This window comes from Homalodisca vitripennis, chromosome 3 (genome assembly GCF_021130785.1).
Source record: "Homalodisca vitripennis isolate AUS2020 chromosome 3, UT_GWSS_2.1, whole genome shotgun sequence".
NCBI lineage: Eukaryota > Metazoa > Arthropoda > Insecta > Hemiptera > Cicadellidae > Homalodisca > Homalodisca vitripennis.
This window is the reverse complement of record NC_060209.1, coordinates 114,070,393-114,126,458: the sequence shown is the minus strand read 5'-3', so window position 1 is coordinate 114,126,458 and position 56,066 is coordinate 114,070,393. Positions and strand designations below refer to the sequence as shown.

Sequence of the window (56,066 nt, the reverse complement as noted above, 5' to 3'; positions counted from 1 at the left end):
TAACATAGAACTTGCATATGTGTCTGCGTAGTTTCATTTCTTATTTGTCTACAAAATAGAAAGTGTATGGTGGAAGTTTAATAAAAATGTGTTACCATATTTTTTGTAATTTCTTTCTTTAAATATAAAGTTATCATGTTTTCAAAAGTTATGATTTATTCGATTTAAAAATATGGAAAAATGAAAGGTTCTCTGGATGATACATAAAAATCCATCTAAATTCTGAATTCTGTTACAGTCAGTTAGCCTTTGCAATCTGTGCCACAGTCTCAACCACTTAATAATAATATGTAGCGGTTTGGAAAGTATGTAATCAGCTCTAAATTGGTCAAAATCCAATATTGTAAAAAATTGGATCCATAAAAAAGTACTGTTTGTTGATGGCCAGTACTTACAAACACATTGCCCCAGTTCACTTGTGTTGTGCAGGTGAGAGGTTGGTGCAATGAAATGTGTGTGTCATGAGAGGGAAGTGAGGCACAGTCAGTGTTGAAGAGCAGTGGCTGCAAGATCCTCTAGTCGATAAGTATTGTACCATAGATAAAATTGTTTTGGGGTGATGACTATATTTAATTATGTGTGGTTGATTTTTAATATTAGAGTTTAGTGTGGAGGTGGTAGAATGGAAAATGTTATTTCCTAAAAATAAAAATTAGTTGCTAAATATATTGCTAAGCACTAAACTCGAAAACAGCTGGACCAATTCAGCTAATTCTTTTTTTTAATATATCCATTTAAGTTGGAAGAAGGTTTTGATTAAGTGAAAAAAAGGAAAAAGTTTTCTGGAATATTTAAGAATTCAGGAAAATAATTATAATATTTACGTCACGTAATCCAAAGTTAACTGACACTAAACCGTTATTAACACCTTTAACAAAGGGGCAGGTACATTTATTTAGATTTAAATGTTAGAAGATATTAAATAATTATACAGTGCTTAATTAGTAGTGTAATGCAGATTGCAAAGATGAAGTTACTATCTAATTTTTACTTTAGATTGCACCAGTAACGAATAAACCATCTGCATTGGAAATACTATTTAAACACTGTTACAAAACCCACCTCAATGAACAAAGCTGTGAATGTTTGCACATAAGGTAATCAAAACAGGTTGGTAGTTAAAGGAAAAATGATAGCAGACTCTTCTCCTTAAACCAGAAGCAGAACACAAGTGGGAAAAGTAGATGCTTTTTGACCTAAGTAGTCTTTTTAAGCTCAGAGATGCAAATTTTCTTTGATTGGGGTAAAAAAATGGGGTAACATTTATAGCAGGAAAAATTATTTTAGTTGGGAAAGATACACTTTTTATTTTAAGTTGGATTCCAAAGCCCACATATGTGTTTATTTTCTTGGTGAGTGCAACAACATAAACCCAACTGTTAGTAGAACAGTAAATAAATTAGAGCGGAAGTGAATTTAATTGGTCATATCTGACTCTTTTGGACCACAGTAATTTTTCAGTTGAAGGTAAGTTGTATATTATCTTTATTTGGACAAAAAGGAAAACTATCACTATGGTAATTAAAAAATCTTAGACTGAAAGTAAATTAAAAGAGCCGAAGTAGATGCTTTTTTAATCAAAGTTGGTTTTTGTTGGTATATTTTCTTGATTAGGGTACAAGGCAAACTCAACTATGGCGTTGAAAATACCTTAGATAGAAAGTCAATTCAAACAGACGGAAGTTGACAATGTTTTACTAAATTAAGTTTTCGAGACTTATATTTATAAATGTTTTCATACAACAAACATAAAATAGAACCAGTCAGAATTATATTTAACTTTTGAATCTTTCAACAATGGATATTGAAATAATATGTACACTTATGTGTTAGTATACAAACATGTATACTTATGTTTGAAAAATATCATTATGGGATTCTCATATTACATCATAAATGCTTTCACTAAGAAGGCTACTACACCCTTCAATTTTCAACCACTGTGTGTGAAGATGTGGGTAACAACTAGTAGTTGAAATATATTATTATATATAATATTGCAATAACTTTATTATGAAGTAAATTAATATGTAGTTTCTGGAAACTACAAATAGCAAGGAAGGCAGTCAAATTAATTATGGTTTAAATTATTGGCTCTTACTTCAATTGTATTCAGTAATTGTTCTATTCTATTCTAAATTATATTACCAAGTATTTACCAATTACTCTAATATTAGATGTAGGTCTTCCTATAAGTTGGCTGTTAAGACCTGGGCTGTCACTAGTAACTTAAGATAGGATGTTTACTAAATTCAATGATTGTTATAATTGACTCGCCCAGTGTGCAATCAGGAGTGAGCGTTAGTATTTAAACTTACTTCACCCGCCTCAACATAAAAAATGAATATTTTACAACATTTCTTCTTTTACTCTGAAATCTCAAAATATATATTTTTTTTTACTTTTAACCAGAATTCCCTTTTTGTGTTGCATCAAAATATTCAGTTATTAACTATTTGCCATGAGGAAAGTAGATGCAATTCCTGGGTTTGAAAATAATAAGTGGACAGAACTTTGGATAAAAGTAACATCCGAAACAACACAACCTTCCATAACATTACTGCCTTGGGAAGCAAATTTAAGAAACTCAATTTACATATAACATAGCTATGGTAGAAAGGGTTGTTGTTTCAATTTGAATACTGAGTTAAGCTCCATTCCACCTTTTTCTTATACAGCATCTGAAATTTGACACTGAAGCAGATTGACTCCTGAAATCTGGAGTCCAAGGTTGTCTGAAGAGATTGAAAATTAAATGAAATGAAAAATTCTTTATTTATCCCACCTTAGCTACGATATGGGTCTGCTTTGCTTTGGAATTGTGTCTAAGATATAGTGCACTCAATTGTGCACCTGATGAGACAATAAGAATATATCTTCATCTAGATTACATTGGATAGCTGCTGAGCAACCAGACTTAGCTCTTTTGTAGCCTAGGTGTCTCTGATGTCAAAATGATACAAGGAGTTCGAATTGAATGTCTTCATTGTCGACTTTTTGTAGATCTCTTCAGACAGACGTGGACTACAGATGCTAAAATGTAAGCTTTTTACTAAATCAGTATTCCTTCTCACTAGCGTACAATACTAATTGCACGTGGCGTAACTAAGGGAGAATGAGAGGAATAGAAACCCCAAAAATCCTAAAAATATAAGTTATTAAGAAATAATAGCTATTCAATTTTTTTTTGAAATACAGCAGTTATGTGATCTACTTTGAAATAGACCTATCTTATTTAATTAAATTCAGATAATATTCCGTACCTCTGGTGTTATATACTATTCAGTCAGAATTACCCCCCTCCCCCTCCCAAAGCAAAGTCTTAGTTACACCACTGACTAATTGCATATGATGACTTTAAAAATATTTTTACTTAAGGCTTTATTGGGATTATTATTTAACAGATAATGTAATAAAATTATAATGATAAGCAATTCCTGCTATTTCAAACAAACTGCTTATAATTAAATAAATAAAATCTTTAAAATTATGGAACACCAAATATTATTCTAGAAAAGTTTGGCACTTATATACATATTACATTATGTTTGCATTCCAATTGGTTTTATAATTTTCAATTAATTTTTCTTAAATATTTGTTTTGTTTCTATTTGAATTTAAGGAATATTTTTGTTAATTAAGCTCAAATAGTTTGAAAGGCAATGAATTGAATCACTGATTATCAGCAATATCAAGGCTTATTACTACATACTGTTCAGTGTTGTGAGTAGCAGCAAACATATGTAACATCAGTACATGTGTATATACAAAGCAGTTCTAAATTTATAAGTGACTTCTGAATAACTGTATACTGTTGTCATGCGAGCAGTTATACAAAGAGTCAGCAGTGCCAGAGTTGAAGGTGTGTTGGATTTTAAGTATAACTTGGCCAAATTTTAGGTTGCCAATAGCACTCAGGTGAATTAATTATTTTCTTTTGGAAACAACGCTGGTTTCTTGATAATTTTGATTTTTTAGTTGTTACTAGCTTTTACAGTACACTTTTATTTTCTTAATTAGTTCTAGCATTATATTCAAATAGTATATGCACCAAAATATAGATGACCTTAAATTAGGACTTTTTGTGTTGAAGCCAAAATGTGTAATATTATAAGAACATATCAATTGTGTTATTGTTATTCAAGACAACCAGTTAAATTTAAGGTAGGTCGAGTAATATTACTATTTAAGTGAGTGGTAATTTAATTAAATTTAATTTAAATTAAATAATTTAATTAAAATCAATTGTATATTTTGCACAAATTTAGTTATTTAGTTTATTGCATGTTCTGAAAAAGAATGTAACTTCCTGGGTTTAGAATTGTAATCATGATATTATTTTATAGATATCTTTTATTAATGTTAGATGGACATCTGATGGTATTTATTTCAGTTGAGGGAAACACTGTGGCTGCAATAGGATTGGGTCTTTGTGTATTTCTTGGTATTCATATAAATGATACACAAAGAGACATAGAGTATGTGTAAGTACCTTACAATAATTTTTATTTAGTTTTAAGCATTAGTGGCATTAAAAACATTGCTTTTCATTTTAGAACTGTAAAAATATTGGTTTCTGACTCTTCACCATGTTAAAACATCCTACACAGTATATGCAATACTAAGAAGAACCCAATAAGATTATTATTTTCTAGATTTTGGGATAGGATTATTATGGGTTCATTATAGTTTTCTTTCTGCATTACTTCAAATATCTTATCTCTAAACACTACACAACACAAATATAATAATAATAATCATATTAAATTTTAATATTTTATACTTGAAAGAAATTACAATAAATCTGTATAAAAATAATAATTAACTGTCATGTAGGGCTCGCAAGATAGTCAACATTCGATTGTTTGACACAGATTCAGGTGCCAGGGTAAGTGTCAAGGCCAGAGGATATGAAGTGTTGTGCCGCAGTCAGATAACACTCTGCAGTACCATTCAGGGCTTCAAGATTAGCTATCATCAAGCTATGTCACCTGAGAGCGCCAGGTCACTGTACCAGACCTTCCTGGAGACCATACGGAAAGAGTATTGCCCGGAAAAAGTTAAAGGTGTGACCTTCACCTAGCTATTAATCTTCACCTATAACTTTTTGTAAACTGATTGGTGTGTTGTGTTCTAATTGAGCAAATTCATAGCTTTAATCGTTATATTCAAATCATAGAAGAAGGGAGTTTGTATCTAACCAAAGCAATATTGGAGTATTGGCCATATTTGTTTATTTTATATCCAAGCAGTCCTCCACAGAACTATGCAGTCCTCCAGGAACTACAATAGATGTGAATGTATTAAATTTTCAAGGTACTAAGCCATAGTTCATCCCAAATGCAGGTTAGTAATTTGCCACTATTCTTGTGGATTGCAATTTTTATTGGATATAGGCTTCTGAAATGTTATTCTATAATTGATTAATGACTTGTAGCAAGATAGTTTTCATTTATTTGGAGATTTTTGGAATTGATCTCTTCTGATCAATATTTATTTTATGATTTTATTATTTTTGTTGTTGTTAAAACTATGTAAATACACTTCCAAGGAGCTTGTGCAAGCATTATTAGAGATTACACAGTGTTGAAGATTATCTAATGTTGCTTCATGGAGAAAGCCTGAAATGAAATCAAGAATTGACTCAAGATTTGTATTAGAAAAATCATACAAATCATGGAAATTTTCTATAATTTAATATAAAAATATAACTGAAATAGGAACTGGCTTCCTTCTTCAGTTGGTCTAAAATGAATTGTTAAAAATTCCAACGAAGAAGATTATGCTGATCATATCAGCATCAAGGAACAAATCAGTTGAGTTGTATGTCACCCTTCATCAAATCGCATAAAGCACAAAGCACCAAGCAAGTCACCAAAAACAGTTAAACTTGTTATCACCACTCAAACTCCTGTTACAATGTTTATACTTAATGATGGAAAATGTTTTTAATACAAGTATTCCTGTTATTTTTTCCTCTGAACATTCATCACCAATGAAAAACATTAAAAAAATCAAAATCAGAATAAAAATTGTCTGGCAAGGATTTATTACAAAACTTTCAATCTGTATTAATATTTTAGTTATTCAAGTTGTTAGATAACATTTGATCCAGTAAAAGTGCATAAATTCTAATATTTGGAGAAAAGTCAAATGCAGGTCTGGTGCAAATGATAAAATGGTATAAGAATAATAAAAATACAGAACAGACTTTGAGATTCAGGAAACCTCCTTGGGTTCATAATTTTAAATAAAATGGTTAAAAGGTGTTCAAAATATACTAAACATGTTCTAGAGGCTAAGATCAGTTCACAGATTACACACCTGGGCTTTGGTTGTCAGTATTAGGGTAGCTGCAATAGCTAATTTTTTATAAAAAACATTTCCTAATAAACATTTAACTTATAATCTACAATCTGAAACATTTTCCTTCATACAACTTTAAAATATTTTGATAAAGAGACTACAATAAAGAAAAGTTTAAATTCACTTGATAAATTATGTAAGTTAATAATTATTATCTTTTTCAGTAATTTTCCAGTTCACACCATATCAAAACATGAAATCCACACAATTAAGTCTTTAGATATTTCGGTCTTGCTGTGTAGAATCATCTTAAGTCATCAGATATTAAACTAAAACTAGCAGAACCAGTAAGACTTATTTGCTTATAAAGGTGAGTTGAGGGAGCAAAGCTGTATTATGATTGGAAGAAGCTCAACCAACCAGCAATTAATACAACCCATCAGTGATCTATATTTTTTTGTAATATTTTCCTTCCTGATTTTTTTCTTATCCTTATTTACGAGGGCTGTTTTTTAAGTAAGGGCTGGGCCGTTCTCCCGTACACGGTAGTAGTTCGCGTTCCTGCCGTAACGAGCGTGCGCCCCGCCTCCCGGCATTCCTAGCGAACAACTTCATGTCAGTTGCAGCTCTGTAGCTAACCTGTATGCATTACTGTGGATCTTTAAAATGTTTAAGATTATCGAATCACCCGTCGCGTGTGAGATTCGGTCAGTGATACGATTTTTGACTGCAAGAAACATGTCGGCTGCTGACATTCACCGTCAGCTTTGTGAGGTGTATGGTGCCAAGGCAATGAGTGAAGGTAAAGTGCGGAAGTGGGTCCGAGAATTTAAAGATGGCCGCGAAAATGTCCACGATGAAGATCGCTCAGGCCGGCCATCTGTAATCACGGGAGATTTGGTTACTGCAGTTGACGCAAAAATTCATGAGGACCGACGGTTCACAATAACCACTCTCTCTATGGAATTTCCTCAAGTGTCCAGGTCAGAACTGTACAAAATTGTGTCAGAAAACCTAAACTTTAAAAAATTGTGCTCAAGATGGGTACCCAAACTCCTCATTGAGGATCACAAAAAAACGAGATTAAGCAGTTCTTTGACTTTCTTGACCCGCTACGACGAGGAAGGAGACGACATGTTGAGTCGAATTGTCACAGGAGATGAAACATGGGTATCCCATATCACTCCTGAATCAAAGCAACAGTCCATGGAATGGTGGCACACAACACCTCCAGTCAAAGTCAAAGCCAAGCAAACGCTGTCGCGGCGCAAAGTTATGGCAACTGTGTTCTGGGACAGGCACGGTGTTTTGCTAGTGGACTTTATGCCGCGAGGAATGACGATTAACTCAGAAGCCTACTGCGCAACCCTGGCCAGTCTCCGACGCGCCATTCAGAACAAAACACGCGGCATGCTGACAAAGGGAATTCTGCTCCTCCACGACAATGTAAGGCCTCACAGCGCTGCTCGGACACAGAAAATGATCGACTCTTTTGGCTGGGAAGTTTTGAATCATCCGCCGTACAGCCTCGACCTTGCTCCGAGCGATTTCCACCTTTTTCGGTACTTGAAAAATCATCTTGGCGGGAAGCGCTACAATGACGACGAAGAAGTCAAGACGGCCGTGAACTCCTGGTTGTCAGAGCAGGCGGCAAATTTCTTTGAAGAGGGATTTCAAAACTTAGTTTTAAGATATGATAAGTGCCTTAACAAACAAGGCAACTATGTAGAAAAATAAAAAAGTATGTAGATTCTGAAAATAAATGTATTTTGAAAAAAATAATTGTTGTTTATTTAAAAAAAAAAAACGGCCCTTACTTAAATAACAGCCCTTGTATATAAGGATAAATCTTTATATATATATATATATATATATATATATATATATATATATATATATAAAAATATATATAATATATATATATATATATATATATATATATATATATATATATATATTTCTTGTGTTCATGTGTATGTGACTGAACTCCTCCTAAACGACTGGACCGATTTTGATGAAATCTTTTGTGTGTTTTCAATGGAATTCGAGAATGGTTTAGATTCACAATTTGGTCCACTGGAAAAGGGTTTTTATAATACATTTTTCATTTGTAAGTAGTTGTTGATTTTGGAGTGTTTTACATTGGATCCGGCAGACTGCACTATGACACGTAATACAAAGTGAACTGATGTTTAACAGCTGTTAACACTTTCAGCTGAAGTTCATCAAAGAGGCAGAAACATTTGTTTACATTTAAAATTTAGAAGATTATTATTGTAAAGTGCTTGATCAGTAGTGTAATACAGATTGCATAGACAAAGTTATTACCTAATTTTAAATTTAGATTACACCAATGATCAATAAACTATCTAATGCAATGAAAATACTATTAAACAATGGTATAAAAACCACTTCATTCTACAAAGCCGTGAATAATTGCACATAAGATAATCGAATTTGGTTAGATCTAAGGTAAATGAAAAGAGCCAAAAGAAGACGCTTTATGATAGAAATTGGTTTTCGTTGATACATTTTATTGATCGGAGCACAAGGCAAACTCCACAATAATATTGATTCTTTATAACCAAATTAGTTTATCGAGATTCATCTATAATACAAAGTAATTGTACTGAATAACTTACCAACACCTACAAAAAACCACGAAAGATTGAGGCAGGAAATATGGTACATACCTTCATATTGCGCCCAAGAGGTTCACGAAGGAAAGACTATCATTTATCTCAGGAGTGTTTAGAATGTGATAGAAAAAGAATAGGTGAATTATAGTGTACTGTTTTTTAACAGGAAATTGCGTGCGAAGCCACGGGCAACTTCTAGTATAATATAAGTTATAGTATTCTATTATTAGTGTAGAATTTTATGGAAAGACAAAATCAAAGCAGTATTCAAACTGGCTCAAAAACTGAGGAACTATTTGAGATCAGTAAAGAGTACGATTCCACTGTGTACATCTGGATTGCTGGCATATCAAGAGACTGCATCATATTTTAACCTAGATAAAATGTACTTTGTTCTAAATTATACAATTACACCAATATGCTTGCTATTTTAGGTCTGAAACTTTTTACATCAACCTCATAACAAAATAGAACTATGGAACAGTCATTAGAGTAGTATATAAGCAATAGTTATTATTACTTCAGTTATTAAAATTGACATGTAACTCATCCAAGCGGTTGTTTTCTGTTTCTCTAGAGGGAATGTTTCAAGTTCACTCCCAAGTCCATATAAATAATGATGGACCTCTCACCATCATTCTGGATTCTAATGAGAAGAATTGGGATCACAACTCTTGCAAGTCTGCTCAAGCTAAAAAAAATAGTTTTTCTTGTGAATAATGAAGTATTTGATACAAAAAATACAATTTTTATACTTAATCAGAACAGTTTGAGGTATTAAAATGTTGTGAAAGAAATCCTTACAATGCACTTTAAAAATTTTATTACTTCAGTATAAAATAAAGTACAATAATTAAATTGTGTATTAGTATGCTTCATGTAAAGTACATTTTTGAAGCACATCTATGGAAATTCACTAGGGATGAAATTATTTTAAGATGATCGGATCAAGCCTATTTCAGACAGTTCACATTTAGGAAAAGACAGAACAACATGAACAATCTTTTTGTATTGATTCCTAAAAACTGAGCAGCAATATCTACAACAGATACACATATGCATCTAAGGCTAGGGTCAACATTTTATTTTATAGCCTTAGAATGTAATAATTGCTAACAGAAAGAAACTGATAAAATAATAGTGTATACAACTTAGTCTAACTAATTTACGTTAGAAAGTTTACAATGTAACACACATTTATTTGTTAAAATTAAGCAATATTTCCAATTTGTGCACTGAAACGTCATAAAATGTTTACTTTATATATTAAAATCGATTTATATCCAATAATAATTGTATAAAAATTGGATTCTTTTAGTATATTTTGGATAGCCTAAAATTTTGGATGCCAGATAATTACATCCCCAGTGAACTTTTAAACAGTATTTACCATGTTGGGTTTCAATTTACCAACAGAAAACCTAAAGAACGTATTTCTGAAAGAAACACGTCCTGGTGGTTTTCAAATACTAAGGTTCCCACTTTAAAACCAGCCACCAATGTCTGAAGTATTTTTAAGAGATCTTTATCTATAACCCAGTTTCTAATTACAAATTATGAAAAGAAAAGTTTTCTAAAACATAGTTTACTTTTATGGAGAGTATAACAAATACAGTTCAATCTTGATAATCCGACATTTGCCAGTCCGACACGCTCGAAAAAGGCTATCGGCAGTTGGTGCTGGCCGCTCAGGCCACTGTAGTACTGTACAAGTGTATAGAATCTTTAAGTAAGAAGAAGCAATATACTGTTTTTGATTTTTTTTTTTAAGTGTTAAGATGGTATTTTAAGACTTTTCACTTATGTATTATGTAAGCACAGTTCGTTCATTCTACTATAATTAGATACGTACAATACAAAATTTTGTTCTCACAGTATAGTAATTGCTTATTTTCACGTTTCTTGCTGATTATAGGTTATTTATGCATTGTGTAAATGGCACCCTTGGTAATCCGACAGTATGCTGGACCCATATCTGTCGGAGTATCAAGATTGGACTGTAATAAAGAAATCCAGAACTAATCTTACTAAATACATTAAAAAAGAGTTTAACATCTTCATAAGACTTCATTGACTGATGTTCATAAAACACAGTAAGGTGTCTGCTGCAGCCAGTATATTAATTGTTTATTTGCAGTCTATTTTCAACATCAAATAAAATGCTTCTGTAATTTATAGTTTTAATTAAACATCACTATTTGCTGTTAGGTTAAAACATAATTTGATATTGTCTGTGATTGAAAGTGAAAGTGTGTGTTAAACTAAGACGACTTGGATTGTTCAGTGCCAGTCCTGACCAGGACAGGTTTGACTTGATGACTGTCAATGCCTTGACTTTGTGCTGGGGACACCTGGGCATCGTGCACAGCTGCCACTGGTATGGCACCATAACGTGCAGCGTGCTGACTCTCTGACAGCTCCTCTTTCTCATCCACTGGCACCAAATACTGGAACCCATCAGCTCCGATTCGTGCAATAGCCAGCTGCGATTTGCTATCCAGAGTCAAGTCCGACACTGGTAACTCAACCTGCAACATGAAAGTGTTTACAAGGATGACTAATATATTCACTTTTTGGTCGAAAAATTGATAATGCCAATGGGAATATATATATATATATATAAATATATGGATATTCCTCCTATCTAGATATTTCACACACAGAATTTCTGCCCATCTGAGAATATCTAATCAGAATAATAAACTTTAAGTTAGAGTTTTGTTCTGAAATACCAGAAATCACTATTTAAAATGTAAATGTCAGTGGCGTTATAAAAACAACGCAAATATTGTGGTCTATCCATGTAGATATTTTTATTTAGCCTAATAGGACAGTATCATGTGATGTTAGTGATCCTAATGTTTAACGCTGTCTAATTACTGTAGCGGTCCCAGTTTGCTCAGTCTAGGGGGTGGGAAGGGTAGGTGTGGTTTTCACAAGTTAACGGCGTAGTAGAGTTAACTGTTAACGGTACTATCCGAGGGCGCCACCTTGTTTCCAGTAGTAGTGTGGTAGGAGAACGGAGTCAGAACAAGGAAAAGACCCGTTACTGAATGATGTTGTAAAATTAATGACCTTATAACCAACCAAAGTAAGAGTGAGTTAAATACAAGGTAAATTTAAGAAAAGGAAATACATGTAAGAAAGCTAAACTCATTCAATGTAATCATTAAGTTTAGAAAAATTCTAAGAGCCTGTTTTTTTTTTATTGCACAAGAAACATTTATCAAATGAAATATTTATTAAAATTATGTAATTTTACATTTCATATCATGGAAAAAGGTTTGATTACCATTTCTGTATTTGGTTCTCAACAGTCTGAGGGTACAGGTAACCCTTAGATTTATCAATACAATATACCCTAAACACCAGTAATTATACACTAAACAACATTACCTTGGCCGGCCACTAGTACTTCTGGTATTTTACCCATAGATATCAATCAAACAATACTTACATAAACTAGACACATATTTACACAAAGCACATTAAACATCAATATGTATCCAATAAAGAAAAGATATTTATAAGTAATTATTCAACTACGTAGATCACAACCATACGCCTCCGTAAGGGCTCACGGTCAGGGAGGAAGGCACAGTAGCAGGTATGGCACGGGCACTGGGTAGGTAGTGGTACGCAGACCTATGTGGAGGCACACAAACCGCTCCCGAACAAATCCCTTGGCAACAATCCAGTAATGGGCCAGGAAGGGAGCAATGTAGGTAAAGACATTATAGATAACCTCGTGGAGACTCAATTTCCAACTGAACAATCTTCAAACTATCGCCATGAGAGAGAGAGGATGAGCCTCGTGAAGCCTGACAGTCAGTAACAAAGTCCAACAGGAAGTAGGAGTCAATTGTTGTTTGGCCAGCTGGAGCTGCAGCTGTTTAATAGCCAGCTGATATGGATTTTCCAGGTTGATCAGGCCTGTCTGCCAAAGTTAATAAAATCTAACTCTTACTCTCTGTTATAAAATTTAAGGTTCACAAAAAAAATGTTACACCACCCCCTCTCTCATGAGAAAATTTCCCAAATTTTCATCCGTTACTGAAGATAAGGTTTTAAGTCCGAGGTATGCCAGGTGCCCATGAATTGCCCATCTTCTGATTGGAGCTGATAGGTCACTGGAGATATTTTCTTCTTAATTCGGTAAGGCCCAACAAATTTTGGAAAGAGTTTGGATGACTTGTAGTTGACTGCATCCGCTTGGGTGAAGTTCCTCTTCCATACAAGTTGACCTTCTTTAAACTGCTGCTCTCTCCTCCGCAGGTTGTATCGTTTAGCATTAATCTCATGTACCCTCTTCATCCTTTCTTTGATCTCCTTAAAAACTTCATTCAAGCGTGTCAGTTTCTGGACCTGATCACCTGCATCGGAAAGCTGAGGCAAATCTTCTTCACCAAGATTCCCAGATCCCTCACCCGATAAGTTGATCTCATGTCCGAATACAAGAAAGGCTGGGGAATGACCAGTGGTCTCATGTACTGCCGTTCGTAGGGCACACCCTATCTGAGGTAACCTTATATTCCAATTGCGGTGATTATCCCCAACATAAGATCTCAACATGTTCCCTATAGTTCGGTTCACCCGCTCCGTTGGGTTTGCTTGAGGATGATGACTAGGAGTGTAGATAGTCTTCACTTTATATTCCTTGAGCAAATTTCGAAATGGTTGACCAATGAATTCGGATCCATTGTCGCAAATCACAATGTTAGGAACCCCATATACCAAGAATACATCTTCCTCCAAATGTTTAGCAACAAGTCTCACAGTGGCTGCTCTTAATGGAAACAGAAGGGTATACCTGCTGAAGTAATCCACCACTACCATCAGGTACTTGTAACCTCTTGATGATCTTACAAAAGGTCCCATCAGATCCAGACTTATTGTCTGCCACGGTCGGTCCACTACTCTCTGAGACCTCATAAGGCTTTAAGGTAGCCGACTTAGCTTGCTGACACACCCTACAGCGAGAGACATATGTTGCGGTGTCCTTCCTCATCTTAGGCCAATAGTACTTCTGTAAGAGTCTGTGGTAGGTTTTATACGTGCCCAAGTGTCCAGATGTAGGAGCGTCATGAAATTGTTTGAAGAGTTTCCCACGCTGATCCTTGGGTACAACTAGCTTCCAATCTTCTTGCTCATCACCAACCGAAGTAGATGAAGGGACACACTTCCAGAGCTGATTATCGACAACTTTCCATGAAGAGTAAAGGTCAGGCTTTTCTTTTACTGAGTCGATCATCTTCAGATACCACTTGTCCCCAATCGGAAAACAGTTAGTGAGGGAATCAACGATAAATTCTGCAGGTACAGATTCTAATGGGTTCCTAGATAAAAGATCCGGAACGACGTGTTCTTTACCTTTGCGATGCAGCAAAGTGAAGTTAAAAGGTTGAAGACGTAATGCCCACCGTGCCAATCTTCCTTGAGGATCTTTTAAATTATGAAGCCATAACAAACTGTGATGGTCAGTTACAAACAACAAAGTGAACTCCTTCTATATAAGGGCGGAACTTTTCAATTGACCAAATGACGGCCAAACACTCCCGCTCTGTAGCAGAAAACTTTTGCTCAGTTTTGCTCAATGTCCGACTTGCATAGGCAATCATATTTTCTCCTTCCTCTGACATCTGGGAGAGTACCGCTCCAACACCAACAGCCGAAGCGTCACAAGAAATGGTAAATTCCTTCCCAAAGTCTGGGCAAGAAAGGATTGGAGATTTTACAAGGTTACCCTTTATATCTTCAAAAGCATTCTGAGCTTCAATGGTCCACTTAAAGTTGTTATGTTTTCCTCAGCATTGAAGTAAGAGGATAAAGACGAGAGGCAAAATTTGGGATAAACCTCCGATACCAACTTGCAGTACCGCAGAATGCACGGACTTCCTTCACTGAGCGAGGGGTAGGAATTTCCAAAATGGCTTTCACCTTTTCAGGGTCAACTCTCAGGCCATTAGCATCGACAATATAGCCCAAATAACGAAGTTCAGGTTGGCAAAAATCGGCACTTGTCTTGATTTAAGGTTAGATTAGCTGCTGCTAGCCGCTTGAAGACTTCTTCCAGAATTTCAAGATGTTTCTCAAAGGTCTGTGTGACTATTATTACGTCATCAAGGTAGATAAAGACAAAAGGTTCCAAGTCCATCCCTAATATATTATCAACCAATCGTTGCCAGGTGGCTGGTGCATTGTGGAGTCCAAATGGGAGAACATTAAAGTGGAAAAGACCTCTTCCTTGGATTGTAAAGGCAGTTTTCTCTTTACTTGAAGCTTCAAGGGGAATCTGCCAGTAAGCGCTTTTGATATCCAACGCAGACAAGTATTGGGCATCCCTTAAGCGATCCAAAATCGAAGTGACATGAGGTAAGGGGTAAGCATCTCTGCAAGTGACTGAGTTGACTTTCCGGAAATCGACGCAAAACCTTTGGCCACCATCAGGTTTGTCCACAAGTATGATTGGGGAGGACCAATCACTTCTTGAAGGTTCTACAACACCCAGTTCAATCATTTTATCAAGTTCGGCATACACAAGCTGCAATCTAGCGGGAGACATGGGATAGTAGCGTTGCTTTATGGGAGAAGCATCTCCAGTGTCAATTTTATGCTGCACTAAATGGGTTCTTCCTAATTTCTCTCCTTGATTGCAAAAGTACTTCTCCAAAAGATTATTTAAGTCTTCCCTTTGTGACGTAGTCAATACGGTAGAGTCTTGTAGACCAATTGCACATATCTGGCCTCGTGTTGGTGGGTTCTCAGAAAATTCCCAGGACTTCTCATAGGCGTCCATAACAATATGCATAGCATTCCAAAAATCTATCCCCAAAATAATTGTTTGAGATAGAGAAGGTACAACAATGACAGATAAATGTTTTGTTTTATGAGCGAGAGTAATAGGAATGTTGGCTCTTCCAATAATCTTATGTTTCTGGTGGTCAGCAGTTTCTACAAATTGGTTGGACAATGGCCGAATTTTTGCCGGGAACTTATCAAAAATCCACATCAGGTCTCTTCCGATCACTGTATTTGAAGCTCCAGAATCTAACAATGCTTTGCAACTAAATCCAAAAATTCGAATTGGTAGATAAGGTCGCGGATCATTAGCGGAAGTTTCAATCAGAAAATTTATACCTTTAGGCAATGAAGCCAAATCACAATTGGACAACTTATTGGTTGACGGTAAATGAGATAAGGGAGGTACTCCTAAGATGCCCGAGGAGGCTCCCTTTGTACCCCGTTTTTTTGAACTACACTTAGGACAGGTTGTTTTGCGATAACCAGCCCACAGCCATAGCAGAAAAGTTGCCTCTCTTTAGGACAATTACTGTACATGTGGCCTTCCTCACCACAATTCCAACATTTGGACTTCCTTGGGGCAAAACTCGTAGGTTTATTAAGTGCATAAACTTGATGATTTGAGGAATTCTTGCGATTATCAGTGCGAGAGTAAGCTAGATCAGGTTCTAAGACGGTGCCTGGCCTAGGAGGAGGCCTACTATTTGTAGTTCTCAATCTTCCCAGCTCAGCCTTACGTCCCATTTGTCGGAGTTCATCAATAGAAGAGATCACAAACATACAGAGTTTGTCCTGCAAATAATGATTTAGATTCTTAAGAATCTGACGAAGCCTGATGGGTTCCGGAATTGGATTTGACAAACGACCATAAAGACCCTCCATAGAAGCAATGAAAAGATCAATATGCTCTTGATCGCCTTGAGTTCTGTTCATAATCTCCTGCAGCAACATATCGTCATAATCCGGCGTCTGAAAAACAAGTGTCATCTCCGTACACAATTGCTCCCAGGAATTGACTCTGCCCACGGTCGACCGATACCAAATTAAAGCATTGCCGGTAAATAAATCAACTGCTGACCTAAAAAGTTGAGCTTCAGAAACTCCGCGAGCATGACTGGTGGGGGGGGGGGGGGGTGGGGGGGGGGGGGGGTGGGGGGGGGGGGGGGTGGGGGGGGGGGGGGGTGGGGGGGGGGGGGGGTGGGGGGGGGGGGGGGTGCACTCCCCCATGTTATTCTTTCACAAAAATATAGTATAATAGATGTTCCAAGACTATATTTATCCATAATCGAGTTCTGATTTTATTTCACTTAGTAATTATTTCCTATACTCTAAAACCAACGTAGCTTTCTTTCTTACACCATAATTACAAAACAGGGAATTTGTAACTATAAAATGCCTACTACAAACATTATACATCATTGTATTGCCAATTTATGCGTTTTTGTATAAAAAGGCAATAGGCACTTGAAATTAAAATAATAATGATTAATTTTGTGTATTTATAAAACTTATTAAATCATTTTTTTTTATTATGTATTGATTTTATTTTAATAACCGGATCTTCTACATTGTAAAGCATTTGTTCTACCTATTATTCAAACTAATCTTAAAAATAACTTCATATACTTTTCTTGTGTGGTCAATTTTTTCTTGAACTGCATGATAATCCATTGCTTAAAACACAAAGTAGATTACAATGGATCTAATTTTAGTCTCTTCCTGAGCAAACTTCCATGAATTCTGATATCTTTGAACTCATCTTATAATCCACAAAAATCATGCAAGCGAACAATGAAATCTTCAGAAACGGACGCCTACAGACCCATGCGGTATTTCACAGTCTTGTCTGTCTTGAGTAATTATCTTATATTGTTACTCGACAAATGCTGATTACTAACCACTTATTGAATTTGAAATGTGGAAACTCAGTTTTATTTCCATTTCCCGATGTATAGAGTTAGCCGTGTCACAATATAACAAATGGGTACCGGCCTAGTCTTTACGATCTGAAGTAAATTTTACAATAAATAATTACACTCTCGCGGATATAAACGTGTAATTATTTGCTCCCTAGAAAGGTAAAAGGTAGTTAATTAAAGTAACTGTGTTGTAAACTTTGCAATCCATGAGTCGCATCAGGCAAGGGAAAAATTTTAACATACTCATATCCCTAATAAAATGTTTGAAAGAACAAATATCAAACTTAAATATATGATATGAATTAATATTTCATTATTTTAGACTGTAATTTCTCTCATTAAAAAGAAGCTTGGGCCTCTCAATTGTGACGCTTCACGTTTGAAGCTGTAGATTTTGATTAAAATTGTAATAAATGTGTTGCAATGTATTTTTGGGTAAAACATTTGTGTTAATTAAAAACTTATGTCCAGACTTATGTGACCATAAAAAACCAACGTATTTCCTTACAAACTCGACCCATCTTTGGCGCCAGTACAAGCTCTAAAAAGTAACAGCTCAAAAAACTTGTATCAAACAATTTGTATTATTGTCTTAAACATACCATACCAATCATTCACGTGAAAGGGGGGGGGGGCAGGTCAGATCATTTATGTTAATTAATAATGTGGTGATAAATACTATTTAAACTTTCTGGCTAGCCATTAAAATTGTTGTTTATTTGAGGTTAGACGTGTAATTACAGTCATGCCCCACAATTTTTACTATATCATAGTAGGGCCCATTAGCTTGAAAGGATGCCTACTTAATAAGAATTTCCCAGGGTTTCACGAGTTTAGTTTTTTTTTTTCTTATTTGTAGAAGATTTCAGAGGTTTTAACGTAAAAATCCAACTTTTGTTAATGTTTTGTTCCACTATTTGAGAACAAGGTAAAAAAAAATTTTTAACAAACAAAACTGTCACTGCAATTTTTTATGTTCAATTAGAGCTTTTAAAACAGTGTGCAATATCGTCATGGTTTACATTCATAATATTTTGGGATTTTATCAAGGAACCTCTCTGATTTTGGGACATATTGTATGAAAATAAATTTTTTCATAGATTCCCTATATGTGATTTAGAGTTGCAAATTTTATTTGTTGTTTTGTTAATAGATCCTAACCGTATCTCTATAACACACCTTAATCCTTTTATAAATACATATGACTAACTCCATTAATATATGCAGGGTATCCCGTAATTAATGACCAAAACTTTTATCAAGTTATAATATACGTGGAAAGCAACACAAACTTCATCATATAATGTATAGGGTCCTCTCTTGCTTTAGTTTTTGTCATGTCTGTTTTTGTTGTATGAAGAATATAATTTGTACCAATACAATGGTTTGAAATTTTCAAGTATGAAACTTTAACAAGTTTAATGATCTTATTATTTTACATATTTAATAGAAGTTTAATAATTAAAACGTACAGAAACATAAATATGGAAACCATTTTTAATTTTCGAAGCCCAAAAAGTTGAAGAACTTTTTGTTTTGAAATGATGAGTAATATCCTTCACAGAAGTTTGTGAACACACCTTGTTGTGAACACCTTGTATGTTTGTTCCTTAATATTATCAGGATAAAACTAAACCAGTATTATTTTCACATAACATAACTATTTTGGAAGTGTTAAATGTAAAGGGTTCTCAATGGGAACAGGAACACCGCAAGAATACATAATTCGTAATGGGCCTTATATTTTCGGTTTTTAGCCTGTCCTTTTTTTTCAGTCACAACTTAGGAAGTACATCTGCTTCTTCGAGTATGACGAAACATATTGTTACATTGTCAAGTGTTAACATGTCCGTCATGCCACATCGCTCCCCATTTCAGTTCTGGAGGTGAAGGGTCAGTTTGCTCCCTCTCACCTGCCTATCACTTGGACCATTTGACTCCACCTGATTTACGATGACAGTGGTGCTTCAACAAACAGTAGATATTTTACAAAGATCTCCGGGCGTGTTTTGTGGAGCCACGAGATATGCAGATGGTGACCCGGTGACCCGTGATCTTGACGCAGCTGTCGAGGAGGATGATGCTGCAACATCCACAGAGTATCTGCAGGAGTATCATCAAACGTTTCAATTGCAGGTCAAATCGTTACACTGATGAGATAAGCACTGGGTGAATAAGCGATTTGCCATCCTTCTCATCCTGTTCAATACTCCGCAGAATAGGGTTAACGGTAACGGCCTTCCCGTATTGGGTACAATTCAAACATAACTAATGAACCTTATGTTTGAAATCATCAGAGCATACGAAAGGGTGGAAGAATTAACTCTGTCTGGCTGCCCACACGTTTACCTCGAGTACAAAAAATTGACTTGAAAGTTTGCATGAAGATGTATTTATTTCTATATAATCAACGAGTTCGATTATGTCCCTCTAAGGGTTTTGGCTAAGCATACATTTTTACATTGTTCTTACCATGATGGCAACGAGAAAATCGCAGGATAAAATTCCAACCCTCTGACAAAATATATTATTATTATGTAAATAAAATGAGTACAATCATATCAAATAAACAATAAATCAATCAATAAAATGAGCTAATCTTAATGAGCAATAAATAAAACTTGAAATCTTGCACGCTTGTTTCTGTAACAACACGTGGTGTGTGATACTTCAGGCATTCCGTCACTTAGCATTGGTCAGAATTAAAAGCTAATAAGTGTCCTTATGAATGGACGATAAAAAATTAAAATGTTCTATTTTTTAGCCAGAAAAGTATTTTATTATTCGACTAATTTGTTATTCGTACCGGTAATAAATAAATAAATAGAGGAAAAAAATACTCTAGCATATTTTACATACATATTGCCTCATAATTTAACAGCACATATTTCGAAATTATACTAATCTCATTTGCCTTCCATATGCCAAATTATGATAACAATATTCACTCACATTTAGAGAATTAATACTTAGTCAAGGGGTCTAAGAAAGAACCCTAACGATTTATGAGTAAAGAATCAGAGAGCAAGCTGTCTGAGTGTCTTCCGTCTGTGCGCTAACTCTTTCGCTACGTTCTGTCCGGTCCTTTTATATATACTCCATTGCATCGACTTATTGATTAATTATCGTCAAGTTTAATCAATAAAATAAACAACTGCAACAACAATTTTTACACATATATAATAAAATATTGATTTAACATTGTTATATGTTACAAAAATAATTTACTGTGATGTAGCCACCTTATACAATTTTGAGATGTTCCCATCATTGAAGCTCTGAACTCTGATGCAGGACAGGGGAGAAGGAGACGGGGAGGATATTCTGGTCGGCCGTGGGAGATATCCTGGAGGCTCAACCATTTCTGCCCTTCACCATCAATGTTTCCTGATGCCATTGCTGGGATGTGTGTAATCTTTGGTCACAGGAAGTTCTTCCCTGGCGGCGGCAGCGGCAACAAGAAAACCCATGGAAAACTCTACTGCCGAGACCGGTCTAACCAGGGATGAATCTCATTGACTATTTCCTCTACTAGGAGAGAACTGATTAAAGAGGGGATTGCATTAGTAGACTTTGGAAAATCGGAATTCAAGTCTGGCTGAATCAACTGAAACTATTATTATGATTAATTATTTACTTTAGCTATCTGTATTATTCTAGGTCTCTTTCAAATCGGTGTATTTTATTTATTTAAATGTGTTTATCAATATTATAATATAGGCTTAGAAAAGGGAGAAGAAGAAATTTAGATGTAAAATCAAATGAATTAATACATTTGTCAACTGTGTACCTTACTGCAGCTTTGATTCTTTGAAACTGTAAAACCCATGGAATTACTGCAAACACATTATTATTTTACTCACAATTAATTTACTAGAACTGTGTGTAGTTCTTTTCTAACACCATGTGGTGTTTATAAATTATAAATACGAAAAGGTTTTTAAGTACGTGTATACAAGTTAAACAATAATGGATTCGTAACACTCCATATCCCCAAATTGACACTAATTGCACATTAACCCCCCTCATGGATGTTCACTAAAATGTTGTTTCACTATCCAATTTCTAGCTATATTCCAAAGTTTAAGTTTTATAAAAATTACATAAATCTCATAAACCATGTAACTTTATGTTATAACAATCTCATATAGCTCACTTGGAAACGGATATGCTCTCCATTGCCAAGGGTTCTGTCCTCTGGTTTTACTCGCACAACTTGAAACCACTAAAATCTTGAAATACGGAAATAAATACCATACAATTCTGCATAGGCATCCATACTATCTCAGCGAGGTGCACTAAAAATCTGGAATGATTTTTAAATTCTAGGTTTCTCGACTGTTTTGAGAACTACTCCACTAATGCCATAGAAAACTCATGTTACCGTCATATACGTTCTCTAGGGAAGTGGTCCTATCTCTGAAGGCAAGGTTCCAACAATCTGGCTCGATATTCAAATAAAGCATTCAAAAATTCTAAAGTGTTCCGATATGTTATCTTTCTCTTTGTTATCTTTCAATTACCGTTCCTTCTTACCAAGAATGGTTGAAATATCACATCAAAAGTGAATGAATGCACTAGTTAGCTACGGGAAAATTCGTGGATCACAACAATCATGGTTTTAGAGTCAAGGTTTATATACAAACCTCGATCAGTAATAGTCTACATCTGTGTGAATTCTAATATCTCACATCAGACGAAGGAATTGGCGGTTTTTCCTACTCAGAAGACTTACAAGTTGCAAGACGTTATTTTTTTACAGGTGGATATCTTATGGATATTGTACAAGTTTTATATTAGTATTACTTACAGTTAGATTTTGTATGATATATTTATCATATTTAATGAATGTTATTTATTTGTAAATATATAGATTTAATCTCGTTACATACCGTAGTTAAGGTTTAAAATCTGTAGCACTTATGTATCATACTAGTGCCTATATTCAGTCTCAATGCAGCTTAAATACAGATCTGCAATAAAATATACACGTAAATGATTGAAGGAAACTTCTCAATCTGTACAGTAAAATAAACTGTACAAATTATACGTTGTTTAAATTATTTTAATCCTCTAGTTTTACACTTTTACGATATCTCAAATCGCATGTAATATCCAAACCAGATAGTGATATTTGGTTCAGGATTAAGTGTCCAAAATAGGTATGTAATTGAAAATAATATTAAACAGAATTAATAAATTTAAGCACAAACTTTTAAAACCCTTAGCATTAGCAAAATCATTTATATGTGAAAAATGATGAAGTATTTTACAATTTTGAAAGCCTAATAAATAAATATATTCTTGTTAATGTCGTCTTGTCTGTTTTTAATTCATATTAAAAACATATGGGATCCATACTAAATTTTTCATAAAACCTTTCCTTTAACAAGCCCAAATTTATTTCGAAAAAAAAATCACAAGTTAAGTAAGTATTCATATTAATTTTCCATTTTAGTAGATTTCATAGAGAATTTTCATTTTCAATCGCCCTCATGACCGAATTTCACTAGAGAATTTGTGCATGTTTCTCTGATCATGGTCCTCAGAAGAATCCAAAACCACCATAATCCGAATTATACATACATAGAAACATACGAGGTGCACAATTGAGCGCACTACGGATGTTGACTGAATACGATTCCCCAAAGCACGGTGATAGCAACTGGAGTCTTCTTACACGTTAAAAGAACAAACTGTAAGTCAGGGGAGGGCTCTGTGATTTGATTGTAAATGTTGAATTTTGATTTGTTAATAGTGAAATGTTGAGTTGTGCACATGATGATAGACTCAAATGAGAATACCTCTTCACCTACACTCCCACTACTTCTGATGTAGTCTGGGTATCTCTAATTGTTTCGTTTTGAAGCGTCTTAGTTCTTCGTCACTGACTATTTTTGGTCCCTTTCAGACGAACATGACTCCGAGATATCAGGGGGCAAGTCCCTGCAGACACACTTTCAGATTTCAGAATGTTGCGTCCGTAAGAGAAGGTGAAACTGGAGCTAAACTTTCACCCATAACTGCTTCATATGTAGAAAGACGTATTGTTTGTTATATGGGGGGGGGGTGGGGGGGGGGGGGGGTGGGGGGGGGGGGGGGTGGGGGGGGGGGGGGGTGGGGGGGGGGGGGGGTGGGGGGGGGGGGGGGTGGGGGGGGAGTGTTAAAATGCTGATAGGGATATCAATTTATAGTACTTTGACAATTTATAAATTTAAAATCCATTCCATTTAATGACTTCCGCTCTTAAAGAGTACCAGCAGTGTAAAATGCACTGACAAAAATAAATTATTTTTATTAAAGTAACATCTACACAATATCGAAACTTATTTCATTATTTTATGTTATACATAAAATGTATAATGAATTCTATATATTACAATTGGTATGGTATATTTGTGAACTAAATTTAATGAAAAATATCTAAAACTAAGTAGAAAACTAAAAAACTAAAAAGATAGACAAGGAAGAAAACTACCAGTACCTGTTATAGCCCCACAGCACTCATGCAATCTTCTAGCTTCCTTCAATAATTGGGAAACAGCGAAACTTCAGCGAAAATCTTCAAAATAAAAGTACGAAATGAATTTGAAACGAACTAGAAAAAGTTAAATAGTACGGAGTTTCAAATTAAAAAATATGTACGGTTTATACTTTTTAATATATATTTTGTTACAGTTGGCATTTATAAATTTTGCAGGTTTTAAAACAACGTATCCATTCTGAATAAAAATTAAATCTTATTGCGAGAGACCATATATATATATGTCACGATGTTGTCAGTTACATCTCTTCCAGACAAAAAATTGCAAAGTTCACGTTAGTGTAGCAAATTAGAAATCACTCATAAAATTTGAAATCATCTGAACAGGTAATAAATAAACAAAATTTAGTTAAAAAGACTAAAAATAGTTTATTGAGAGTTGGCACAGGTCTTAATACTCTAGTACAGTCTGGTGGTCGAGTACGAGTATGTACAGTTAGGAGGACAGAGAGTGTACAACTACGGGGTTTATTCTTTAGTACCGGTCTCCTCATCTTCAGACTCCTTGTCGTCGTCAGCGGCGGCTGCGGGCTTGTCATCAGCAGGGGTGGCGTCCTTCTGGGCGGCGTCCACGGTGACAGAGGCGTCGTCGTAGTCCTTCTGTTGCCGCGCAGCCTGCAGCAGCTTCTGGTAGTCCAGCGCCGCAGCACCTGGCTGCACGGCGGGCACCAGCTCAGCATCACTGTCTTGCTGAATGATAGAACAGATAATTGTGAGTATGCTTTTAATAAAATAATACATTATTGTCATGCATACAATTAACACTTTAATAAGTTACCATAAATTGACGGATATACATACATAGAGTTTGTAAAAAATAACTCCAGTTTTTTATTCTCGTAAACATTTTAAAATATTTCATATTATTTTATAAAAGAAAACGGACAATTATCCAATAATTTTAATATTATCACAAGAGGCCTTTCGGCATCAAACACCTGACGATGGCATCTTTGATGTCGAAAGGTGCCTGATACCGACAGACCTCGTGTGGTAATATTAAAATTATTGGATAATTGTCAGTTTTCTTTTATAAAATAGTTTTTGCAATAAGAAGAGCTCCTCCTTCAATGAAATTTTAAAATATAGTTGTTTTGTTTGATACATGATCAGCTACTAGCGTAGTTTGTATACACAAACAAATACTTTTTAAATAAAACATCTCTCCTAACACCTGTTATTGGAAAAGGAAGGTCATTGAGGGTATTTCCATCTGTTGGATAAATTAAGAATCATGTAAAGCATAAGTTAAAGTAGTGGGAGGAATTTTTGAAGTTCGAGGACGAAACAGTTTTTTAGTGAGCATAAGGACGCGGATATTTAGTTAAAGTTGCATACTATTTATTCCAACAAGCTTCTTTAGTTCATTTCAATAGTTGTGTCGAAACAATAAAGCCTTTGGGTCAGAGCCCTGAAATGTGACCGTAGATGTTTAAAAGCTCTCATCTTTGAGATAGTAAGAATGCCAGTCCGATACTGAGGCATTTATTTGAGTTTTTCATGACATTTCGGTAGTTTTAATCACGACAGGATAGGACTTTGAAAATTGTTAAACACAATCATTTTAAAAGAAATACTGCGAGATATAGTGAAATTGTTAAATATTTTAATATATTGTTGGTATATTTTGTTAAGCAGTTTAATATAAACATAATGAAGAATGAAGAGATATTTAGAATCGTCATTTTTGTTATCTTTGCTATAAAGCGGTATCAGAAACTTAATTAATAATTTGTTTTCGTACATTACTGTGCAATGTTAAGTATTATATATTTGTCTAAAAACACATTGATAAATATTCTTTTGTTACAGTCTTTCAACCACTGTTTTAATTAACACCAAGTCAAAAAACTATTGATTTAGTCGAATTGTTATTGGCTTAATAGCCGTTAATGTGTACGAATGGTTTGAGATCATTCTGATACTTGATCTCTCTTAATAACCTTTCATTGAAACATGAAAAGCAAATATGAAAAATTGAGGTTAAATATTCTCGAGAAGTATTTAAGCAAGAAAGACAATTAATGGCTCAAGGAATTAGCTTTACTAATGTTTGTATCTTTTTAGTATCCCTTTCCACCCTTATAACTAGTGTCATCTTTTGGAGGAATGTATTTTAACATAGAGGAAACTATTTTTTATGGGCGTTTGGAGCCAGGTGGTCCATGGAAAGTTTGTGAGAATGCCTAACAATGATTTTAACTTAAAATTAAAATACAAAAAATATCGTTACAGACATTGATTTTTCTTGCATGTACATTTTATTTGACTGAACTAGTAATTTTAAACTATTTAAGTGAGTTCTCTATAGAATATCTTATAGAGAATAAAATATCTTTTAAAACTATTATTTACTTATGTTTAAATAAAATATTAAATGTTTAACCTCAGGAGGTAATGCATTTAAATTGCGATTACTTTATTCATCACTGAGTGTAACACCTGCGATAAATTTAAAATAAGATTTTCTATAAGAACGTATTAGGTTTGCATTTTGATCTGTTCTATAATATGCCTGAACGACATGAGATTTATGAGACCTATATAGATAATTATACATATTATCAGTCTATATAATTTATGTATACATATTTGTGGTTGGTAAAATATACTAACTTTCAACTTGGTCGAATATCACAAAATAAAAATTGCATGGTGGATTAAGATAAAAAGTTGAATAAACACACTATCAATTTTGAAGGGCGTTTGATTGTGTATAAAATACTTTGATTTTTAACTCGTAATTGACAGCTATTACAAATTTATGATTTTTATAATAGCCAAAATATTACAGAATCTCGACAAAAGAAACTGTTTTGCTTTTCTTTTATTTGTAATAATCAAAAATAATAATATTGATCTCTAGATTCTTAAAATATATTACCTGTGGAACCTGGTGAACCTGAGGGAACTGAGGGACTTGAGGGGCGAACCTGACGCCGGGGAAGTTCTTGAGTAGCAGATAGCTGGAGACGGCGCCGTGCTCTGGAGAAGGAATGACAGCAGCGGGGTTAAGTTTATGGAGTCCATAGTTACCGAAGAATTGAGGCTGACCCAAAAGGACATACTTCTGAGGCGCTCCTTTCGTCTGCCGACATATTAATGAACCATACAACTTTTAGTTTCCAAAACTTGTAGTCACATATTGTACATAGGGGAATGATGGTACTTAATAAAAAAGGGGACACACTTCCACATTCTTTTCATGATTAAAAATATTGTCAGTTACCTGAAATCTCTATTTATCTTGAACTACTATTTCAACAATTTGCTCGAGTTAATTCAAATTAATTCGTGTTTAAAAAGCAGCATGACGCACGAAGTCTTACGTTTCAAGAGGTAGTATTATACAAAACAATTTTTGTTTGTAGTTTTATGCTAAAATTTTAACAATTTGGCTAATATTTCTTAGGATTCAGCGATCTGGCGTCAGCACAATCATATGTGACTAAAACACAAGTAACATTTTATAAATAAAGTAGGTAAGACTATTAACAACTTTATACACAAATTAAGACTATATAACACAAATTAAGAAAAAAGCATGAATGTAGAACTTTGTCAAGCATGGTAGAATACAAAATTCAAGATGATCGTATTAATTCGAGGGAATTCTCGTTTTACGTTTTTGAACTATATTATTTCTTCTTCATGAGAGGTAAATTTCTGACTGATTTATCTCGTTGTCCAGAAGAACATAAACAGCGTATACGTGAAACTCGTATGATCATATAGGCAATTAAAATATGACAAAGATAGGAAAGTACTAAATTTCAAGATTCTAAAAATGGGTAGTGCGCAGTCCCACTAACTTATTCAATAGGTTTAGTTCCTTGATGGGTAGTTAAGATTCCTCGGCGTCAAAGGTAAATACAATTAGAACTGTGTAACGATAACCTGCCCTTTGGTTATGATTATACTATATTCCCTTTAGCGTGGAATCTCGGTAGTCCTAGTTCTTTCCACGCAGATTCAGTTACTTTAGTTTGGTTTGTATTAAAGTAAAATAAAAATGTATTCCCATTTATGATAAAAACTATTTTTAACGAACACTATAGCCCTGAATAAAATAATACCCACAAATAAGATAAATTATCAGCAAGTCCGTTTAAGCTAAAACCACACCCAGCATTATTCATTTAAAAAATGTTTAGTTGCACAATATATACAAATCACTATGTACTCTATTTCTTCTGAGTAAAGAAATGCCAAGTGTTCAACAAATACAAAAAACATTGAGGTAATCAAAAAGATTATCGCAAGCAACAATTTAACAGATCTGAGACTGTACTTCCATATAACACAAATGTTTGATCTTAAAAACTCAAATTCAGTATACTTTTATGTCTTCAGGATAAGACTACAAAACATGCACCTGTACATGTTCTCGGACCTGTACTGGACGGATCACGAGGGGGAAGTCTGACAAAAAAAACTTGGTACACAAATTGTAAGTTTTGGATAACTTAGTTAATGAGACAAAAGTATGTCTCTGGTATACAACTGATTTGTGGTTATTACGTTTAATGCAATTATTGCTCTTTTTGGCAAAATAATATTAGTAAAACTCATGAAAATATGCAATAGTCCGAGTACATAGAAACATTTGGTAAATCCAACGAAAACTCTCTGCAGTTAATTCATCAAAATCAGGTGTTAAATGTAAGATTGAACCAGTTTTCAAGACTAACATCAATAATATTTTATTTTTATATTTACAACTTCTTTTAAAATGTTATTATTGCAACTTAATTATTAAGTTGAGTTATTGTTTCGTAAAAGAAAGTGTTTATGAAACTTTGTACTTTATTAAACATTTAGAATTTAATTACCGCAATAGGGTCTTAATAAATCTAATTACTTAAATAAATGTCTTGCTGCTGATTTCGTGTAGTTTTAACTTTAACTTTACAGACAGTGCGTATTTCCAAACACACCTTAGCTGGCTCCGAAGGCTTATCTTCCGTCTCTGCTTCCGGCTTCTCGTTGTTGGACGGCAACTCTACCTTCTCGGCGGATGCGGCTGGAGACGCGCCCTCGGCAGCTTCATATGCAATAAAACAATGTCAGTATTTCACCAGAAAGTCAAATTGGTTCCTAAAATAATTCTTTTTGCACTTGACTTAAAATAGACAACAATTTTATTTCTTCATAAGCTTTCCTGAAATAAATAACAGTCATTCGAACATATTCCCATATATAGATCCACTTCCAAATGAAGGAGTGTGTAAGTTTAAAGTCGGTGGGAAAATATGGTGGAGCTCTAAATGTTGGAAGTCACAGCGCATGTATGAAATAGCGTGAAAATGTTCGTGTAATTATTTGACCAAAAACTAAAAAACAACAAATTTGACATTTTTAATACAATTTTAATACTGTAAGTGCATTTGCATGTTTGAATAATTTTCAAAAAAAGTCAAGATTACTTGGTATATGTATTATTGTCATAGCTATAAAGCTACCTAAAATATTACGCACGCTGTCCACCAAGCATGTACTCTAGGAATGAATATGACAAAATAATGAAATTGTAAGCATTGCTTACAGCCGTTTGCCAAAATGCACTTAAAAGGGCATCACTTGATGAACTGGTACAATTTCATTTCTGCCTGGCTGTTTGTCTCTCTTGCCGCACGATGTCTCAAGAACGAACTATAGTCTTGAAATGTTGTATGACGCTACACACAAGAAACACGCCAATCGTAATATACTCTAGTTTCGGTGTTAATAAGAAAATCCTATTAATATACAAGTGTTAACTAGTAAATCTTTTTATCTTTTAAAAACAATTGTCTATCTAATTTTAAATGTATTTTACTAAATCCACCTTTTACTGTATTTTGTTGACTAAGTTGACCCCAATTCACTCCAGAGAAGAGGTGAAAGTGAGTAAGGAGCTGTGATAAGCTCTTTTACTACAGAAGCTTTATCGATATCCGAGATCACAACTTTTCAAAAAAGAAACAATTTTAAAAGTGGCGTAGCAGATATTCTCCTCCTGTACTCACCACTACCACCCTCTGCAGCGGGTGACTCAGGGGCGGCTGGCTGCTGTCCGGTGATGAAGCTGGCGAAAGGGATGTTACTGAGCCAAGAGGTCCAGCTGCCAGAACCCTCATTTGCCTCGTCTCCCGCAAGGACGTAGTTACCGAGGTAGGGGTTAGCTCCGGGGTAGTAGACCACCTGCTTGGAGGGTGCTACCACCGGCGCAGGGTACCGCAGAGAGCTCGGCACAGGCCTGCAACCATCGAAAACTATAATATGAGGACTTACTAAAATAGTATCATAAAATAACATTTTCAAACATTAAACACAAGATAAACAATAACTAATAACAGTAAAGGCACAGTCATGCTTTGAGAGAATTGTGATACTTATGCAACTCTGTAGCTGCCAAATGCATCATTCTACAATCATTGAAATCTCAATAGTAACGGACATAAAATTTTTTTATTACAGTGGTACAGTGGTAAATCAAAGAAATATTGCATCTGAATATTGCATTTTTTGGTTTATTGAAGCAGATATCAACAGAATTTCTGTTATTAACTTAATCACACATCCAATAGAGTCTCGATATACCACCTATTCCGAATGGAAAGCTCTCCCTAATGATAGGTTTGTATGTGAGTGCGTAGCAATCAATAAAAATAACTGCACGTCTTCACCCATGCCCGGCGCACCAAGGTCGATCCACAAAAAGTACTTCGTTACGTAACCTGATAGGGCGGCGCGCGAGTCGAATGGCGAGACGAGACGGGGCAAGAAGCGTATACCGAGTACAAAAACTGGAGTTGATGGGCTCCAATTTATACAAAATTGAAAAAACCAGAGTCACGCCACTGAGGGCAAGTTCACGCCAGTTGAAGGTCGCAGTCACTGTCCGCTTTTTTGGAGATTCCAAAAGGCATTTTTATGTACAGCAATATTACTTGAATATTATTCATAACCTATCTTAACAATATTTTTACATTGTGAATTTCTCAACTTATTGGCTGAACTTTAGTGAAGCCTGTCACTTGCCTAGTAAAATCTCATTTCTGTTTGTCTTTTTGTCTATCTTCTCTCCATATAATCTTGATTATTTGTATGACGTTACATTTCTATATCAGACATCGAAATCGATGATGGTGTATTTCACTCCATGGCTTTTGGCTGATCGTTAGTGAACATTTTTACACTGGCTTTGTGAGAAACCATGATACGAGCGAGAAAATCAAAGAATAAGTAAATGTGTAAACCGAGTACAATAACATGATATTTTAACATATAATATATTAACACATGTATTCTAACTATACGCAAGATATCTCGAGAATGTAGAGTTTACATTTTGCATGATATTTAATTTCTCCATAGAATGATTTCTATGATGGTTCATGTTCATCCATGGGGTTTGGCTGAGCGTCATTGAAGCTCATCTCTTTGTAGGCGGACATAATTTCTCTTTTGTCTCTTGAGAAGAGGTGTAAACGTTTCTTCTCTGTATGACTTATTGTTTATTCGCATGCACCTAAAAAAAGAGCTATAGACTTAGAAATGCCGTAAGCGTTCTAAGCGAAGTCTGTTATGTGACACGTGATGTTGCGAATTCATGCCTTATATGCTCGTACTGTTAGGTCAGAACGGCCTCTTACGCTTATTCAGTAGTACTCAAGATTTAGAAGAACAGATGGACTATATGGTGCGAAATATAATTTTTTAACGAGGAGATTTCAATTTTTCAGACGATGTAAACCAATAAATATAAGGCCAGAATATTACATTCGATTTATTTTAGTGTGAATGGAATGTTGTCTTTTAAGTTCTTCTTAACCAGGAAATTTCAGTTGTAGAAAAGCTTGGTTGAGCAGAAACTTTCTCTTAAAAGAGAAGAAAAAACGTTAAAACAAAGAAATAGAGGAGTGTGTTACAGCGTATTGAGATACTGTAGTAACTCTCTTCAAGTACCATCGTTAAGAGTCTAAAATATCTTGCACAAATACTTAGGAAATTTATGTAGTATCCAACTTACGCTACTAAGTTAGCAGCAGTTTGGGGAGCATAGTAGAACTGCCTGTAGTTGACAGGAGCAGGTGCAGCCACGGGGGTGTACTGCGGGTACTGGGGTAGTACGGAGTAGAAGAGCTGGCGCTGCTGAGGCAGGTAGTAGGGTGTCGCGACGGCGACAGCGACTGCGGACAGCAGAGCACAGATCCGGACCTGCCGGTGGACAACAAAAGTAAATTCATAAGAACTAAGATACAAAAAGAATTAAATATTAATTAAGTTCACAACTCTTCATCTAGTAAATTCATTACTTGATCGGAGATGGATTCAATCGGTGACTTGTAGCTATTTCTATAGATCGTTTGATTACTTCATTAGTCCACAATTAGTAGGTAGACTATAACATTTCATTGTAATAAAGTATAACTACACTGGACATAAACCGTAATGTAGTTCGTTAACCCGTCGTGAATTTTATTAAGTTACCTCTGCCTCAAAAGGATTCTTCACTCATAAACTAGCCATTATTCTTAATAACATATTACAGCCTTTGTAGTTATTGTGCACAAAACATTAATTATAAATTAACCCACATTTAACCTTTCTTGTACTTATACCGGACATCATGGTACTGTATATTAACTACTTTCTTTAGTCACCCTTTGGTAGCAATGCTCTTTAGGAAGTTGTGAGTTAATGTCTATTTCAACTAAATTAATTAAATATTGTTCAATCAATTCTAAATTTGATGATTGAGTCCAAATTGTATAAAACAAATACAATACACTAAAATACCAGGTTGTATAATTCTCGTAAGTTTCAAGCTCTATAAATATAATTGTAACGTATTGTAACAGTATTAATTTTTTATTATATATGTGTGGTTGACTTTGTATTGAATCTTAATATTGTAGTTATTATTCTAGTGTGGAGGAGTTTTATTTTATGAAGTCATAGTCCATGAGGTAATTTTAACAATGACCATATTTTGTTCTGTTGTTTGAGTTCATTTTAATAACGCATAACGTATATATATATATATATATATATATATATATATATAGCTTTGTGTTTCGTAACGTAATTTTAATTGCAAATCAAAAGTATTATAAGACGTTTAAAGACGTCGAGAGTGCAATAACGATTATTTTTTAACGTGATACACTATCCGGTTTTTGTTCTATTCGTCATGCTTACAAAACATTAGCGTTTCCAAAAATACAATCATGGTTTTTATTTCCAAAGTAAACTGTTTAATTGATGTTACTACAGTATTTTTAAAAGTCATTCCAAAACTAGACAAAATGAATATTAGGACCTGCTATTGCCAAGCAGAACTCGGTAATGTTGGCTTGGTTCCGTCAATTGTTGAACTATGGCTGGCCATCAGATTGCGCTGTATAGCCTACTTTTGTTCCTGTAAGACTTATGTGTGTTATCTTCCTTGTGGTAGACGGTAGACATATAGTTTGTGCTGTTCAGTTTATTTTACCAAAAAGGTGGGTCCCATGATAGGGATTTGCAATTCAACATTTTGAGCAGCTCTCAGAATTTTTAATTTTAGGCGATGTGGCTAGATTGAATCATGCATTAAATGTACATTTTCATGCCGTATAAACACATGACGATTTTGGTGTTATTATGAAGAGTTATCTGACTGTTCCGGATATTTACTTAACACGGTATATATATATATATATATATATATATATATATATATATATATATACACATTTACATACATAAAATACTAATCTCCAATCTCATCAAAGGCAAATGTAATGTCGAGTGTTGTATCCAGAACTAGCCAGAACTAGATGCCGGTAATCTTAAGATTCTTAGCGCCGTGCCAGTGACCCTGATTTGGCTCAACGCTCAATCTCATCGATACCGTCGCGCCGCCGCTGCAGAGGTGTCGAGTGTCGAGTGCCGGACGTCGACCCGGCCCGTGCCAGGAATGTTGATTTGTCTCCCGGCCTAGAGCGACTGTCTCCCATCGGTCTTCACACTCAGCACTATGATTGCTTCCGACACCTAGTTATAGGCTTTGAGCATGAGTGACGACCGTCGGATCTGGGTATCCCCCCTCCCCCACATTCGTTCCATTGTTCACTACTACACGTGCTTTCGAAGTTTCAAGATTCGTTTAACAATAGATATGCGGATGGCATTAAAGGATTCATAGAGGATGGATCTGCACGATTGGTGACCCTATTACGTTAATAAGTTAAAAACAAAGTATGGTCGCACAAAGACTCGGCTCATATCCATTGCCGTCCCACTGTAACTGTTTTGTCTTTAGCCTTTTATTACCGTTTTATATTTCGCTGTAGATTTGTACAAGATCTCATTTTAGAAGAATAATTTATTAGATCTCTAGGTTTCTATGGGTGGGGGAGGCACCCTCAATGTCAAAGGCGTTTTCAAGCCTAAACATGAAGGAGTTTTGCCTCTCCCCAACACCTTTACCCGCTTTGACTGGAAGAGGCAGGAAGAGAGTTAGCCTCCCCTTATTCTAAGGTGACATGACCATTATCCCTCCTCATGGGATCTGGACAAGAGGCGGTCTGTATCCCTAAACATATTCATCTGAATAGCCTGTCACTCCTTAAGCAGCGCAAAGATTCTTTTAGGATTGAGAGAAATCTCTTTCTTCTTGTACTAAGTGTACTAAAAAGCCATTATTTGGACAAATTAGGATATAACTTTTTAAAGCACGTAAACAAGCTGAATACATTTAGTTATGCTCATAACTCAATACATCCAGGTTTTGTAAATAAGACGAAAATTTCAAATCTTCGTGAATAGATAAGAGAAAAACACATGGGTAATATTCAAGTTGGTGAACGGTGGGCGGATATGACGATGTAAAGGAGAAGAAATAATCGTTATGTTTGAAGTTAAGAAAGACTGATTTATGGCTAACACGCAATATAAAAAGTTGAATACATTTTTATGGTTGAGCGATATAATATGTAAAATATTGTTTTGGTATGAAAGAGCAATTTTAAGCAATCATAACTACAGTATGACTGTGTATTAAGTACATTTCCAAGTATAGTTTATGGCCAAAGGTTAAGGTTATAAAATGGTTAAATCCCGGCGCGTCATTAAGGCAAGAACGACTGAGATGGTATTAAAATAAAACCATAAATGCAATCAGACTGCCGCCGCACCAGAGACATTCTTGTACCTTCATGAATCAGCAAAGAGTGGACGTGGAAACGGCGGCGGAGGTTGTTCATAGTTCACCGACCTGAAGGCAGAGACCGTGCGTAGAGAGTTCAAGTTCAATCTATTCCGGTGAAAGTACGCCTACTGGAGGGTGTGAACAGTCATCTGCGTGGGTCCTGGCCGGATTTGTGATAGTAGTGTCACTCTCTCCTTGGCAACAAACCTCGTATTGTTAACGATCTCATTAACTATCAAAGTGGAATAAAGTTAATTTTGCCAGGCATGCGATTACAAATGTGCTAACTACGCTTAAATGTGGGGTTTTGCAGGGAAAATTGGGATTGTGCATTTATTAAAGTAATATAAGAAATATAATTTATTAGGTTACTTCACAATGCCTAGGTAACATTTTTTGTTGAATAATAGTTTTAAATTAGTGCGGCTGCGATTACGAAAAAATTGAAATGCAACAACATCCAAAATTTATTCTTACCAACATTTAGCTTGTTCGTACATCTTATCAGAAAAAGGAAATTTCGTAGAATTTATCGAAATCACATACAATATTTGTTTTAAATAAGACATCTCCAATGGCGTTTCTTCAAAGTACATGTTAAGTACTTTGTTGTAAATTTTCAGCAAAGTCAAGTAACTGATACAGTGGTCTAATTTGTTTGGTAAAGTAATGAAACATTGTAACCTAGTGTAGTGGTAGAAGAATGTCACAGTTATTATGTATGAACTGTTATTGACGACCATCATATTGTACTCGTATTGTATTGCGTCTAGAGGATTATATCTGATACACATTATCTGCGACAACATATTATAATTCCACCATTCCTATGTTAATATGTATATAGCAATATTTTGCAACAGAGTTTATAATATTTGTATATATGCACAAACCTTCATAAACTATAATCTGAGAGAAGAATATTCCTAATTAAAATTTTACTATGAATGAAAATAACCATTTTTAAATAATCTATTTTTAATTTTTGAAGTAAAAATACTTATGTGTAATATTATAATAATCATACCTCACGGAAAGCATGTTTGTCCGTTGAGATTGTTTGCTAAAATATTTTTATTTCATATATTATAGTTCACAATTTCAATTTAATATTTTAAATAAAACAATTTAAATATAGTTTGTACAAATGTGTGATGTTCAAAAAAATCAAAATACATTTGAAAATTTTAAGTGGGCTTCTTCGTAAGATTCTGACAGAAAGGCGTGAGTCCTGGTGTTTCCTCTATCCTTTTGCAATGCTGATTTTCTTGCTATACACAGGTAACAACCTTGAATATGTTAGCAGATATTTCTTAGGCATGTTCGAATTTCAGCTCACGTACCGAAAAGAAAAGCTAACCCAAGTATGATGTGCTAATAGAAGACAAACAGTGCCCCATTATGCAAACACTCTCGGCTGGCCCGCCCGGTTGAATCTAATGATAGGTTCGTGCACGTCACATGGTGTGATAAACAAACCATTACATTCTGTCTGATTAACCTGGAGCCGCCAACAATTCATCCATCTCTACTATTGCAGCATGTTCTTGTCTGCGTCAAAGATAAATACTATATAGAGGAATGGAGGATATTAAAACGTGTAACGATATATATATATATATTAATTTCAATAAACATTGAATCACAAAAAGTACTTGCTCCGCCGGGAGTCGAACCCGGATCTCTCACTTGCCGGGTGAATGTGCTACCATTACACATATATATATATATATATATATATATATATATATATATATATATACATAACTACACACAGTGCCCATAAATTACTCTACCAAACTTCACCACATGGTTTGTTATTTCAAAATAAGAAATAAATTTCGTATTATAAACTCCAAAAGTGCTTGGTTTATCTTCTGTCCGTCTGTTTGTGTATTTTGCTAATATAATGTCTTCAAATAGAATAAAAGTCAAATCAGGGAAAATTGTAAGAATGGTTAAGACCAAGTTTAAGGAAAAATCATCTGTGTATTCAAAATGGGAGCTATACAATTTCGAAGTTGTAATAACTCAAAACGGGAAATTGTATAAAAGTGTTATAAGAATAGTAAAATATGGAGGAATTTTATATGGATATTACAAAGGTTAGTTTGCTACGAAAATAATAAGCTGGTAATAAAGGGAGCTATGTTGTTTACGGCTAATTAAGAAATGAAATTATTAATAAAACTATTACCTGCCATGCATTTGTTTGTTGTATTATATGTTGTGTGTTTGGTTCAATTATATTCATTCATTGGATGTGTATTTAATCTTCATTATATTAAATAATTTATAACTCGGAGAAAAATGTGAGGCACGTTTCTATGATTGGAAATATATCATTTACTAACAAATGATTAGTGAAACTCCGTATTAGGGACTTTTATATTAGGGTTCATAATATTTAGCTTCATTTCGTGGAACGTAAAAAGAAATATCACATTCGATTCGAAATATTTCTAACCAATAATTATAATATTAAGCATTACTACTTACGAATGAGCTTTCATAAAATGTTTATGTACTTATACGACATTATACACATACATTTGTAAAAATATAACGTAGTATTACGGATATATAATTTTATGTACGCAGGAGTATCCTGTGTTCAGAAGATTTTGTAAACAGTATACTCCCATAGTTTAGTTTATAGACTCTTTTTAGACATTGCAAACAACTTTACAAAGTTTTTGTACTTCAAATCAGTTTATAAACTTATGTTTTATGGAGATAAGCTTGTTCAGTGTTAGAAAGCTCCCATGGGACAGTTCTATTATATACAGAATGGAGTTTAATATGAAATTAGTAACTGAAAGTAATTGATTTTTTAAAACGTTTTTCGGGTTTATGATAATGGGAAATGTGCACGTTTAGTATTACCTATACATATCTTATTTATTACCTCAGTACTTACAAATTGTGTCAGCTCACGGAGAACTCTTTTAGTTTTAACCTAGCTGATTAAAGCAATAGTTTTTGTTTGTATAATATGTGTACGGTGTGTACATTAATATTTTTAATATAACGTAAAAATAATTACATTGGCCCTTTTTATCAGTACCAACGACCTTGCATTTTATAGACTTTCTGACGTATTGATGAATAAGGCACATGCCGAATAAGGCTTAATAGGGGATCGGCCTCTCCTGCAAACATTAGTCGTCCGTATAAACTTTACAAAATACAACAGGACATTAATACATTTAAATTTTTTGGTACAGCATTGAGGAAAGTTGAATTCAGTTATTGTATTGAATCTAGCAAATAATTAAAGATTAAGTCTATTGGTTTTTAAATTCAGTTCTACGAGTATTTACAAATGTACATTTCTTCTGAGTTATTTATTACGTGGCAAAAGGCCACACTACGGTATCAGAAATAATCATTGAAACCCTGTTGAAAAGAGTTGATCAGCATCAAGGAAGAAGGAGTGCAACAAAAACGAGATTGTATAAAAAGTCATCTAGTTAGTAAACATATTATGATGTCGGAGATGAAAACAAATCAAAGTGTGGTGAAAATTAAATTGATAGTTTGAAAAATTATGAATGAATGAACTGTGTATTTTTTAAAGTCACCTCTACTCAGTCCTTTTCTACACCTAACCTGAAAAATGTGCCGATACTTGTGGCGAGGTGCTGAAATCCAGTTAACTGGAGGGCAAGTATAGTAGTGATGATGGAACGTAAAAGTTAGTTATGGTATCCTTACATTGTTTTATCATAACTGCGTACCGTGTTAGACAACATAGATAATAATAGAGAAGGTTTAGTATGTCCAGGTTGAATAGAGAAGGATCTCGACCATCACGAGAGTTGACCAATTTTGTCAGTCACCGAATTGGTAAATTATCTGATACTTCGGAGTATCGAAGAGTCCTATAGAACGTAACTAAAGAGTTATTGCTCAAACAAATGGACCGCCCTTTTAAATTTTGATTCCAAAGTCACTAGGAGTCTTCTATGGACTAACGGTACCCTATATACTTCAAGTATGTAAGACTTTTCTATCAAGAGTTACCACACAGACGGACGATCAATAAACCCATTTTAAGAAGATAATGAATGAGAGATAATAACTTAAAACATAATATCGCATTCAGAATTTGCAACCAAAATTACATCACTTAAGTCTAAGTACGTCTGATCGATTAAGATGCAATTTATTCAACGGTTTTTATTCCAGCAAGAAATGGAAACGTCTGTAGCAATCTTGAGTAATAATTCTACCATGAACATGCACAGTACTTCTTCATGAACCCGGTAGCGGAGTAAGTTGAAAATTACAAACCCCGAGCTTGAACAGATTATCCAATTAAGTGGATTATAGATTACGTGGAGGAAGAATTGAAATTGGCACCGCACCTGCCCGGCTAACGACCCGACTAATACGATAGCCATCGAGGATATATCATCCGCACACCGGGGAGAATCACTTAGGGCAGGGAGTGGTTGGCCGTTGAACCTACGGCCGAGTCCGGAATGCGAGCCCGCAGCGGAGAGAGGACATCAGATGTGCCAGTTTTTGGCAGAACAAGTGAAACGTGAAATAAGCCGGTGGTAGGACGTGTCCGGTGTGCTGCCCGTAGGCTCTGAGCGCGCGGTAACGGTGGTGCAGTGTGGTACGCAGAGACTCCACGCCCACGTGTTATATTGTAGTGTCAATCTGATGTGAGCGAATTCTCTCAAATTGTCAACAGAACTCCAGGCTCTGTGATATAACTTATGCACACTGTTTGATGGAACAGGTTTCTAAGGTCGCTGGACTAGATTGAAGTCGAATGTCACCATGTAAGGCCAAGGCCTACTCTGACTATGTTATGTGTACGACCTACGAGCAGCTACTGATATCCATTATTGTAAATTTTTTTATTTCCCCCTTCCTACAACAATACATTTGCATATATTTCTCACATATCAACATTTAAATATGGTTTAATCTTCTTTATAACTATCTAAATTGTCACCCGTCAATCTAATAGTTTGATTCAATGCCAGTTTCACGTGTAATGCTAGTTTGCTCCATCTCAAGACCCACGTACACGCTCGATATGTACACTTATGGTGTTACAGGGTCGCCCACAGGGGCGGGTTTACCCACTGCTCTGCCTTGATTTGTGATGTAACATTACGCCATATGCATTTAGAGGCTTATGTACTGTGTAATTATGTTTGAGTCCTATTGCTTTTTATTATTTCCGTCAGGATTGTAGCAGTGTTATTCAATACTCGCTAATAGCATTATTTTAAATTGCTATTAATTTTGTAGTAAATATTCAATCCCCTTGTAAAAGGGCGAGACAATACATGATGTCAGGCAGTATTACTATATAGGCTGTTCGTCAGAACAAGGCTGTAATTATTCCCTTGGGTAAATATCTTTTATTTATTTATTTTAATTTATTACTTTATTTATATTTATTTCCTATGGCGAAATTTTTCAGAATAAACAGTGTCAATACAAAACATAGCTAAAACATACTAAATAACCACATTTCGGTACATATGCTGAAAATAGATGTATAGATCTTTTAATTTACAGATATATTTGTTAAACGATAGTCTTTAACGAACAACTTTTTAAATACACTATTATCTCAAAATTGCATTACTTTAAGGGCAATCCTAGGATCTTAAAAACGTGATCGTTTTCAGTTTGATGATAGATAATTTGAAAGTATAACAATCCTAATGATGCAAGAAAATAGAAGTTGAAGAAATTAGTACAAATAGGTAAATAATATATGTTCAATTGATTAAAACCTCAAATTCCTCTCAAGTCTTCTAAGTTGGTTGACTTTAAATGGAAAGAATGACGGAATATATTATGGCATAACGAGCAGAAAATTTTGAGAGCCTAATGTTTCAGATTGCTCCTTTAAAATGTGGCCAATAGGTCTGTAGCACAATGTACACAATTTATATACAGAAATTATCGTCGCTGTATTTCTATTTTATTATTATCCTTATGTGATGGCGAGGTCCGGAAGGTGATACGCTGCGGTATCCTGGTATATTTCACAGGACATGTTTCGTCAGAAGTGTTCCGCAACAGGAACAAAGGGTTATTAGAACAATAGGCCACGCATACTGAGTAGGTCCTCAACCTTTGTATACTTCTACGATTTATGCGTTCTGTCCACGGAAAATTATTTTCTTGTTTTCAGTTAATAAATTTATTTAATTTTACATGGTATCACAAAATAATATTTGATTTATCTATTTTTATACTTTCTTTCATAAGCTATGTTGCTAGTTATTTAGAGTACTCAGTCAAAATATGCTGAGGTCACGGCATTTTTGGTTTTTAGGAATATTTAATTTGTGAATTGCCATCACGTTAGCTTTTCCTACGAATTTAATATATTTTCTCAAAGAGCAACAAACAGCTTTCATTCGAAAGTTATGAGTATTGACATATGTAGGCTATATCTGAACTGTCCCAAGATGGAGGTCGCGGTATATTATTTGGTACAGATAAACCAGAGACGAGACTCGAGTATAATTGTTTGTATTTGGGTATTTGATTTAGCACAAGAATTAATAAACCGATTAACCCTCTGAACTTCAGGCATGTATCGTTCCAGAATGTATAAAAGGCAGCCATTTGAGACTATTTGTCATGAAATTATTATAAAACTGTACGTAAGAAGATCAACGTTCGGCCTATCAATGGAGAGAAACAGTAAGTGGAGTGACAGGAAGTTATGGAACGGAGAAGACGTGCTAATGACTGTACTGTTATAGCCACGGGTAGCCTACCAGACGTGCTGTGCTGGGCCGTTACTTGAGACAATGTAGCATTGAGGCAGCGAGAGTGGCGTGGGCGTCAACATCTGTATCTCATAGAGACCTGATACCGTTTCTAGCATACCTTTAGAAAGATTAGGATCACAAAAATATTTTAAATATCCTGACTCAGTCGGATGAAGTAGGTAAATTTTTTGACAACTGAAATATTAATTTATTCTTGTGATATTTACATGTAGGTTACTGAATATCTAGAAACCCATTTAAGAAACAAAACAATTGTCTATACCAAAAAGTTTAAGAAATGTACTGAACAGATTTTGATATGTCGTAGGGAAGTTGTACTTTTTTAAGTTTCAAGAGGCGCCATATTTGAACGAAATGGCGTACCAAGCTGTGTGTAATGTATGTATTCAAGGTATGTAAAATTTAATTTTGGTACCACGTTTTTACTTGTATCTGCATTCCCATCACCAGATTTTCCTATCGCAAAAATTTGTATGGGAAATAGATATAATCGATATCTTGAAAACCGTTCGAAATGCAAAACATTAATATCTGCAAAATTTTATAAGCATACTAGACAAATGGATTTTTCTCTAGGTTCATAAATAACGGACTAATGATTTTTTACCATAAGTTTTACAAGTTTTCACTTACAACAAGTTCAGTTTTACAACTTTATTGGGACACTTTGGTTTCCAAAAGTATATATAGGAGGTACACAAAAGTCGCGGAACATTTTAAGGCAGAAGGGAATGATTATGGAGTAAGGTGTAGGTTTTTACTTGCAAAGGCTCCCCATTATCACTGTCTTCATGGCCAGTAATGAAGACATTAATAATCGATGGGAAGCAGGAGAGTCCTTCAGTTTTACGTGGAGTTTGAAACATAAGAATTCTAATATTGGCAATATCGTAGACTTGACGAAGGTGTTCAGAACACAAGGACGATCTGGACTCCTTTACAAGGCCTCAAAGGTCAACGAAAGCGTTAGTGTTCGTCAAATGGCACAGGAAACCAAGTTAAAAAACAGGTTAGCTTTAACACGATCCAACATCCAATAGCTGAATCTAAACTTACATAATAAAATCTAGATATATATATATATATATATATATATATAAATAATATATGACAATATAGAACACAAATAGAAACCTAAACATTAAAAATTGCAGTCAAACAGCTCACGAAGATTTTAAAATTCAATGAGTTAAAAAGAGTGATATGAGAAAAAATATTTTAAGCCCCCCCACCCTAAAAAAAGAAGCCGTTTTAAAGTGTTCAATAGTCAATTGGATACGTCCGTGTATCTTGGAAGAGATTAAAATTGGAGTAACCGACTAGTATATTTGTAGCGCGTTTAATTCTGGTACCGCGTCGTCACTGTTGTAAACATTTCTAACCATGTCTTATCGTCGATAGCATTCAACTAGTAATATTGATTTCAGAAATGGAGTTTTAAAATAGCAGTTTTAAATAATAAAAAATTTAAATATCTGTGATAAATTATTATGCCAATGATTTTAATCTTTAACTTATCTCATTTGTTAAACCAAAAATTGGTTTCGAGCCATAGTTCGTTTTCGATAAGGCTGACGGTGAAAGATTTGATTCCCGCACAGAAAATCTTCATTTTCATCTTGTTACACTAACTTTAACAGTTTTTTCAGCAACAATAATTATGTTATTAGTGTCTGTGGGTAACAAGAGTAAGCCACAACTACACAAAAAGTCAATTGTCAATTGACTGGGAGGAAAATGAGCTGTAGGCCTGCTCTGAGATTGTGGTATCACGAGATATTCTAAAATGAGTGAATGTACACAACGGGATAGAAATAATCTCTGTTTATCGATAATGACCTCGGCTAGTGGTCACAAGAGTGGCAGTGGTCAGCCCGTTAGGTAGACCGCAGCCCCGGGCTCTGCCTGGCTGATGAGGGTTTGTAAATGAGAGATCAAGAACTGCAGGCATTCCTCAAATTACGGATGACGTCTGATTCCAGACTTTATTGGCGGCCATCTTGGTTTTAGTCCCACAAGAAGCATTAGTCAAGCCTACCACTTGAGGGGCTGAAATATTTAATTTCTGTATGTTTTTCTATTTACCTATCTGTCTGTCTTTCCACACGATATCTCGAGAACTAATTAACCTATAGATATTAAATTGTATAATAATTAACCTAACTTTTATTTTTATATAAGCAACATCGAGTTCTATGATGGGGGATGTCGCTCAATGGGATTTGGCTGAGCATTAGCGAACATTTTTATATAGATCTTATGGGTAAGCATGTTGGGAACGAAACAACCATAGCATAAATTAATGTATTTAAAAAATAAACTGAGTAAAATCATTTGTAAATTTAACATGTGACTGTGTAACACATTTTGCCTTACTATCCGCAAGATATTTCGAGAGAAATTATGATCTGTAGACTCTCATCTCTGCATAGACAATAATGATTTCTATGATGGTGCAGGACACTGACATTCAATAGGCTGATACAATGTTTCTGTAGACATGAAATCTTGCATGCAACTTCGCCGAAGTCTAGTAAGCAACACGTGACGTGGTTTACTACTACCTTGTGATAGGTTATTAAAAAAGTCTCAAACTATCTACTTTACAATGTAAGGACTCCAAAAGTAGACACTTTACAAGGAAAACTTCAAAGCGGTTGGAAGCATATTAATAATATTTTAAAAATGATATATCCATAACCTTACGACCAAAAATAAGGATGTAAAAGTAAAACTTTTATAAGATAGTTTCACTAGAGGTGGTTCTTAAATCAAATAAAAAAATATTAAAATTACGTAAATTTGATTTTTACTATTCATACGTGAAAAATTTAAACTTATTGTTTTGGGAATTAAAACTGGCCGTTTCTCCAGTTATTTAAAATTTCCATATTGTAAAATACTATGGAAGGAATGATTGATAAGTTTACAAAATCAATTAAAATTTCACTGACCTATATTCAACCTGTAAGCCGAATAATAGTGTACACATTTTATAATTCATGAATCGTATATTTGGGAGTCTAAGGTCACGTAAAACATTTCCAATTCAGTTTCTGTTTAACAGTTGGTGACTGAAATGGCGCTCTCTACAGCGAGGCAGAAATATTTCAGGAATTATTTTTGTATGTAATTCAATCAATGGTAACCGGAAAAAAACTACATTTTATTTCAGACACGACCGAGTAACGATAAGGTGCCAATTTAGGTTTTGTAAACAAGTACATAATTTAAATTATTTACCTTCGATAACAATATAATGTACATCAGTTTGTATTATTTAGAGCACAAAAGAATACTATTTTATGTTTATGTAAAATTTGCTATCCCACTGGTATCTCTGACGTATAATATAACAATTAGTTACATTTCTTTTATAACCTAAACAATTATATACATTTTTTTTGTGATCTTATACCCAGTGTTTTTTAATGTACAGTAATATAGCTATACTTTTCTTTCTATCAGTCTAATGTGAAACTTCTTTTAATAAATCTAGTCAGAAATGGTAAAAAAATTAAAAAAAAGAACAGATGTGGTCTGTTAACAGATTTTAATCTCAATTGTAAAACTTTATGGTAACTTCAAAACGTTCAAAACGTTAGTACTAACATTAAAGAATCTAATGATTACACTGCACGTATTTGTACATTTTTATAGGTGATAATGGCATAACTTATGCCATAATTAATTATAAGTTACTGAAGTAATAAATATCAATTTAATTACTGTTCGATTGAAGTATTAACTGTCTCCCAGTATTTATTACAAAGTTTTATTGAAGCTAACAATTAATACACAAAGAAATTGTCTCACAACAAAGGTAAAACTTATAACGAATAGAAGTGTGCTATGTGCACGAATGAGGCAGATATTTGTGCGAAAAACCATCGGCATTTTAAAAATATTGTTGTATGTACATGAAACGACAGAAAATACAATTATTATTCACAAATTGTTATACTTTAAAGTTTTCAGACCAATAAATAGACTGTACAAAATTCGTATAGTACAAGTTAAGTTGTTTTAGTTAAACTTTGAAACTAAATCAAACATTATAAAACACAATGATTCAGAATTTAAAACCAGCTAGCTCATACAAGAACTTTTGGACTTATAACGTATAAAATATTCTACGAAATAAAATAAGTTCTATTGATATTATTTCTCTCTATTAAACTTTAGGGCAAGACAGATAGATCTTGGACAGATATTAACCAAATCAACTAAAAATGAAAATTAATTACTTTACATGCATAAAAACCATTGAAAAGAAATATTTTTAATACTGACAAAAGTAACTTAAAAACTCGTGTGTTATCATAAAGATAAGAAAGGACAAGAGCACTCACGGTAGCGTACATGGTGGACGAGAGGAGCACACTGAATAGCGGGACCGGGGCACCACGCTTATACCGGGGACCAAGCCTTCAAGGCCGGTGTGCCGCAACTCCGCACACACACCCCATAGCAGGTCACTGGGTTCCGTCCACTAGGCCGCAGTCCGCTAATGTGAACAAGTTATTGTACTTTGAGCCAAGGTCGGCTCTGCGACAACGGTCTACCCTACGTTAAAGTCTCCCTTGTAGGATCGCTAGATTAATGTTGTTTATGGACAAAGATAAATAATCGCTACAAATGGATGTAGGATTTTTTTGTAAGTCGGACTATCACCCATTTATGTCTTTGGCGAATACAATTTTTGGCGATTATATTTCCAAGTCATTTTAGGAACATCCGATTCTTCGCATTACTTGTATAATAATGGAAATTTTACACTTTTCATCGTTTTTATCGATTTGTATCGTTTATACGCTGATTACTCAGCTGGAACAACTGCTCAGAGGAACGTAATACAATCCATAATACATATATGGATTGTATTACACTTATTTTAAAGTAGAGTAAAAATAACTCTAAAGAAACTAACAAGTGTTTAACCCCTTAGTTTGCTCTAGTAAGAGTCAGGTGTACTTGACTTTGGACTCATAAGAAAAAACCCTTTAAACACTTTTACAATATTTTGTGGATTATGGAAAATTTCTCATCGTAAATAAAATTTTTGAGTTTCCAATATTTGTTTAGTAAAAAAATCTAAAGTTTTTGTACTTTATTGTTTAAATACAAAAAAAAATTCTCTTTTACAAGAAGAGTTAATTGGATACTTACATATATGGAAAAAATTTAAGGCGTTTCTTAAAAGTTTACTCATGGTTTAAAAGTAAAACATCTTTATTTTCATAGATTTTTAAAACGAGGTGCCATAATAATAATAATATTTTTTTATATATATTATTCTTAATTATGACCTTTAGAATTATTTGGAAATTTGATAATTGTAGAAAATCAAAGATTTTTATACAAAGAAGACCAAGATTTTTGTACTATGCTAGTTTCCTACCATGGTAATTACCAAAATGTGGAGTGCGTTATTTTCTTTTTAATTTCGGTCTGTTATTCTTAATATTCTTTCTCTGGTATTATTAAAACGCCGGAAGTCAAATCATGTTCGGATATGGGATAATTAATGTCACAAACAGCTGATTACAATTATGGTTAATTTTAAAATGTGTACTTTTTTATGTTTTAATGCCTCATTTACATCGTAAATCAAAGAAAAAAGCATCGTGATTGTGGATCGCTTTAAGTAAACTACGCGAGGATCGATATTAAACATAGCATAAAAAAGACTATTTGTACGTAAACAAAGATTTTTTAATGGAATTACTCGCCCGAGTTTCCCAGCTGATGGTGAAATTTGTAAATACCGTGCTTTATTAGGGTACTTGTACCCACCCCACCAATCCCCCCAGTGCGCGGGTGGGGAGGCGCTTGACACCTTAAGCGTGAACCCCGTAAGGTTAAAAAAACTTAAGTGAAGTTGCTCTCATTTGATTGCCACTGTCGTCGGTTTTTTTCGGCTTTTAACCGATAATGGCTGAACTTTGGAATACGTAACTTTAGCTGTAGACAGGAGAGAAATTCTTCGAGCACCTTTTAGATTTAAGATGCAAAAAGAGATAGGTCGATGGTGGAATTTTCGATTATTAATTAAGTTTTTAGATCTGTTTGTTCTTTAGAGCGGTGGTGCAAGTCGTTGGAGATAGCTCGGCGTGGGAAACATAACTCACGTTAATGATCACGCAGGCCAAGTTTTAACAACGTGGGCCAACTCGTACACACTCGTAATTCTTAAGAATACTTCTAACTACCTCTGGAATAAGTTGATAACTAAAGGGAATCATCCCCAATAACAGGATCGTGCCGAAGAGAACTTTGCCGTAGGATAACCTTCTTTTATTTACCTCAGCAGAGTTACACGGTTATTTATTTTATCAACTGTTATAGTGTGCGATAAGGTTTTGCCAACAGGCAAACTTTCGACAGAATTATTTGCTAGAGTACTTATAGTAATAAACAACTTTCCTCCAACAAGTAATTATGTTTTGGTAGAAAACAACACATCTAACTCAGAGGCACTCATGGGTACTGAAATTAAGGTACTACAATTTTGTTCTAAAATTATACATATATTGGATTGTATGTTGTAAGTGTACTTGTTGAAAAATAAGTATTATTCTTAAATGTTAAACTCTTACAATATCAAGGAGCAGTGAAAACACAAGGTGGGTCACTGTTGTGGGCTCAAAGTTATAAAAAAAAACGCTGTTACCAAGCAGCGTATTGTTTCCAAGCATTATAAACCAGTTCGTATGCTGGTTGTTGAACCTACCTAAGCTGCACTTACTACTTGTTCTGGTGATAAAAAACATGTAAGTTTTACTTGAAAATATGTTCTATTAACCGAAGTACTTACTCTTCACAAATAATATTTCAAAAAATCTGATACTAACAATGTTTAGAAATTTTAATAAGCTGCCATTTTGGTTAGAGCCAACATTTGAGATCAGGCTTGTGGTATTGTTATCTTATAATAAAAAGAAACCAATCTTTAGTTTGATATACTACTAGACCTGTGCTTCCATTAAAACTGTAATCTTATTACTTGCGGCCGAATAGAACCGCAAATTTTACGCCCCTGGAAGCGTAGCGGACCACAGAATACGGGTTAAAATATTGTTTCAGGTAAAATAATAATTTTTAAAGACCTTTAGCTCTATGTTTAATGGTTAAACTAATATTAAGCTGTCTCGGGACTTGATTTACATCCTGTGTATTATTTGTTAGTGCAGTTGCCACAGTCATTGGTACTACTATTGATTGGGTAATTTTTGGAATTTTCTATTACTATTCAAAGTATCTTAATTTAGCTAATGACTCAAAAAGTATAAATATCTGTAATAAAAACTAAAATGTTTTCCAAAGTTGTTCCGTATAAATTTTTGTAAGAAAGTTCTTATCCTTCTTTTAACGGTTAAATATAGAAACTATCCATAAAAAATAAATAGTTTTTGTATTATCTGTAACTGTATTTTTCAGTACTACATTCTATAAGGAATTAAGACATTTGAAATAGAATCATACGTCACTGATGAGATAAGTTTAATTATTTGAAAAGAAAAAAGAAAATTTTATAAATATAAAGACGTAGTCGTAACTTGAATTTTGAATTGCCGGTTAATAGATATACACTCTCATTTTAAAGCGAACATTTATATTTCCAGCCTATGATGATAGATTGTGAATACGCATGAGAATATTCCAAATATACTGGACTTGTAACAGGATTATATATCGTATACCGTATGCTCTTGAAAAAGCCGTGCCCCACTTTCGTTAAATTTCTGCATAGATACTGATCCAAGAAACTGACCTCTTTCGTGCTCAATAGGAGTTCTGCTGACATGTCAAAATATTTAGTCACAGATTCAGCAAATTTTATAGTTTGTTTAAGATTCATTTTATTATCACATCATTCACATTTCATTATCATATTGATTATTTTTCTTTGAATTTATCACTTCAGATTCGGCAATCCTGTTACTTTTTTTTACTTATTATATGGTTGAAAACCTTATTCTTCAGAACGATTTATTAATTTATTGTTAAAAATATAGATTTGCAGAAACTGAGTGTCACCATGAACATGAGTTCTATGCATATTTCTGAATGAAAAGTTATTGATCCAAGAGCTCCACTCCCTTGACACCACCGAAAAATTCTTTTAGAAATCTTAGAATATTTTATAATATTTTGATTAGAAAACTTTGCTTGAGCAGAATTTGTTTTACTGGCTGATTTTGGAATTTTCTTGGCTGTTTTACTGGAATTTGCTTAACCTGGCTGATCCTTCGTGAGATCTCTTTTAGCCCAGTAGTTTTTCTTATTTGGATGAAAAGGAACTGAACAAATGTTGATTAAAATGTAGGCCATAAACCATATGGAATTCGTAGCTACATTTTAATCAAAACACCATGGAATCATGAGATGTGTGTGATTGCTATATAGAATAAGGTTTCTAGGCTCCAAACTTATCCTTGAGCTACTAAAAACTAACCATTGTAAAATCTCATTTCTTAGAATCCACATGTCAATTTCGATCTGAATCCAGGCAACTATTATGCATGCTGGTTGGTAGACCTCTTAGTGACCTCTTTGGTCAAAGGTCACTGATTTTCGTTACTGGTGCAACATCCACAAAACGTCTGGGCATGATTGTTTGGTAAAAAGTAGCCTAAACAAAAGCTAGTTGCCTTTCACATCAATAAATCAAATCATTTGGCCTCACATAGTCTGAATTCTTTTTGTTTCAAATTGATTTAACTAAATTATGAGGGTGAGGCAAATAATACAGTTGAGGAATTTATTTCTTTCATTGCTAAAGTTATTTGTCTGAAATATTGAAGGACAATGATTAATATCATAGCTCCAAACTCGCCACCAACACAGAACATTAACATTAACAGGGAATTTTGTCACCAGCATATTGCACTATGTTATTTTAATGTACTGTTAAGTTGATATTATTCATACATGGCAAACATAGAACATACCTAGGAAGAAGTGCCGGGCTTCCTTACCTGTTTGGATCGGGACTGTTGTCCATATAATTGCCCTTATTCAGGATGATCAACAAAGATCTGAAGCAATAATGGAGAACTTCTAGAATGCCTTAGTAAGAAATTTTATCCAGTAAAATGTTTGTCGTTAACAAACAGTCAAATACCTCCGGACAATCAAAAGATTTACTTACATAATTAGCTATTTGTTTGTATATGGATAAGCGATTTATAAATTTAACTAATACCATTTCGGATTATCAATTAATTTTATGTTTACACTTCACTTTCTTGGCCCCTTTGTCACGAACAAATTTGGACCTCCCTTGTTGTGAATGTTGTAAAAATTGTTCAAGTAAAGGATGAAAAAGAATAAATTCGTATGAAAAATAATTTGGTCGTACTTGTAATATTTTAAAAGAAAAATTTTTACTAATCATGAGAATAGCATTCATACGTAGCAGTTAAACCATTCATTTTTTAGATTTCTTGGATGAAAATTAACTAATACCATCGCCTAAGTTCATGTCATATAGACTATTTTTATTTGCGCTGAAAGTCTCCTGAAATTAGAATTTGATTTAATTTCCATCTTTGAGGTTCTTTTACAAGATCAATCTACCACAAATTGTATGTATTTTGTAATAATTTTGATATTTTATTAGTTATTGAAGTCATAAAATTCAAGGAAGTAAATTTTAATCTTATTTGTATTATCTAAAGTAAAATTGTTTTGTTTTACCGAAAAAGAGAACGTTGCAATCTCTTGCTAAAATATATACTTTCAATTGGATTAAAATTAATAAGATAGAATCTTATTACCACTACTTAATTTCTATCTGAAAAACAATTTCAAACATATGATTAGCGGGTGTTGTGATCAAACAGCGGAGTAAACAGCTAATGGAAACGACCTGGAAACTGCGTGCACGTGAGACTCAAGCAGGGAGGACGCGCTGTGTTTGTAATTTGAACCCGTCGCGTCGCGCCGTGCCCCTCCTCAGTAATTTATAAAATCACCACAAGTATAACAGGGACGGCATAATAACGACTTATACGTGAGTATCTCTGTGAGCTTGTCCGCCGCGCTCCTCTACTGCCTCCAGGTCGCTGAAAAAATAAACCGGAAAATTAGTCAAATTGGCCGATAAAAATAAGCCATTGGGCAGGAAAATTAGCACCATTAGTAGGTAGTAATCAGGAGTGCTCTTGATGTCGCCTGACTGCAGAGTTCCGGTCCTTGTCTGCTCGCAACCTCACACAACCGGCGGCATGGCGTCCTGATGTCCTGATTGGGCGATATAATCTTCGTAATATGTCTATTTAACACTTATTTGCACTTTATCTGGGTGATTAACAACGACTCGAGCCACATTGTGAGTGATAATGTTTTAATGACACTAAGTGATTACAGCAAAGGATTTATCCAAGCATATTTATACGCTACTTCTTTTCATATTTTAACTAAACTCGTAAATACACTTTTTGGCTGAACGGTAGTGAAGCTGGTCAAATTTCTTTTTGAACAATCTCTATTTCTATCTACCTGTCTAACTGTCCGCACGATATCTCAAAAAGAACTGTTCTACAGACAAATTTATCAGGAAGCCTTATATTTTTTTATACAATAAATAAATTGATACAATATATATTGCATATTTATATGTATATGTTTTATATATATATATAAATTATATATATATATATATATATACATTATATATATAAAATATTAAGTAGCTGATCTATTATTCTCAAAAACTATAAGTCAATGAAACTTAGCATGAATATTCTGTATAGGTTTTAAACATGTATAATTAATGGTTTAAAACAAATTGGGCTGAATGTTTCTTAAATATTATGATCTATGTTATTGTTGTGCTTGTTGCCTACATCAATTTGAAGAAGGAGCTGACCTAATATTCTTTACACCATCTCTTAAGCCACGCACTTCCAAAGAAAGTAACATTTTCTACAAACCGTATCTGAGAGTCCAGTGTCAATAGTCTACAAAAATTCGCTCACCTAATTTATTTAAAAGTCTTAAATTTTATTCCTGTTCCTGTGGGTGAATTTTATATTTGAGCGTAAATATAACGGGTACTTTAACCTGAAAACCCGATGTGGAGCGAGTGACCAAGCTATGAACAGAACACAGGTGTCTCTCCAAGACATACGTAGCTGTTATTATTGGGAGTATGACTGTTGCTGGCTGGTGATTTTAGACAAAGACTGCCTCTGTTGTTGTACTCCGAGGGACTTGGGCTGATGAAGTCATCCTATATTGGTCCATTGTTACAATTTTAGCTTTGCGTCCTAATAACTGATGAATTCTCACACTTACGTTTAGACATAGGAGACAGGAATTACGGGGTTACGGGGTAACGGGGTTACAGGAATTGGAGGATGGCGCTGTAAGTTACTACATTATCTAATACACATTAACAGTTGATACGTAACAAAATAAATGGGAACAGTTATGTTTCGATCCTGTAACAAAGCACGGGCATCCAACTAGTTTCTCTATGAAGGCTGCTTAGTTCGATGATAATGCATGTCACTCCATGAGATTTGGCTGAGCGTTAGCGAACATTTTTACATTTTTCTAGTGAGTACCCATGATGGCATCGAGAAAATCGCAGAATAAATTAATTTATAAATAAAATTAGTAGTCATATGACAATTTAACATAGTTAAAAGTGTTGTTTATCAGAATGAAATGAGTGGCAGAATGAAATACATAGGCTTGAAATGTTTGATGCAACCTCAAACGAAGCCCATCACGCGGCAAATGCTGTGACGTACTCATATACCTTGCTGTAGTGTAATAAATAGTCAACTAAAACCCTTTATTTAATATTTTATTGTCATACGTGTGTTTCAGTATTCGACAACCATCTAAATCATAGTAAAGATCCTCATAACATTCTAAATAGCAATATGAAAAATAAAACAAACCCCATTTTAGAAAAAGTTCAAATATCAAATACAGAATCATAATATAATCTACAACATTGTCGCATAAATTTAACATATGTTTAAATGATTAACATATGTATATTTAGTTGTTTATTATTTGCTTTAGAGGATAATGTACACTGATGATTGTTAATACTAAAACACACAAATGTTTTTAAAAATAGGTTTAAGTTGACTATATATTATACTAGTATAACGATAACCATGTAATGTGGAGTTATTAACATAACCTTGCTGTAGATATTTTTGCTATGATTATGAAATAATGATTTTGATGCCCTATGTCAATTTGTGGAGTTCTGAATAACCATACAGTTCTGAAGGTAAAACTTTTATGTATTATACATTCCTAATCACCACAAAAATTTAAATATAAAGTGCACAAATATGATTATATGCCAATGCCTAAATGTTGACCATGTCGATGATTTTGACATTGATAATGATAAACTTATTGACATTTTTTAAAGTCATAAATATCAAGACTAGAGTCGATTGGTGTAGGTCACTAATCTTATTTTAAATATGTTAAATTATAAGTAAATATTTAAAAAGGTGATATGTTTTTAAATACGTAATTAAATTGATAATACGATTCTGAAACCAAGGCCAGTCGCGATGTTCAGTTCCAGGAGGTCTGGCTGGCAACCAATCAATATTGTGTATTCTAGATGAGTAATCACTGTAGAGGTGAAAGAATTTATGTGCGCTGGTATATCATCACTATAACACTTACAACGGTATTGTCAATATGCAACAGAGCAACGTGTTATATAGTACGTAGTACGTATTTATTATTATAGTACTATATGTACATATATACTTACTATATATGTAATGTTACTCTATGGCATTTACTTGTGATATGTCAGGTGCAAGTACACAAATATATCATAAATCAAATACTTACCTTGATTGGAAAAGCTAATCTGTTGTACGTATCACACATGTATAATATATTTTAACTATGTAGGCACTATGGCATAAATGTTCCATAAAAGTAAATTTAAATGGTAGAAATATAATAAAACTAAGTTAAAATACAGTCTTACAGTGCCGTTGTATTAAATTGGTAACAATAAAACACAAAAGTTGAAAGGAATTAGGTTGGAACAAATATAATCTGTGTAACAATAACGTAATGATAACTAAATTGTTAAATTTCAAAATTTTAAGATAAATTTAATAAACATATTATAAATAGGCTCATTTGAAAAGATTTATTGATCGAGTTGACACATTAAGGATTATAGTTGAACTATGTCATATGTATTGGTTTTAACCAAATACAAATACAGTAGGTAATATTTTACAATTATCTATGCTTGTAGAAGAAAGATACCAATTATTTTGAATCACATTTTAAATCTAAATATATCATTCCAATAATACATCAATTACTGCTAATAATCAGAGAAATGTACTACCAATTAAGATTTTGTGATAGTAAAAATTATTGGTATGAATAAACAACTTAATATTAAAAGACCATTTATTGGTCAGATAGAATGACAAAGTAAACTAGATTTATGTATATTTAACAAGATATGGTATATAATTAACGAAAATAATTCTTAAGCATTAAAGCTCTTGCAAATAGATAGGTAAGATTAATAAAAAAAAGCATTAAAAAATTGGATGAAAGATTATAAAAAATGTGTTGATATTGAGCAAATTACAAAATATATTTCACAATCTTTCAGAATGTGGTGTAATTTCTGTGCCTGAGAATTGTTTACATTGAATTCTTGTAGTTTGTGGATGAGCATATATTACAATTTATTAAATTGTGTTTTAATAGTCATGTTAATTAATTCTTAGAATCTCAAAAACAGTGTTTTGATCAATATTATACGATTATGACAATGTCCCGTGCAATTTTGCATTATTTATGAACAATACCAATTTTTATTTGATTTGATTCGACAATACATGTAAGCTTGTGAGAGATGACTTA

The 56,066-nt window shown here is 34.0% G+C and overlaps 2 protein-coding genes across 2 annotated transcripts; one reads left to right on the top strand and one right to left on the bottom strand.

The window, feature by feature from the left end:
* The first annotated feature begins 3,645 nt into the window (after positions 1–3,645).
* Positions 3,646–10,594, top strand: LOC124357334 (D-aminoacyl-tRNA deacylase 1-like). The gene is made up of 4 exons (XM_046809026.1): positions 3,646–3,862; positions 4,394–4,484; positions 4,837–5,066; positions 9,523–10,594. The coding sequence occupies exons 1-4, from the start codon at positions 3,820–3,822 to the stop codon at positions 9,663–9,665; spliced, it is 507 nt and encodes a 168-aa protein (XP_046664982.1). The 5' UTR covers positions 3,646–3,819; the 3' UTR covers positions 9,666–10,594.
* A 13,964-nt stretch (positions 10,595–24,558) lies between these two features.
* LOC124357333 lies at positions 24,559–46,669 on the bottom strand. Its single transcript, XM_046809025.1, has 6 exons — positions 46,523–46,669; positions 32,224–32,411; positions 30,218–30,447; positions 29,147–29,253; positions 27,094–27,297; positions 24,559–24,899 (listed from the first exon to the last, which is right to left on the bottom strand). Exons 1-6 carry the CDS (start codon positions 46,532–46,534, stop codon positions 24,678–24,680), a joined length of 963 nt encoding a protein of 320 aa, XP_046664981.1. The 5' UTR covers positions 46,535–46,669; the 3' UTR covers positions 24,559–24,677.
* Positions 46,670–56,066: the final 9,397 nt, after the last annotated feature.

Coding starts and splice junctions, on each gene's coding strand:
- LOC124357334 (XM_046809026.1), top strand. CDS start 3,820: ATGCGAGCAGTTATACAAAGAGTCAGCAGTGCCAGAGTTGAAG. Junction 3,863..4,393: donor CAGCAGTGCCAGAGTTGAAG/GTGTGTTGGATT, acceptor TATTTATTTCAG/TTGAGGGAAACACTGTGGCT. Junction 4,485..4,836: donor CAAAGAGACATAGAGTATGT/GTAAGTACCTTA, acceptor ACTGTCATGTAG/GGCTCGCAAGATAGTCAACA.
- LOC124357333 (XM_046809025.1), bottom strand. Junction 30,448..32,223: donor ACTGCTGCTAACTTAGTAGC/GTAAGTTGGATA, acceptor CGATGGTTGCAG/GCCTGTGCCGAGCTCTCTGC. Junction 24,900..27,093: donor AGGTTCACCAGGTTCCACAG/GTAATATATTTT, acceptor TCTATCATTCAG/CAAGACAGTGATGCTGAGCT.